The sequence below is a fragment of the Saccostrea echinata genome, unplaced genomic scaffold (assembly GCF_033153115.1).
Source record: "Saccostrea echinata isolate AGI-Se365-2 ecotype Australia unplaced genomic scaffold, CSIRO_AGI_Sech_v1 ptg000213l, whole genome shotgun sequence".
NCBI lineage: Eukaryota > Metazoa > Mollusca > Bivalvia > Ostreida > Ostreidae > Saccostrea > Saccostrea echinata.
The window spans coordinates 52,706-113,653 of NW_026889962.1; the positions used below are offsets into that span (position 1 = coordinate 52,706).

The following is a 60,948-nucleotide window of genomic DNA, read 5'->3' on the forward strand; positions in this document are numbered from 1 at the left end:
TGAAACAACGTCCGGTTTTTAGGCCGGCACTCCCAGTGAAAATGATTTGCATGGTTTTAGTCTATCTAACATCTGCATTAGCCAAACATTTCTGTAAAAAGAAAACAAAACTTGGAAAATTCACTTTTTTTGCATCGCTTCCGGTCACGACGGAAACTGACGGCAACGTACGATTTTCACATGATGTAGAAAAACTGGTGACTGACTATCAGTCCTGAAAGTTTTAGACTTCAGTCGTTTACTGGTGCTGAGCAATTAGGTGAATAAAATCTCAATTTGAGGGCAGGAAAATACGCAACCGGAAGTGAATTATACTAAGATGTTTGACGTCAATTTAGACATCTGCAGTCTCAATAACATATATAAAAATCATTTAAAGAACTCTATCTATAAGCGATATGTATGGGAAAATCCAAAAACCCTATGATGTAGTTTTTCTCTTATAACCGGAAGTTGTTGTTTTTTGTTTCGGGTGGAACCAACACATATCAAAACTGTGAAAAAGATACAATTATATGATGCAAGTCTTATTCCAAAAGAGAATAGTTGAAATTTTCGATTTCTTTGATCACTTCCTGTGACGACCGGAAGTGACGATTGACGCTCTTAACCCAAATGATTTTGTCTACTCCTCAAGGTCTATTACTCATAAAAGTTTGGTGTCAAAATCTCTTACCGTTTCTGAGGTCTCACTCCGAAAATTTCTCATTTTACGGACACCTAAACGCGCGACCGGAAGTGAATTTTACAAAGATTTTTGACGTTACTCTAGACATTTGCAGTCCTAATAACATAAGTAAAAATCAGTTCAAATACGTCATCTATAAAAAATATTTATGGGAAAGAAAAATACCCAAATTATGTAGTTTTTCTCTTATAACCGGAAGTTGTCGTTTTTGTTTCCGGTGGGACTGACATATTTCAAAACTACAAATGAAATGCAATAACGTGATGCAAAAAAAGATTCAAAAAAGAAAAGTTGAAATTTTCGATTTCTATTATCACTTCCTGTGACAACCGGAAGTGACGGCTGACGCTCTTATCCCAAATGGTTTTGCCTACTCCTCAAGATCTATTAACCATTAGAGTTTGGTGTCTTAATCTCTTACCGTTTTTGAGATATGACTGGGACAAAATATTTTTTAAAAAGACGGAAATCGGAGATATCTGACGACCGGAAGTGAATTTTGAAAAAATGAAAAAAACGCCTAGGGGTATTTTCATTCTCTATCATTCCTGAAAATTTCAAGAAAATCCGTCCAGCCATCTCTGAGAAATCGCTCCGACAAGAAAAGGGGAAAAAAAAAATAATAATAAAAAGAAACAGTAGAATCACTATAAGGTCTTCCGTCTGAAACGGAAGACCTTAATAACAGAATGCGGTGTAAGGTTCACGTCAAAACATGGTTGACGCAAAACAATTCCTGAATTTTCCCCTTCAATTCGAGCATTTCTGCATTGGACAGGGCTGATGGTTGTTTATGAGATGAAAAACTATGTGTAAGCTTTCTTAGTTTAGCGGAATCATGAACATTTTCGGCGTGATGAATAATTTGTTTACAGTAGTGATGAGGCTTTCGCGCACCTGCAGGAGCGGATCCAAGGATTTACAAATGAATAAAATTTAATAGAAATGAAGTTTTAATACTTTTAAATATTATTTAATGAAATTATTAATATGCAAGTAATAGATATAGAAGAAAACGCGAAATTCTAATGAATGCAGCTGACAATCACTACTTTCTAAAGATAAATTAATTCTAAATAAAATAATTATAAATTCTAAAGACAAAACAGAAGAAGAATGAATGGTAGTAAAATATCAAATCACATCAGGGGAACCGAACTTTATTAATGAAACTCTTAAGAAGTTCCTTATAAGTTGTAAATTTTATATCTGTGTATTCTACCTGGTTGCTTCGAGGAAAGGGGGGGGGGGGGTCTTGAACATAAACATGTAAATTAGCATTACTTTGTAGAAAGAATTAAGGCTTATAATTTTAAAAACGTCAAGAAGAGTTGCTTGTGATATGAAAGTCAAGGTCATTTTATAAAGAATGCAAAACATAAAAGCGAAAAAGAGAAAAAGGGGGGGGGTGTAAAGATGGCAATGTCTTCTACAGTTGACAAAAATAGGGGCGAATAAAATGCACACACATATCATATACTACCGTTTTTATTTAATATAAACTCGTTTCCATGGCAACGGCAAGGTTTTTCTGGCCTATCCCAATCACCCAGTAGGTTTTAACTCTACACCAGTTCCTACGTAAATGAGCACTGAGCAGTCCTCGCAAACTATATATACGGGGGAAAAATCAATATTCTGTAGTGTTTAAGAAACGTTGGTCCTACGTTTTCGGAAATTCTAAGATATTTAAAGATATTTAATTCCTTCTTAATCCTATCAGGAAACTGGTAATACGTAAAATCTTCAAAGAGGGGCCTTTACATACCCTATGAATATTACAGAAAAAAGAAGTTAGAAAGACGAAGAAATAGAAAAAATCGACTTTTTAATCCAATTTCTGTGACGACCGGAAGTAATGACGACGGAAAGAATATTCATGGTGACATCTACAAGTCATTATCTATGATATCTGACAAAGTTAACTTTCATATCTTAAGCTGTTCTGGAGAAATGGAGCGGACATAGTCCTTTACCAAATTTCGTCTATACAATAATATTAAGAATACTAGATACTTATTGCCTAGGCAATAACAGGTCTTCCGTTTTCTTGATTCTTTTGTCAACTGTTCTGAAAAAAAAGCAGAAAATGCAAAAAAAAAAAAAAAAAAAGTTCTCCCAGCATGGATCGAACTCAAAACCTTCGGGTTATAAGACCTGTGCGCTAACCACTAGACCACGTATTCCGATGAAGATGGAGGTAGTAAATTAATTGTTTAAGAATAAATAGGAATAAAAGCACGTGTTCTTTTGTTTGTTATGGAATGTAGTGATCAGTATTGAATAGATTGAGAAACACGATTGGTGTATAATGCAAATGCAGATTGTCGGCTTAAAAAATTATTTGAGTTGGTCTATATTTGGAATGCATTGAATTAATCATTCAGAGCCTATGATGCATTAGAACTGCAGTGTCGAGACTTTGTTTACAAATATATGAAAATGTCGGATCGGGTTCGGATGTGACTGAATATCCTGAAATAATAGGTAAGCATCTCTGTGTGGATTGAATTAAATGTAAGTAGCATGAATAAAAATTTCAGATATGCATTTTAGAAAGAAAAATGTACCAATGAGAGAGTGAAAATTTATTTGCTGGGAAAAAATCGCTGTTTTCGACATTCATTCGATTAATATTAATTCTAAATAAAATTGAAATAAATTCCACATACTAGAGAAAGCAAGAATGCTTGGTGTTAAAATATCATATCATATCAAGAGAATCGAGTGCTATTCATAACAACTGAAGAAATAAGCGAGAAAAGCTTTAATTAATTTTTATGTTCATCAGCACCTAAATTTCAGATACGAAAAAAAGATGTAGTGTTTGCCGTTAACATTCATAATTTCTATATACTTCAGAGATTCACTGTCAAATTTTCAGGAAACTTTCTTTCAGGTATCTTCTGCAAAACCCCGAAATTTTATGTCGATCCGAGGTGTTGTATGAGTTCTAGAGAAATATTCTAGGCTGATATTAATCTGATTTTTTTTTTTTTGATTTTTTTGGGGAAGGGGAGGGGAGAAAGAGGAGTAAATTTATTATTGATTCTGACCTTTTGGTCAAAAGTCAAGGTCATCGAAGTTCAAGGTCAAGATCAAAGGTTAAGATCAAAGGTCAAGGTCATGAGAAAATCCCGGAAATAAATTTACTTTCTATGTTTTTTTTTTACTTCATCAAGACTGAAATTACTCCAAACAAATAAAATGTTCATTCTACACCTAAATTATTCACAACTGATCATCCCTAAAAGTTTCCATGAAAAACTACTCATGTTTGAAACAACGTCCGGTTTTTAGGCCGGCACTCCCAGTGAAAATGATTTGCATGGTTTTAGTCTATCTAACATCTGCATTAGCCAAACATTTCTGTAAAAAGAAAACAAAACTTGGAAAATTCACTTTTTTTGCATCGCTTCCGGTCACGACGGAAACTGACGGCAACGTACGATTTTCACATGATGTAGAAAAACTGGTGACTGACTATCAGTCCTGAAAGTTTTAGACTTCAGTCGTTTACTGGTGCTGAGCAATTAGGTGAATAAAATCTCAATTTGAGGGCAGGAAAATACGCAACCGGAAGTGAATTATACTAAGATGTTTGACGTCAATTTAGACATCTGCAGTCTCAATAACATATATAAAAATCATTTAAAGAACTCTATCTATAAGCGATATGTATGGGAAAATCCAAAAACCCTATGATGTAGTTTTTCTCTTATAACCGGAAGTTGTTGTTTTTTGTTTCGGGTGGAACCAACACATATCAAAACTGTGAAAAAGATACAATTATATGATGCAAGTCTTATTCCAAAAGAGAATAGTTGAAATTTTCGATTTCTTTGATCACTTCCTGTGACGACCGGAAGTGACGATTGACGCTCTTAACCCAAATGATTTTGTCTACTCCTCAAGGTCTATTACTCATAAAAGTTTGGTGTCAAAATCTCTTACCGTTTCTGAGGTCTCACTCCGAAAATTTCTCATTTTACGGACACCTAAACGCGCGACCGGAAGTGAATTTTACAAAGATTTTTGACGTTACTCTAGACATTTGCAGTCCTAATAACATAAGTAAAAATCAGTTCAAATACGTCATCTATAAAAAATATTTATGGGAAAGAAAAATACCCAAATTATGTAGTTTTTCTCTTATAACCGGAAGTTGTCGTTTTTGTTTCCGGTGGGACTGACATATTTCAAAACTACAAATGAAATGCAATAACGTGATGCAAAAAAAGATTCAAAAAAGAAAAGTTGAAATTTTCGATTTCTATTATCACTTCCTGTGACAACCGGAAGTGACGGCTGACGCTCTTATCCCAAATGGTTTTGCCTACTCCTCAAGATCTATTAACCATTAGAGTTTGGTGTCTTAATCTCTTACCGTTTTTGAGATATGACTGGGACAAAATATTTTTTAAAAAGACGGAAATCGGAGATATCTGACGACCGGAAGTGAATTTTGAAAAAATGAAAAAAACGCCTAGGGGTATTTTCATTCTCTATCATTCCTGAAAATTTCAAGAAAATCCGTCCAGCCATCTCTGAGAAATCGCTCCGACAAGAAAAGGGGAAAAAAAAAATAATAATAAAAAGAAACAGTAGAATCACTATAAGGTCTTCCGTCTGAAACGGAAGACCTTAATAACAGAATGCGGTGTAAGGTTCACGTCAAAACATGGTTGACGCAAAACAATTCCTGAATTTTCCCCTTCAATTCGAGCATTTCTGCATTGGACAGGGCTGATGGTTGTTTATGAGATGAAAAACTATGTGTAAGCTTTCTTAGTTTAGCGGAATCATGAACATTTTCGGCGTGATGAATAATTTGTTTACAGTAGTGATGAGGCTTTCGCGCACCTGCAGGAGCGGATCCAAGGATTTACAAATGAATAAAATTTAATAGAAATGAAGTTTTAATACTTTTAAATATTATTTAATGAAATTATTAATATGCAAGTAATAGATATAGAAGAAAACGCGAAATTCTAATGAATGCAGCTGACAATCACTACTTTCTAAAGATAAATTAATTCTAAATAAAATAATTATAAATTCTAAAGACAAAACAGAAGAAGAATGAATGGTAGTAAAATATCAAATCACATCAGGGGAACCGAACTTTATTAATGAAACTCTTAAGAAGTTCCTTATAAGTTGTAAATTTTATATCTGTGTATTCTACCTGGTTGCTTCGAGGAAAGGGGGGGGGGGGGTCTTGAACATAAACATGTAAATTAGCATTACTTTGTAGAAAGAATTAAGGCTTATAATTTTAAAAACGTCAAGAAGAGTTGCTTGTGATATGAAAGTCAAGGTCATTTTATAAAGAATGCAAAACATAAAAGCGAAAAAGAGAAAAAGGGGGGGGGGTGTAAAGATGGCAATGTCTTCTACAGTTGACAAAAATAGGGGCGAATAAAATGCACACACATATCATATACTACCGTTTTTATTTAATATAAACTCGTTTCCATGGCAACGGCAAGGTTTTTCTGGCCTATCCCAATCACCCAGTAGGTTTTAACTCTACACCAGTTCCTACGTAAATGAGCACTGAGCAGTCCTCGCAAACTATATATACGGGGGAAAAATCAATATTCTGTAGTGTTTAAGAAACGTTGGTCCTACGTTTTCGGAAATTCTAAGATATTTAAAGATATTTAATTCCTTCTTAATCCTATCAGGAAACTGGTAATACGTAAAATCTTCAAAGAGGGGCCTTTACATACCCTATGAATATTACAGAAAAAAGAAGTTAGAAAGACGAAGAAATAGAAAAAATCGACTTTTTAATCCAATTTCTGTGACGACCGGAAGTAATGACGACGGAAAGAATATTCATGGTGACATCTACAAGTCATTATCTATGATATCTGACAAAGTTAACTTTCATATCTTAAGCTGTTCTGGAGAAATGGAGCGGACATAGTCCTTTACCAAATTTCGTCTATACAATAATATTAAGAATATAACAGAATGCGGTGTAAGGTTCACGTCAAAACATGGTTGACGCAAAACAATTCCTGAATTTTCCCCTTCAATTCGAGCATTTCTGCATTGGACAGGGCTGATGGTTGTTTATGAGATGAAAAACTATGTGTAAGCTTTCTTAGTTTAGCGGAATCATGAACATTTTCGGCGTGATGAATAATTTGTTTACAGTAGTGATGAGGCTTTCGCGCACCTGCAGGAGCGGATCCAAGGATTTACAAATGAATAAAATTTAATAGAAATGAAGTTTTAATACTTTTAAATATTATTTAATGAAATTATTAATATGCAAGTAATAGATATAGAAGAAAACGCGAAATTCTAATGAATGCAGCTGACAATCACTACTTTCTAAAGATAAATTAATTCTAAATAAAATAATTATAAATTCTAAAGACAAAACAGAAGAAGAATGAATGGTAGTAAAATATCAAATCACATCAGGGGAACCGAACTTTATTAATGAAACTCTTAAGAAGTTCCTTATAAGTTGTAAATTTTATATCTGTGTATTCTACCTGGTTGCTTCGAGGAAAGGGGGGGGGGGGGTCTTGAACATAAACATGTAAATTAGCATTACTTTGTAGAAAGAATTAAGGCTTATAATTTTAAAAACGTCAAGAAGAGTTGCTTGTGATATGAAAGTCAAGGTCATTTTATAAAGAATGCAAAACATAAAAGCGAAAAAGAGAAAAAGGGGGGGGGGGTGTAAAGATGGCAATGTCTTCTACAGTTGACAAAAATAGGGGCGAATAAAATGCACACACATATCATATACTACCGTTTTTATTTAATATAAACTCGTTTCCATGGCAACGGCAAGGTTTTTCTGGCCTATCCCAATCACCCAGTAGGTTTTAACTCTACACCAGTTCCTACGTAAATGAGCACTGAGCAGTCCTCGCAAACTATATATACGGGGGAAAAATCAATATTCTGTAGTGTTTAAGAAACGTTGGTCCTACGTTTTCGGAAATTCTAAGATATTTAAAGATATTTAATTCCTTCTTAATCCTATCAGGAAACTGGTAATACGTAAAATCTTCAAAGAGGGACCTTTACATACCCTATGAATATTACAGAAAAAAGAAGTTAGAAAGACGAAGAAATAGAAAAAATCGACTTTTTAATCCAATTTCTGTGACGACCGGAAGTAATGACGACGGAAAGAATATTCATGGTGACATCTACAAGTCATTATCTATGATATCTGACAAAGTTAACTTTCATATCTTAAGCTGTTCTGGAGAAATGGAGCGGACATAGTCCTTTACCAAATTTCGTCTATACAATAATATTAAGAATACTAGAAACTCATTACTAGTAATGAGAAGGTCTTCCGTTATACGACTTCCTGTTTGCATGAACATGTCTTTTCCAACGTCGGTATTAGCCTAAAACTTATGTAGAAACCAAATAACTTAAAATATACTTTTTTGCTTCGTTTCCTCTCACGACCGGAAGTAATGACGACACACGATTTTTACACCAAGCAAATGAACTGATGACTGACTATAAGTCCTGAAAGTTTTAGAGTTCAGTCTTTTACTGTTGCCGAACAATTGTGAGAACAAATTCTAATTTTGAGGACAAGAAAACACACGACCGGAAGTGAACTGAATAAAAATCTCTGAATTTTCTCTTGACTTTTGCAGTATCTACAGCATATGTAAAAAAAAAAAAAAAAAAAAAAAAAAAAACATTTCAATTACTTATCTATAAGTGATATTTATGAGAAAGCTAAACCACGAAATAACGTAGTTTATCTTTTAAAACCGGAAGTTTAAAGTTTTTTTCCGGTGGAATTTAACATATTTTAAAACAGCGAAAGGGAAGCAATAAAGTGATGAAAATTTTAATTTTAAAAAGAAAAGTTGAAATTTTCGATTTCTTCGATCACTTCCTGTGATGACCGGAAATGACGGCTGACGCTTTTAACCCTATGTGTTTTGCCTTCTCACCAAGTTTTATTACTCCTACAAGTTTGGTGTTTTACTTTCATGCCGTTTCCGAGATCTCGCTGAAATAACTTTTCATTTTGTGGACAAGAAAACACGCGACCGGAAGTGAATTTTATTAAGATATTTCATGTCAATCTAGACAACTGCAGTCTCAATAACATATATAAAAATCATTTAAAGAACTCTATCTATAAGCGATATGTTGGGGGAAATTCAAAACCCCTATTACGTAGTTTTTCTCTTAAAACCGAAAGTTGTCGTTTTTTGTTTCCGGTGGAACCAAGACATCTCGTAACTGTGAAAAAGATACAATTATATGATGCAAGTCTTATTTCAAAAGAGAAAATTTGAAATTTTCGATTTCTTTGATCACTTCCTGTGACGACCGGAAGTGACGACTGACGCTCTTAAGCCAAATTGTTTTGTCTACTTCTCAAGGTTTAATACTCTTATCAGTTTGGTGTCTAAATCTCTTACCGTTTCTGAGATCTCACTCGGACAAGTTCTCATTTTGCGGACATTTAAACGCGCGACCGGAAGTGAATTTTACAAAGATATTTGACGTTACTCTAGACATTTGCAGTCTTGATAACATATTCAAAAATCAGTTCAAATACATTATGTATAAAAAATATTTATGGGAAAGTAAAATACTCAAATTATGCAGTTTTTCACTTATAGCCGGAAGTTGACGTTTTTGGTTCCGGTAAGACTAACATATTTCGAATCTACAAATAAGATGCAACAATGTAATGAAAGAAAAAAATCAAAAAAGAAAAGTTGAAAATTTCGATTTCTTTGATCACTTCCTGTGACGACCGGAAGTGACGGCTGACGCTCTTAACCCAAATGGTTTTGCCTACTCCTCAAGATCTATTAACCGTATAGGTTTGGTGTCTTAATCTCTTACCTTTTCTGAGATATGACTGGGACAAAATATTTTTGAAAAAAACGGAAATCGGACATATCTGACGACCGGAAGTGAATTTTGAAAAAATGAAAAAAACGCCTAAGGGTATTTTCATTCTCTATCATCCCTGAAAATTTCAAGAAAATCCGTCCAGCCATCTCTGAGAAAACGCTCCGACAAGAAAAGGGGAAAAAAAAAATAATAATAAAAAGAAACAGTAGAATCACTATAAGGTCTTCCGTCTGAAACGGAAGACCTTAATAAACAGTACAATCACTATAAGGTCTTGCCAGCAACGAGTAGGTCTTCCGTCCGATTTTTCGATAAGATGAGATATTATTTTGACTATGATCTTTGTCAAAAGATAATAATATATAGACTTCCCTAATTAGATTTCATTCTTTTGATTTATATAACATTATCAAAGAGCTATAGATGACATGCTTTTGGCCCCTCTGAGCCCCTAGTTTGAGGGGTCAACCCCTTTTTCTTGATATCAATTGAAAGGTCTTGTGGTTTTGAAAACGTTTTGTTCAAGAAATATTCAGAGATTTCCTTTCGTTGTGGATATATGCTGAATGGAAATATTTAGGGGCCATCCCTCAGAGTCCTTACTGGGGCCGTTTGACAAAAATTGAAAGGGTGCATATTGATTAGAACATTATTCTGACCATATTTTTTCAGTATTGCTTTTCAAAATATTCCTCCTTTTCAAGACATAAAACATCAAATATTTAGTATTCTGGCCCCTTGTGACCCCTTATTACATAAAATATGATCAGAATCTTATCATATATTGTTGTAAATCGTTAAGATAAGCATCTTTGCTTCAGTAATGAATAACAAATTATTGATCGTTAAAGAGTTATAGGTTGAAGACTTTTGGCCCCTCTGAGCCCCCAATTTGAGGGGTCAGCCCCATTTTCTTGATATCAAATTAAAGGTCTTGTGATTTTGAAGACTTTTTGTTCAGCAAGTATTCAGAGATTTCTTTTCGTTATGGAGATATGCTGAATGGAAATATTTAGGGGCCACCCCTCCAAGTCCTTAATGGGGCCGTTTGACAAAAATTGAAAGGGTGCATATTGTTTAGAACATTATTCTGACCATCTTTTGTTCAGTATTGCTTATCAAAATATTCCCCCTTTTCGAGATATAAAGCGTCAAAGATTTAGTATTCTGGCCCCTTGTGACCCCTTACTACGTAACATATGATCAGAATCTTATCATATATTGATGTAAATCGTTAAGATAAGCATCTTTGCTTCATTAATGTATTACAAATTATTGATCGTTAAAGAGTTATAGGTTGAAGACTTTTGGCCCCTCTGAGCCCCTAATTTGAGAGGTCAGCCCCTTTTTCTTGATATCAAATGAATGATCTTGTGATTTTGAAGACTTTTTGTTCAACAACTATTCAGAGATTTCTTTTCGTTGTGGAGATATGCTGAATGGAAATATTTAGGGGCCACCCCTCCAAGTCCTTAATGGGGCCGTTTGACAAAAATTGAAAGGGTGCATATTGTTTAGAACATTATTCTGACCATCTTTTGTTCAGTATTGCTTATCAAAATATTCCCCCTTTTCGAGATATAAAGCGTCAAAGATTTAGCATTCTAGCTCTTTGTGACCCCTTATTATGTAACATATGATCAGAATCTTATCATATATTGATGTAAATCGTTAAGATAAGCATCTTTGCTTCAATAATGTATTACAGATTATTGATCGTTAAAGAGTTAACGAAGAAAGACTTTTGGCGCCTCTCAGCCCCTAAATTGAGGGGTCAACCCCTTATTCTTGATATCAAATGAAAGGTCTTGTGATTTTGAAGACTTTTTGTTCAGCAAGTATTCAGAGATTTCTTTTCGTTGTGGAGATATGCTGAATGGAAATATTTAGGGGCCACCCCTCCAAGTCCTTAATGGGGCCGTTTGACAAAAATTGAAAGAGTACACATTGTTTAGAACATTATTCTGACCATCTTTTGTTCAGTATTGCTTATCAAAATATTCCCCCTTTTCGAGATATAAAGCGTCAAAGATTTAGCATTCTAGCCCCTTGTGACCCCTTATTATGTAACATATGATCAGAATCTTATCATATATTGATGTAAATCGTTAAGATAAGCATCTTTGCTTCAATAATGTATTACAAATTATTGATCGTTAAAGAGTTAACGAAGAAAGACTTTTGGCGCCTCTGAGACCCTAATTTGAGGGGCCAGCCCCTTTTTCCTGATATCAAATGAAAGGTCGTATCATTCTGCACATCTTTTCTTCTATATGTTTTAACAAAGTCTTAACAAGTATGAAGATATGAAAGAAAAGGTGTAAAATTTTGTGAGATGTCTCTGAGACATTTTTTGAGCCCTACCGAGCTTCGGCGCCTTTTGCGCTAGAGAGATTTGGACAGCTGCCTGCAAATCTACAAACCTTCCCCTACCTTCACTGAAAATCTTGACTCAATATCTTAAGTCGTTTCGGAGGAGTTTCCAGGACAAGCCGACCCTCTGAAAATCAGAAAATCCTAAATATCTCGAGATGGAAAGTGACGTCATCAACGAAAAAAGTTTCCAATAAGGTTCAGATCAATACGTATCAGATCTGAAAGTTTCATGAAAATCGGCCAAGACGTTACCGAGAACTTGCGTGCACAAAATCGGTAAGAATAATAATAATAATAACTAGATGCGATCTCGTTGCGAGCAACGAGTGGGTCTTCCGTCCGATTTTTGATAAGATGAGATACGAATTTGACTGAGATTTTCGTTCATAAATATATAAATAGTGAAAACGTACAATTTGCTTCAGTTATGTTTAACAAAATTTTGATCATTATGGCACCAAAAACACAATATTTGATGAAGATTTTAAAATATTTATAGTAGAAGATCGTGAAGATGAACATTACTGTAGAAGGGTTATAGATGAAAGACTTTTAGCCCCTTTGAGCCCCTAATTCGAGGGGTCTTGATATCAACTGAAAGGTCTTGTAATTCTGAAGAATTTTTGTTCAACAACTTTTCAGTTTTCGAGATATGCAGATTTGAAATAGTTAGGGGCCGTCCCTTTAAGTCCTTATAGGGGCTGTTTAGGAAAAATTCAAAGGATGCACATCGTTCAGATCATCATTCTAAACAACTTTTGTTCAATATTGCTTTTCAAAATGTTTCCCCTTTTCGAGATATCAAGCTTCAAAAATCAAGCATTCTGGCCCCTTATGGCCCTTAATTACGTAATATTTGAAGAAAATTTTCAGATATATAGTTGCAGATTGTGAAGATGAACATTTTTGCTTCAAAATTTAATATCAAAATATTTAACGTTAAGGAGTTATAGATGAAAGACTTTTGGCCCCTCTGAGCCCCTAATTTGAGGGTCAGCCCCTTTTTCGTGATATCACTTGAAAGGTCTTGTAATTCTGAAGACTTTTTGTTCAACAACTATTCAGAAGTTTCGTTTCGTTTTCAAGATATGTAGACTTGAAATATTTAAGGGCCGTCTCTTTAAGTCCTTATAGGGGCTGTTTAGGAAAAATTCAAAGGATGCACATTGTTCAGATCATCATTCTAAACAACTTTTGTTCAATATTGCTTTACAAAATGATTCCCCTTTTCGAGATATCAAGCTTCAAAGATTAAGCATTCTGGCCCCTTATGGGCCTTAATTACGTAATATTTGAAGAAAATTTTAAAATATATAGTTGCAGATTATGAAGATGAACATTTTTGCTGCAATATTTAATATCAAAATATTTAATGTTTAAGGAGTTATAGATGAAAGATTTTGGCCCCTCTGAGCCCCTAATTTAAGGGGTTAGCCCCTTTTTCTTGATATCACTTGAAAGGTCTTGTAATTCTGAAGACTTTGTTCAACAGCTATTCAGAAGTTTTGTTTCGTTTTCGAGATATGTAGACTTGAAATATTTAGGGGCCGTCCCTTTAAATCCTTATAGGGGCTGTTTAGGAAAAATTCAAAGGATGCACATTGTTCAGATCATCATTCTAAACAACTTTTATTCAATATTACTTTTCAAAATGTTTCCCTTTTTCGAGATATAAAGCGTCAAAGATTAAGCATTCTGGCCCCTTATGGCCCCTAATTACATAATATTTGAAGAAAACTTTAAGAGATATAGTTGCAGATTGTAAAGATAAACATTTTTGCTTCAATAATTAATATCAAAATATTTAACGTTAAGGAGTTATAGATGAAAGACATTTGGCCCCTCTGAGCCCCTGATTTGAGGGATCAGCCCCTTTTTCTTGATATCACTTGAAAGGTCTTGTAATTCTGAAGACTTTTTGTTCAACAACTATTCAGAAGTTTCGTTTCGTTTTCAAGATATGTAGACTTGAAATATTTAGGGGCCGTCCCTTTAAGTCCTTATAGGGGCTGTTTAGGAAAAATTCAAAGGATGCACATTGTTGAAAACATCATTTTAAACAACTTTTGTTCAATATTGCTTTTCAAAATGTTTCCCCTTTTCGAGATATAAAGCGTCAAAGATTAAGCATTCTGGCCCCTTATGGCCCCTAATTACGTAATATTTGACGAAAACTTTAAGATATATAGTTGCAGATTGTGAAGATAAACATTATTGCTTCAATAATTAATATCAAAATATTTAACGTTAAGGAGTTATAGATGAAAGACTTTTAGCCCCTCTGAGCCCCTAATTTGAGGGATCAGCCCCTTTTTCGTGATATCACATGAAAGGTCTTGTAATTCTGAAGACTTTTTGTTCAACAACTATTCAGAACATTCGTTTCGTTTTCAAGATATGTAGACTTGAAATATTAGGGGCCGTCCCTTTAAGTCCTTATAGGGGCTGTTTAAGAAAAATTCAAAGGATGCACATTGTTGAGAACATCATTCTAAACAACTTTTATTCAATATTGCTTTTCAAAATGTTTCCCCTTTTCGAGATATAAAGCGTCAAAGATCAAGCATTCTGGCCCTTTGTGGCCCTTATTTATGTGACATATGACGTTAAAATTATAATATATAGTTGTAGGTTGTTAAGATAAATAATTTTGCTTCAGTAATGTATACAAAAATATTGCGTGTTTAAGAGTTATCGATTAAAGACTTTTGGCCCCTATCAGCCCCTAATGTGATGAGTCAGCACTTTTTTCTTGATACCATGTTAGAGATCTTTTCATTCTGCACAAATATTGTTCAATATGTCTTAACAAAATAATTATACTTTAAAAGATATGATACAAAATGTCTCAAAAATTCACTCATGATTCGTGTCCTAAATTTTGACCCCTACCGAGCTTCCATACTAGGCACTTCCGGAAAATATCAAAACCCAGGTGCAAAATGGCAATATGTCTTCTATCATCACTGAAAATTTCAGAGCTCTAGCTTAAGCCGTTTTTGAGTTCCATCGCAGACAAGGAGGTCCTCTGAATTTTAATAAAAGGGCGATAACTCTCGACCGGAAGTAAATATCCCTTAACAAACTTGCCGGAATTAACTTCAGATGTCAACGCATCTACCTTGAAAATTTGAATGAAATCGAACGAGCCATCTCCGAGAAATCCTCTGCACAAATTTTGTAAGGAGAAAAAAGAATAATAACTAGATGCGATCTCGTTGCGAGCAACGAGTGGGTCTTCCGTCCGATTTTTGATAAGATGAGATAAGAATTTGAATGAGACTTTTGTTCAAATATAATGATATAAATAAATTGTTAAGACGAACAATTTTGCTTCAGTAATCTATAACAAAATGTTGATCATTAAAGATTATAGATTAAAGACTTTCGGCCCGTCTTGGTCCCTATTTTGAGGGGCCAGCCCTATTTTCTTGCTATCTTCTTACAGCTCTCATGATTTTGAACACTTTTTGATCAACAACTATTCTACATTTTTTTTTTCGTTTCCGAAATATCTGCAAAAGAAATAATAGGGGCCGGCCCTTCAACTCCTTAATGGGAACGTTCAGCAAAAATTGAAAGGTAACATATTGTTCAGAACGTTATTGTGAACATCTTTTATTCAATATTGCTTATCAAGATATTTCCCACTTTCGAGATATAAAGCGTCAAAGATTTAGCATTCTGGCCCCTAATGTCCCTTTTTAACATCAAAGATTTAGCATTCTGGCCCCTATTGTCCCCTTACAACGAAATATATGATGCCAACAACGTGATATAGTTAAGGAGTGTGAAGATGATCTATTCTGCCTTAGTAATGTATTACAAAATATTGATCGTTTAAGAGTTATTGATGAAAGACTTTTGGCCCCTATCAGCCCTTATTTTGAGGGGCAAGTCCCTTTTTCTTGATATCACCTTAAAGCTCTTATGATTTTGAACACTTTTTGTTCAACAACTATTCAGAAATTCTTTTTCGTTTCCAATATATGTGCAAAAGAAATATTTAGGGGCCGGCCCTTTAACTCCTTAATGGAGACGTTTAGCAAAAATTGAAAGGTTACATATTGTTCAGAACATTATTGTGAACATCTTTTATTCAATATTGCTTAGCAAAATATTTCCCACTTTCGAGATATAAAGCGTCAAAGATTTAGTATTTCTGCCCCTCATGACCCCTAATTATGTAACATGTGATTTGAATAACATAATATATAGTTGTAGTTTGCTCAGATAAACATTTTTGCTGCAGTAATATTTTACAAAATATTGATCGTTAAAGAGTTATTGATGAAAGACTTTCGGCCCCTCTTGGCCTCGATTTTTAGGGGCCAGCCCCTTTTTCTTGATTTCACCTTAAAGCTCTTATGATTTTGAACACATTTTGTTCAACAACTATTCAGAAATTCTTTTTCATTACTGAGATATATGCAAAAGAAATATTTAGGGGCCGGCCCTTCAACTCCTTAATGGGGATGTTTAGCAAATATTGAAAGGTTGCATATTGTTTAGAACATTATTTTAAACATTTTTTGTTCAATATTGCTTATCAAAATATTTCCCACTTTCGAGATATAAAGCGTAAAAGATTTAGCATTCTGGCCCCTTATGGCCCCTAATTATGTAACATATGAGATTTTTATTATAATATATAGTTGTAGGTTGTTCAGATAAACATTTTTGCTTCAGTAATGTATAACAAAATATTGATCGTTAAAGAGTTATTGATGAAAGACTTTTTGCCCCTTTTGGCCCCGATTTTGAGGGGCCAGCCCCTTTTTCTTGATTTCACCTTAAAGCTCTTATGATTTTGAACACATTTTGTTCAACAACTATTCAGAAATTCTATTTCGTTACTGAGATATATGCAAAAGAAATATTTAGGGGTCGGCCCTTCAACTCCTTAATGGGGACGTTTAGCAAATATTGAAAGGTTGCATATTGTTTAGAACATTATTTTGAACATCTTTTGTTCAATATTGCTTATCAAAATATTTCCCACTTTCGAGATATAAAGCGTCAAAGATTTAGCATTCTGGCCCCTTATGGCCCTTAATTATGTAACATATGAGATTTTTATTATAATATATATTTGTAGATTGTTCAGATAAACGTTTTTGCTTCAGTAATGTATAACAAAATATTGATCGTTAAAGAGTTATGGATTTAAGACTTTTTGCCCCTTTTGGCCCCTAATGTGATGAGTCAGCCCTTTTTTCTTGATATCATATAAAAGATCTAGTAATTTTGCACAATTTCTGTTCAATGTGTCTTAAGAAAATATTCATAGTTTTGAAGATATGATAAAAAATGTCTCGAAAATTCACTCATGATTCATGTCCTAAATTTTGACCCCTACCGAGCTTCCATACTAGGCACTTCCAGAAAATTTGAAAACTGAGGTGCACAACTAGAACATGTCCTCTATTATCACTGAAAATTTCAGCACTCTAACTTTTGTCGTTTTTGAGTTTTTGTGTAGACAAAATGGTCACTAAAAATTCGATTAAAGGGCGATAACTCCCGACCGGAAGTGAATTTCCAAAAAATAAAAAAAATGAATAAGGTTTAGCTCATGATACATCGTCTCTGAAAATTTCAAGTGAATCCATCCAACCATCTCTGAGAAATCGTCTGCACAAAATTTGGACAGAAAAAAATAATAATAATAACTAGATGGTTCTCGTTGCGAGCAACGAGTGGGTCTTCCGTCTGATTTTGGATAAGACTAGTCAAGACCTAGCTTGACTGAGATATTCGACTATAAATAGTGAAAGGACGCATATTGTTTAAAACATTATTCTGATCATCTTTTGTTCAATATTGCTTATCAAAATATTTCCCCTTGTTCGAGGTGTCAAAGATTTGGCATTTTGGCCCATTATTTTGAACATATGATCAAAGTTTTATAACAAATAGTTACAGAATGTTAAGATGAACATTTTTGCATTAGTAATTTATAACAAAATATTGATCATTAAAAAGTTAAAGATGAAAGACTTTTGGCCCTTCTGAGCCCCTATTTTGAGGGGTCAGCCCCTTTTTCTTCATATCAAATGAAAGGTCTTGTGATTTTGAAGACTTTTTGTTCAACAACTATTTAGAAATTCCCTTTCGTTTAAGAGATATAAAAAATAACAATATTTAGGGGCCAGCCCTCCAACTCCTTAATGGGGATGTCTTGTAAAAATTAAAAGGGTGTATATTGTTTAGAAGATTATTTTAAACATCTTTTGTTCAATATTGCTTATCAAAATATTTTCCCTTTTCGAGATATAAAGTGTCAAAGACTTAGCATTCTGGCCCCTTATGGCCCCTAATTACGTAACATTTGATCAAAATTTTACAATATATAGTTGCAGAATGTTAAGATAAACATTTTTGCTTCAGTTATTTATATGAAAATATTGAACATTAAAAAGTTAAAGATGAAAGACTTTTGGCCGTTCTGAGCCCCTAATTTGTGGCGTCAGCCCCTTTTTCTTGATATCAAATGAAAGGTCTTGTGATTTTAAAGACTTTTTGTTCAACAACTATTCAGAAATTTCCTTTCGTTTAAGAGATATATAGAATAACAATATTTAAGGGCCAGCCCTCCAAGTCCTTAATGGGGATGTCTTGCAAAAATTAAAAGGGTGTATATTGTTTAGAACATTATTCTAAACATCTTTTGTTCAATATTGCTTATCAAAATATTTTCCCTTTTCGAGATATAAAGTGTCAAAGATTTAGCATTCTGGCCCCTTATGGCCCCTTATTACGTAACATATAATCAAAATTTTATAATATATAGTTGCAGAATGTTAAGATAAACATTTTTGCTTCAGTTATTTATATGAAAATATTGAACATTAAAAAGTTAAAGATGAAATACTTTTGGCCCTTCTTAGCCCCTAATTTGAGGGGTCAGCCCCTTTTCCTTGATATCAAATGAAAGGTCTTGTGATTTTGAAGACTTTTTGTTCAACAACTATTCAGAAATTTCCTTTCGTTTAAGAGATATATAGAATAACAATATTTAAGGGCCAGCCCTCCAAGTCCTTAATGGGGATGTCTTGCAAAAATTAAAAGGGTGTATATTGTTTAGAACATTATTCTAAACATCTTTTGTTCAATATTGCTTATCAAAATATTTTCCCTTTTCGAGATATAAAGTGTCAAAGATTTAGCATTCTGGCCCCTTATGGCCCCTTATTACGTAACATATAATCAAAATTTTATAATATATAGTTGCAGAATGTTAAGATAAACATTTTTGCTTCAGTTATTTATATGAAAATATTGAACATTAAAAAGTTAAAGATGAAATACTTTTGGCCCTTCTTAGCCCCTAATTTGTGGGGTCAGCCCCTTTTCCTTGATATCAAATGAAAGGTCTTGTGATTTTGAAGACTTTTTGTTCAACAACTATTCAGAAATTTCCTTTCGTTTAAGAGATATATAGAATAACAATATTTAAGGGCCAGCCCTCCAAGTCCTTAATGGGGATGTCTTGCAAAAATTAAAAGGGTGTATATTGTTTAGAACATTATTCTAAACATCTTTTGTTCAATATTGCTTATCAAAATATTTTCCCTTTTCGAGATATAAAGTGTCAAAGATTTAGCATTCTGGCCCCTTATGGCCCCTTATTACGTAACATATAATCAAAATTTTATAATATATAGTTGCAGAATGTTAAGATAAACATTTTTGCTTCAGTTATTTATATGAAAATATTGAACATTAAAAAGTTAAAGATGAAATACTTTTGGCCCTTCTTAGCCCCTAATTTGAGGGGTCAGCCCCTTTTCCTTGATATCAAATGAAAGGTCTTGTGATTTTGAAGACTTTTTGTTCAACAACTATTCAGAAATTTCCTTTCGTTTAAGAGATATATAGAATAACAATATTTAAGGGCCAGCCCTCCAAGTCCTTAATGGGGATGTCTTGCAAAAATTAAAAGGGTGTATATTGTTTAGAACATTATTCTAAACATCTTTTGTTCAATATTGCTTATCAAAATATTTTCCCTTTTCGAGATATAAAGTGTCAAAGATTTAGCATTCTGGCCCCTTATGGTCCCTTATTACGTAACATATAATCAAAATTTTATAATATATAGTTGCAGAATGTTAAGATAAACATTTTTGCTTCAGTTATTTATATGAAAATATTGAACATTAAAAAGTTAAAGATGAAATACTTTTGGCCCTTCTTAGCCCCTAATTTGTGGGGTCAGCCCCTTTTCCTTGATATCAAATGAAAGGTCTTGTGATTTTGAAGACTTTTTGTTCAACAACTATTCAGAAATTTCCTTTCGTTTAAGAGATATAAAGAATAACATTATTTAGGGGCCAGCCCTCCAAGTCCTTAATGGGGATGTCTTGCAAAAATTAAAAGGGTGTATATTGTTTAGAACATTATTCTGAACATCTTTTGTTCAGTATTGCTTATCAAAATATTTTCCCTTTTCGAGATATAAAGTGTCAAAGATTTAGCATTCTGGCCCCTTATGGCCCCTTATTACGTAACATTTGATCAAAATTTTATAATATATAGTTGCAGAATGTTAAGATGAACATTTTTGCTTCAGTAATTTGTAACAAAATATTAAACATTAAAAAGTTAAAGATGAAAGACTTTTGGCCCTTCCAGACCCCTAATTTGAGGGGTCAGCCCCTTTTTCTTTATATCAAATGAAAGGTCTTGTGATTTTGAAGACTTTTTGTTCAACATATTATAGCAAAATACTTCTTTTTAAAATGTTATTAAAAGAAATGTCTCTAAAATTCACTCATAAATCACGTCCTAAATTTCGACCCCTACCGAGCTTCCATACTTCGCACTTCCGGAAAATTTGAAAACCAAGGTGCACATCTAGAACATGTCCTCTATCACCACTGAAAGTTTCAACACTCTAGCATTTGTCGTTCTTGAGTTTTTGTGCAGACACGAAGTCTATCTAAAAATCGATCAAAGGGCGATAACTTCCGACCGGAAGTGATTTTTCAAAAACTGAAGCGGCGTTATAAACTTCAGATAGCAACGCATTAACCCTGAAAATTTGAAGCAAATCGATCGAGCGATCTCCGAGAAATCTTCTGCACAAAATCGGTAAGGAAAAAAAAAGAATAATAATAATAAAAAGAAAAGTGAAAAATCAACAATAGAATAATAGAAGGGTCTTCCGCAGAAGACGGAAGACCCTAATAATAAAAGTGAAAAAGAAACAATAGAATAATAGAAGGGTCTTCCGTTGGAGACGGAAGACCCTAATAATAATAATAATAATAATAAAGGTAAAAAAGAAACCTAAGAATAATAGAAGGGTCTTCCGCTGAAGACGGAAGACCCTAATAATAGGGAAATTGAAACCGAACGAAAACAATAAGGTCTTCCGTTGGAGACGGAAGACCTTAATAAACAGTACAATCACTATAAGGTCTTCCGTCTGGAACGGAAGACCTTAATAAAGAAGTGGGCAGAATAAGAATAAAAGCAAGATGAATAGACTTTTGGCGGTAATTCCCTTCCATAGATTGTAGGTTACACGTACACCTAGTGCACGCCATAGCGAGCTTGTATTGACTCTGCTCTGCCAACTTCAATGCAAATGAATTTACAGGATATTTATATATTACTTTAAGATTTTGTGTATGGGTAGGATCAGGCCCCAATACCATAAACTGAGAACAGACATAAGTCAAAATTTTGAATCAATATAACTTTCATAACGACACAAAATGTTCATCATATGTTTAAATAAAAATACTTTAAAAACCTGCAAATTTTTAAGTACATATGTTAAATAAAACTCAAGATATTCAAAATCAAAATTTTGACGTAAGTCTGTTCTCAGTTTATGGTCTCAAGGCCTGGTTATACATGTATTAGAGTACAGTATCAAAAAACTACGAAAGCCCAGAAGGCTACGAAAGCCCAGAAGGCTCATTCAAGATTCGAGTTTCGAAATACGAGATTCGAAATTCGAGTTTCGAGATTCAAGATCCAAACTAACCAATCAAAAGACGATTTAGGATTCAATTACTCCCCTTTGCTAAGTTTTGACCTTCTAGAAATCGTTGAATAAATTCAAACCGAAGACGTCATTTGATTATATTACAATGCAAGAAAGAGTGTTATATATATCAGAACGAAATTAGAAAAAAAAATATTGGGTTTTTGTCTGCAAGATATGCTTAAATTTATTATAACTTCATAAATATTATAATAGATTTATATCAAGAATATATATACCGTATTATCCACTTGGTTTACAAGTTTGATGTCAAAATAATAAATATTGTTAATCGGATTCAAAGAGCAAAGGGGAGGGGCGTATTGTAGTCGATGGGAATTATTTAATCGTGTGCAATAAAATAAGTGACTAGTGATTATTAAATAATAAATAGTAATACGGGTTTCAAAGTGGATATAGTTTATGACAAGGTAATAGAAAGTGACCAGTGACTAATACGGTTTCAAAGTTAAGTTTGCAATAAAACAAGTGACTAGCGATTAATAATAATTAGTAAATATGGGTTTCAAAGTGGATATAGTTTGTGACAAGGTATAAGAAAGAGACCAGTGACCAATACGGGTTTCAAAGTGGATCTAGTTTGTGACAAGGTATTAGAAAGTCAGTGACCAGTGACCAAGTTTGTGAAACCAAGAGACAGTCCCTTAAGTACGGATGGCTGAAATATACATACTTGATAAAAGTAATGATTTCTCTTTGTTCAGGTTCGTAGGAAATAATTTTAATAAATCACTGTAAAGCCCCCCCCCCCCTCCAAAAAAAGCAACAGGGGGTTATCACGGTTATTAGAAGAGGACACAAACATAAAGTTGCTATGTTTTCTATAGTATATTATGTCAGTAAACAACATAAGGGGAATGTGTGTGTGTGGGGAGGGGGGAAATGAGACACGTGCCCGGGGTCCTAAGGCTATGTTGTTTATTTTATTACAACGGTAGACAAATGTTCGGTTATCAACATTCAGTGTCAATCTTGCAATGCATGGGTAAAATAATTATATATTCGATAATTATTTATAAGGAAACCCTCGGGTCTCGCAAGATACATAACCAATCAATACACAAGTTTTAATACATGATGTAATGGCCATAGAGAAAAAAAGATATAAAAGTATTTGATAATGATAAAAAATTATAATTATTTTAACAAAACAATGGACGCTCTATACACATTTAGGACTTTGAAAAAATCGTATGGCCTAAAGAAGTTCGTATTAAAATTACTTATAGTTCATGTATGCCTTTTAGTGTACACGGGAAATCTTAAAGACATCGTAGTAGTGATAAAGAAATATCGCGTTCGCTTTCCCAGTGGCGTATATTCCATATAGGCGAAAAGGCTGTAGGCTATACATCATTTTCTTGATGTAAAAAAAATATATATTTATTTAAACATGTATTTGATTGAAAAATGGGGTAAAGTTGATCATAAAACTTATTTATTTACCAGTTACTAGAATATTTTTTATCAAATGCAATAAAAGTATTTTTAGCAATCCACACTTTTACGCCTATCCAATTTTTACAGTATACACAACTTTTGATTTTTAAAGCTGGTTAAATATAAAATTGAAATGTTACTTTGAAGTCGATATCAGACTATTAAAAAATGATAGTAGCAGGAGTCTGCGATTAGGACAGGGAATAGAAATTAGGAAATATGTTTGGGTTAGTAGGAAGGCAAACATATATTTAGATTATTCAGTAAAGAAGTTTCCATAATTTCCAGGTATTGTGTAAGGATTTTAAAATTTCTCAATTTTATTAAGAGAGGTCATGAAGATTCTAATTTCTGTATCATAAAAATATGTTTAATTAAATGATTTATAATTATATTCACTTGAAAAATGACAATGATAGATGTCTCCAAGATCGCAGAAAGTGGTCCTCCGAACCCCCCCCCCCCCCCCTTGAGAGGAGGCGACTCCCTCCTTGCCTATCCGCAACTCGGCAATGATGCGCTTTAGGTGAAATCTGTGACTTCATATTAGCCTACACATTGGCAGAAGGGAATATACACCACTGTTTCCCAATAAGAGAAATACATAAAAAATTAAGTTTTCAATTACTTATCTTGGTCTAAGCTTTTGAATACTTGAATTAATTAAATATTATATGTACAATACAAACTGGAATTTATTTTATTCCATATCAAATGTTAGATCAGTCTAACTGCACAATTGCACCCTTAAAAAGTAATGAAATGTATCCTTAATTAAATTACTGTGCTGTGTAAAGACGATCCTTAGTATTTCATATCAATAATAATTTTCTCCCTCATCCATATGCTAGTTACATAATTTTGCAATTCAACTATAAGACCATATAATATTCTATAGATGTATCTTTTGTTTTGTTTAATGAGGAAAATAAGATTTTATATACATTTTTCAAAACGTGACCCAAAAGTCATTTTTATATTGTTTTGATACATATAACATTTTTTCTTGCATTATTATTTAAGCAAATGACCAGTTTGTTATAAATATATTCAGTGATTTCTTGATTATAAAAACTTAATAAAGGGAAGTAATCAAATATTGAATCCGCCTTTTGATTGGTTAGTTTGGATCTTGAATCTCGAAACTCGAATTTCGAATCTCGTATTTCGAAACTCGAATCTCGAATGAGCCTTCTGGGCTTTCGTAGAAGGCTTATTCGAGATTCGAGTTTCGAAATACGAGATTAGAAATTCGAGTTTCGAGATTCAAGATCCAAAGTAACCAATTAAAAGGCGGATTTATTAATTGATTCCTCCCCTTTATTAAGTTTTTACTATCAAGAAATCACTGAATTTATTTATAACAAATGGGTCATTTGCTGAAATGATAATGCAAGAAAAAATGTTATATGTATCACAACAAAATAAAAATGAATTTTGGCTAAAGTTTTGAAAGATATGTATCAAATCTTAATTTCCTCAATAAACAATTACATAGAATATTATATGGTCTTATCGTTGAATCGCGAAATAAGTAGCTCGATAAATCATTTAATAAGCACATTGATGAGGGAGAAAATTATTATTGATAAGAAATACTCAGGATCGTCTTTACACTGAACAGTAATTTAATTAAGGATACATTTAATTGCATTTAAGGGTACATTTGTGCAGTTAGACTGATTTACTATTTGATGTGGAATAAAATAAATTCCAGTCTGTATTGTGTATATAATTCTTAATTAATTCAAGTATTCAAAGCCTTAGACCAAGATAAGTAATTGAAAACTTAATTTATATGTTTCTCCTATTGGTAAACAGTGGCGTATATTCCCTTCTGCTAATATGTAGGCAAATGTGAAGACACAGATTTCACCTAAAGCGCATCATTACCGAATTGCGGAAAGGCAAGCAGGGAATCGCCCCCTCTCAATAGAGGGGTGGAGGGTCGGAGGACCACTTTCTGCGATCTTGGAGACATCTATCATTGTCATTTTTCCAGGGAATATAATTATAAATCATTTAAACATATTTTTATGATACAGAAATTAAAATCTTCATGACCACTCTTAATAAAATTGAGAAATTTTAAAATCCTTACAAATGCAGTGCTTGGAAATTATGGAAACTTCTTTACTGAATAATATAAATATAATTTCTAAAATGTTTTATATTTGACTTCCTAATACTAATCCAGACATATTTTCTAATTTCTATTCACTGTCCTAATTGTAGACTCCTGTTGCTGTCATTTTGTAAAGTCTGATATCGACTTCAAGGTATAACATTTCAATTTTAGATTTAACCAGCTACAAAAATCAAAAGTTTTGTATCTTGTAAAAATTGAATAGGCATAAAAGTGGATTGCTAAAAATACTTTTATTGCATTTGATGAAAAATATTCTAGTAACTGTAAGTAAATAAAATTTATGATCAACTTCCCCTCATTTTCAACCAAGTACATGTATGCATTAATATTTTTTTAACATTAAGAAAATGATGTGTAGGCTACAGCCTTTTTGCCTTTATGGAATATACACCACTTGGAAAGCGAACGCGATTTTTCTTTATCACTTCTACGATGTCTTTCAAGATTTCCTGTGTACACTATAAAGGCATACATGAACTAAGTAATTTTAATACGTACTCCTTTAGGCAATACGATTTTTTCAAAGTCCTGTATTCAAAATCATGTAATGAAAGTTGTGTACTGATTGATTACGTATCTTGCGAGACCCGAGCGGTTTCCTTATAAATAATTATCGAATATATAATTATTTTGCTCATGCATCACAAGATTGACACTGAATGTTGATAACCGAACATTTGTCTACCGTAGTAATAAAATAAACAACATAGCCATAGGACCCTGGGCACGTGTCCCCCCCCCCCATCCCCTCACATTCCCCTTATATTTTTTATCGATATAATATACTATAGAAAAAAAAATAGCAACTATATACTTGTGTTCTTTCAAAATAACGTCTAATAACTGTGATAACCCCCAGTTGTTGTTGTTTTTTTTTATTATTATTATTTGGGGGGGGGGGCTTTACAGTGATTTCTTTTATTATTTCCTACGGGCCTGAACAAAGAGAAATCATTATCTTTATCAAGCATGTATATCTCGGCCATCCGTACTTAAGGGGCTGTCTTTTGGTTTCACATACTTGGTCAATGGTCACTTTCTAGTACCTTGTCACAAACAATATCCACTTTGAAACCCGTATTACTTATTATTCGCTAGTCACTTCTTTTATTGAAACCCGTATGTCACTGGTCACTTTCTAATACTTGTCACAAACTATATCCACTTTAAACAGGTCGAGGAAACTATTTTCTGTGACGTCAGAATAAAGAACAAGGTTCACTTAGGGCCTTTTTTGGCCCTGTGAATTGCTGAAAAACTGAAACTGCTTAGTTTTAGTTGATAATGCATTTAATATCATTAAGACATTTGGTGATTGCGAATCTACCAAAAATGACGTAATTTTCTGGCTAGTCAATGCATTATGACGTCATGAAATGCGTCATTTTCCTCATATCCTGAACAATTCTACAAAACAGCCAATTTTTAAAGCTATTTTTCGATATTTAATATAGAGCGCAATCTCTGATCTAAGATATGCAATTATTTACTTATAGAACCGTTTCTGGTGATTACAAAACATGTTTTATTTTTTTAGATCAGAGGGTGCGCTCATATTATTTTTCTTCTCTGAAAGTACTTAAATATACCTGTTTTCCTTAAGATTCAAGATCATTGCAATTCCATAAAGCTTGTTTTCCAAGACGTGGACTTTAAGGAGAAAAATTTTAATAGGAAATGAAAGCACTAAGTCTCTACTTTATCTTGATGTTTAAAATGGAACATAAGGTGTTTGTCAATAAATTGGTATATCAACAGGGCCATTTTATGCATAAAGTGAACCTAGCTCTTTACATGTTATATGAGACACCAATGTGACTGACAAACCGACCAATCAGCTAAATGAGTGACATTATGGGTTACTACAAAAAAATACTACATGTATGTTTTTGAAAAGACCAGTTTTTTTAAATTGGTCTCGGAAAACATGTTGCATTTTTTCAAACATTTTACACACTTAATACAATATGTACATCATTATCTACTAAATCCATGCTCACATTTACAAACAACTGTTTAACAATGGTATAATTTGGGAATTCTCCAATCCAATGTAATAAGAAGTGCATTCTTCTAGCTGTCCTTAATAGTCCATACACTTCCTTTAAAAAAAGTGTCGTTATTGCATAACATTTGGTTTAACAACACATTCGCAGTACAGTTAAGGCAACATTTTGTATAAAAAGACACTGAAAACAAGACACTTGAAGTTTAACCGTCTTATTTTCTAGCATGAGACTCTGCTGAAAATATCTTTGTGTCTTCTTGAAGAGTGTGTCCTTCGCTTTTAATATTGACATTTTTTGTTATCATGTGACCCTTAGTAGTCACGTGGGATCCTATTTTAGCTCAAGATATAAAATATCAAATTTAACCGAAAAGTTCAAGGGCAAGGCAAAGAAAAATTACACTGCACAAGGTTTCAATGTGTCCCCAAATATCTATCCTATCTAAAAAATAATGCTCATTCAGTTAGATTTCTGGTATTATTTAGTTATTCAGAAAAAATAAAGATCGGTTTTGAAAAAATAGGGTACTTTCCGCATTTCATGTGAAATAATAAATTACTTAGTGAATTACAGAGAAATGAGCATCACTTTTCAAAAAGTATGCAGTAAAATAAACAATTTAATACAAAAACCCACCTCTTCATATGTCGCCTTGCCCTTGAACTTTTTAGTTTAAAATCGAAGTCTTGAAACATTCATTCTAAATATAGTTTTCAAACGCATTGGTGACCCGGCACGGGAGGTAACTCTTTGGTATTTGTAGAGTCTGTTTACCTCGCGAATTTGAACATGTAAAGTCTACGGACTATGTTAGGCTTTATATTACCTATTCAAAACGGTATGCATATAAAGATCTTGACTTTTATTACTTTTCTTTGTATGTCTTCGTCCTTTTCATACACAGACAAGACCTTGTTGAACACCTTCCGCATTTTCTCGAAGATCTAGGCCTATATCATGTACGTATATATAACAATCAAGTTTGTCGGCACTGCCGCAAAGTACAGGTACATCATATAAGTAAGATTGAAAAAAATGTCCATTGCCAAGTTTCAATCATTTCTAATAAACATGTAGATCTCCTCTCCCTCGTATAATGAGAAACCATTTACCCCCACCCCCCCACCCCCACACACAGACATAATAAATATATATATATATATATATCTACAGCAGAATGAAGTTTCACATATGGGTTTTCTTCAGTAGCTCTCCAAAATCTTCTTTTGTTTAAGAGTTCTTGTAAGTTTATAAATAACTCAGATATAAAAACCAGGTGAGGGTTATTTACACCTGTTAATATAATTAGTTCTATCCTCCTTTCTGCATATCTAACCCCTTACAGTTTGCTTCTTAGCTCCCTTGATAAAAGGGCAATGATACATACTTGGGCATTGTTAACTTGTAAACATCATGATTTGGTTTTTATTTATTAGGATATAACCATTGTATCTCATTTAGAGTGAGTGTTTTCATTTTTTTTTTTTTTTTTGGAAAGGGGGGGGGGGCTTTTTTTCCTGTGATAAACTTGTGCATAAAGGCTTAGGGATTGACATTTTCTCAAAAAAAAAAAATAAAAGCACCCGATCTAAATGATTTAAAAATGTAATCAGAAAATAGATATTCTTTGATACGTGATCATGATAAATATATTATTATGCCAATATTAGGCTTTATTTGGTACAATGTACCTAAAACACCATGTTCATGCAAGTCTGGATTTTCACATCTTTACAGCCTTAAAAGCTGACAATCATATCACTGTTGCCATTGAAAGATAACAGTTAAAGTATTATTCATCTCGTAAATTTATTTAATAACTACAGCTTCTCCCATACAAAGCCAGGCTGTGAGGGTAATTCTGAGCAGGTGCATAGTTTTTTCCATCAAGACATGTACTCTGGGATAAAATCCACTCTAAAAATAAAATGAAATATTATTAAGTGCTCTGGTGATTAAAACAGTTTAACTTAAAACAATGTAATGAGTAAAATCTAATAAAATCACATAAAAATGTATCAAATATCTGTAACTCTGCAATTTTTATTTATTAAAATAATGTTATAAAATAATAGTGCCATGAATATGTGTGTTGTTGAAATCATTAAGCATACCTTTTTACTTGGTCCATACACTTGCTCCTGTGTCAACACTGGAATGGTTCAAATTGTTTGTGAACAGCTACTGTAACATAAAATATACCAAAAATGCAATATGCAAAACAAACCATGTAATATAATATTTTATAAAATTCAGGAAATTTTTTGTTACAAAACTTTTCTGGGAATTTTAAAACTCTGACATTTGCAATAGCAATTTAAGCTTGTAAAATAACTGATCAAAGGAAAGAAATTCATAAAAGAATTTTTTGCATCTGTTCAAAATTGAAAAAAAAAAATCTATTATATTGGCATACAAAAAAAAATTATTGTGAAATATTAAATAGTGAACTTACCATGTTTAGAAATTGTTGTATATGTTTTCTGTAGATAACTCTGGGTTATATGCATGCAGCACCTGACAGCTACAATGATTACATATTACATATTAAGATGACTGTATGTCAACATAATTACATGTACATGTTAAGTGAATCTTTTGTCAATGAATGAAATTGAAATTATACAATAATTAATTTAAATAAATTTAACAGCAAACTTTTGCATGCCTGCAGATCTCCATTATACATGCATTCCCTCAAAAATTAGTTGAACGACAAGGAATTGCATATTCAGTGCAAATTAAACTGTTGGTGTGCAACTTTATAATTATGTGTGTGTTGTGTGTGTAAGGGGAAGGGGGAGGGGTACAGACACAGCTCCTGGGCACTGCCAATACATCTTGCTACAGGTATATATATTATACGTACACACTCGATTATTTCATATTGATGTTAACAACAGTATGTCTAAATCTTGATACTTATGCGTACATAATATACGAATCTAATATGAAAACCCCTGCAACCTGCCCAGGGTAGAGAGGTGGGTTGCAATAGCCTCAGTACTCAATGATTTCTCTAAATATCTGCATCATCTGATAAACAAACCATAAATCTGTTACTTTATTAATGTTCTCTTTAAAAGATTTACCTGTTTGCTGTATGTTCCACTGCAAATCTCAGCTGCTGTCGCCACGTCCTTTATGTAAACAACATTCCGTGTCACTGAGTGCAAGCGCTTGGCTGAAGCCGAGTGCAGCCAAACGACACAATAAAAAGCGAATTATTTCGACAACATGATGTTCTAAACAAGAGAAAATCACTACTTCTAATTTATTTAAACACAAGAATATGGACATTTGTTACAAATTCTTGCAATTGTCGTTAAATAGTTATTTTGAGCTCTAATTCCTTATATAGATATATCAGGGCGGAGCTACTGTCATGGCGTCAAACCTCATTATGACCTCATTACCATAAAAATTTCATGGGTAGCCTTAACTGTACTGCGTTTTTTGTAACTATTCCTCGTTTAATATCAGTTTTTTCATGGTCCATTGCTTGCAAGCTTTTCAATTACAAAAAAAAACAAAACTTTACAGTGTCTAGATATCAAATATCTGAAACATGATCGTCCTACACGTTCCTGTTCTTCTTCCTAAAACTATAATCCTCCAGGACACGTCATTACTGGTTACGTGAATATAGCTGACAATGAGGACTTTATGTCCCTTATATCAAAACGGCCAAAACAAGGGAACCCCGATCTTTCGACTGGAGACAAAAATTCATAAATATAATGAGTTTTATCGAAGATTATGCAAGACGATGGGTGAATTTTAAAAAGAAGACCTTAAAGCTTGTCACTTTGTCTGAATGGATTGAAAGTTTAAGATGATGTTGATGTTTTGTTTTAAACCGTTGGGGACTATATGAAAACAATATATTCTTCTGTCTTCCATGATTAATTCAAAAGTGTAAAACAAAAAGAATTTGATAGATTACATGATCAATATGTACTGGTCCGAGCTTGCAAAGTAGGTAACACTATACAGTTAAAGTATATCATTGAGCTAGATCCCAGCTCCCCAAGGCCAGGATTAAGTCCTGACGTCTAGGAAATAGTCCTGGTCGAGCGGAACTGGAATCTTGCCAATTCCCTAAATGATATACCTCTTTACTTTTTTATTATACCGATACAAAAGTAAAATTTAGAGGATAACGGATAAACGGATATTAGCTTTAGAAGCAGTGATTAGCTCACCTGACTAACGCAGAAGGAATTAATCTATACAGGGATTTTTAAGGAATTATAACTAAGATCTAACGATCTTATTTTTTTATAGGGAAAATCATTAGAGTATAATTACATACACGGATATTATAAAACACAGGATAGATCTTATAGACGATGCACCTTTTAAACAAAGATATTGAAGGATACCATCTTCTATGTATGATGAAATAAGGTCCCATTTAAGACAGTTATCGGACATTGGCATCATTAGACCATCCCATTCACCTTATGTGTCTAATGTAGTGTTAGTGAGGAATAAGAACGGTACTCTCAGGATGTGTGTCGACTACCGACAATTGAATAAATTAGCCAAGAAAGACAGCTATGCTCTTCCGAGGACTGAAGAACTACTCAATTGTTTATCGGGAAACAAATTCTTGTCACATATCGACATGAAATCGGACTATATCCAGGTGGAGATTTATGAAGAACACAAAGAACGCACCGCATTCTCGGTTGGACCCTTAGGATTCTTTGAATATAACCGTATGCCTTTCGGTTTAACCAACTCACCAGCAACATACCAAAGACTAATGGAAAATCTACAAGCAGATTACAACTTGAATATATGCTGCGTTTTCATAGATGACATCATTATTTTTGGAAAAGCTTTTGTCGAAATGGATCCAGATAAATCAGAACGAGTTATTTATTGGCCAAAACCCAACAGTCCTTAAGAAGTTCGCAAATTCCTTGGTTTTGTCGGCTCTTATAGGCGATTTATTGAAAACTTTAGCCGTATAAGCAGACCCTTAACAGATTTTATGCCAACACCACTTAAGAAGAAAACAGGGAAGAATTAGAAATTGAAAGAGTGGAAATGGGGAACAGCGCAAGACCAAGCATTTGAAACACTCAAGAAACATCCGACATCCTCACCTATTCTGGGTTATGCCAACAGTTCTCTCCCTTATGAACTGCACACTGATGCTTCAGGTGATGCTTTAGGAGCTGTACTATATCAACATCAAAAGGACCTAAACGTGTTACTAGCTATGCCAGCAGAGGTTTAAACAAAGCAGAAAAGAATTATCCACCACACAAAAGAGAATTTTTAGCACTTAGATGGGTCATCTGCGATAAATTTAAAGACTATTTATACGGAAAACAGTTTACAGTTTTTACCGACAACAACCCGGTTACTTATGTATTAACAACAGCAAAACTCGACGCAACTGGTCACAGATGGTTGGCAGCTTTAGCAGCATTTAACTTCGACATTAAGTACAGACCTGGAAAGAGTAATGCTGATGCAGATGTTTTAAGCCGTATTCCTATGAGCATTGAGACAGTCCAAGCTATCTGCAATTCTGCTGTTTCATCATATGTAGAATCTTCAACTCTTTCACCTGATGTCATACATGACGATATGGATCCAAGAGGTTCCAGCACTGCTAACATCATAGACTGTGCTAAAGCACAGTCCTTAGATCCAGGTTACACCGTGTCATTGAGTATGTTAGAAGTAAACAGAAACCATTAAGGAGAGAGATAGGATCCAATGCTTTACTCAAACAATTTAACCACCTGAAACTCATAAATGGAGTACTCTAGCGTGTGACATGTATGGATGAGGAAACCAGATATCAACTTGTGTTACTCATTCAACATGCGTCTGCAGTGTTAGAAGCTCTTCATGATGATGTGGGTCATCCTGGCAAAGACAGGACATAATCCTTAATTCGTGACAGATTTTACTGGCCAGGGATGCATAAAGTCATAGAAACTTGAATTGAAGAATGTGGTAGATGTACGAGAAGAAAAACCCCTACCAATCAACGTACACCTTTGGTAAACATCACAACCACTTCTCCATTAGAGTTAGTTTGTATGGATTTTCTCACTTTGGGAGGTTATAAACACATTCTGGTTATCACAGACCATTTCACCAGATTTGCCATGGCCATCCCAATAAGAAATCAATTAGCTAAGACAACAGCCGGGATGTTCTATAATCACTTCATTGTTCATTATGGCATCCCGGATAGAATCCACTCAGATCAAGGTGCCTATTTTGAGAGAATTAAGTGATTCAGGAACTTTGTAAAATCATTGGTATGGAGAAATCCAGAACTACCAGCTACCAATGGGTAATGGCATGTGTGAGCGTTTTAATCGTACTTTGCTCAACATGTTAGGTTCCTTAGATCCAAGTAAGAAAGCCAACTGGAAAGCATATATAAATCCACTGGTACATGCGTATAACTGCACCCGTCACGAAAGTACTGGCCAAACACCTTACCTTTTGATGTTCGGAAATAATCCTAGATTACCAGTTGATGTAGCATTTGGTTTACGTGTGAACGAAAAGGAACCAACTACACAATTCATCAAAGATTTAAGAGAAAGGATAATCCAACCTCACAAGTTAGCAACAAAAGCAGCAGACAAAGCCAGAACCAAGCAGAAAGAATGTTATAATACTAAGCTGAGAGGTGGTTCAGTGAAAGTCGGAGACAGAGTACTTGTGAAAATAGTCGCTTTTGAGGGAAAACAATTAACTGGCAGATAGGTGGGAACAAGATCCATACACTGTTATCGGAGAACCCAATGAGAATATACCTGTTTTTGTAGTAAAAAAAGAAAACGGAGAAGGACGTAACAGAACACTGCACCGTAACCTTCTATTACCCATAGGAGTTCTCAACGACACACCTACACCTGTAAACTTGAAACCCCAAAAGCCTGTACCTGCAAAAAGAAGATCAAAGTTACAGAAGATGGAACCAAAATTTTCCATTTCTGATGATTTATATGAAAGTTCTTCAGAAGATGAATCGGAATGAAGGTACAATATATTCAGTCAGGAAGAGAGACAATAAATCAAATATTATTGGTGAACCTGATGTTCAGACTGATACCCAACAAGGCCCTACAGAGGTACAAGGGGACGCCCATCCTTCTACAGACACAGTAAGTGCTGAGGAAGATATCTCTATACGGGACATTAGCGCTACGCAACGTGAGACAAATCAAGAAGAAACACTTGATGACCAAGATACAACTCGTATAGATGTGAATGATCAAGAGACGAGGGTTCCATTACGTCGATCCACTAGGGAGCGAAGACTACCTATGCGATATAGATCGGACGAGTTCGAGATGTCAAAGTCTGCGATATCATTGACACAAGATTGGAAGGACAGAATCAACTGCCTTACATCTTTAGCAGCTAATTCATCCTTATTAGAAAACTTGCGTTCTGAAGCGGAGAAGGCAATACTGGACATATTGACGTCACATCCATCTTAGACTTTGAAGTGAAATAAAATGTCGGGACGTCATTTTTTTCAAACCAGGGGGAATATGTGCCAGAGTGAAATTTGTAAATATTATGATTAATTAATTTATTATTTTCATTATTTAGAAAAATCTTTTGCAACACATGAGTTTGTTGAATATAAATATATTTAAACTATTGTAAGTTATTTTCTAAATAAGTATATCACTCATGTGAATATTTTTAACTTTTATACACTGTAGCTATATTAAGAGAGAATACCCTTTCCTTGTATTTGATTGGCCAGTTATGGTCAATTGTAGGGAATTTGATCATGTGATAATTTTGGAGGAAATTTTTCTATTGTGTTAAGTAGTTCCTGTGCTGAAGTCTGTTGAAATTGTCAGTCAGTTTATTGAAATTTTTATGCTGTAATTTGAACTTATTCTCATAATCAGGTCAGTTGCTTTGTATAATCCTATATATTCTTTATATTAAATACATAAATATCTGTTTCTGAGACGATAGAAATATTTAGAAACCTTTTTTATCATGTTTATTGAAATGGCTGATTATATTGAAAGCAAAAATATAAGTGTAACATTTACTTTGAAAGGAAAGACAGGATTTGTAATATAATTATAGATATAGCACAGTGAACTGAATAGCTGAAGTCAGTGTATTTATTTTTACCTTTAGATAGAATTCTCATGATCAGATGATGTACGTTGCCTAAACTCATTGTTAAACGACCTTTACACCTCATGTGAGGTAAGCATAATTTTTAGAGTATTATGTTTGAAATATATATCATGATACATCTATGATCATAATACTGATGAAACATACAAGTAAATATTTTCTTTATGAATTCATGTGAAATAAGGTTTTACATGATAGTATGCAGTGAAAGCGGAATGAGTATATTATCAGTATATTTATAATACCTTGTTTGTTAAAAACAATGAGGAGATATAGATTGCGGTAATTTTGATAAATGCAAATATTTTTGAGTCTCGTATATTAAAGGGAATTAACTGTTATTTTCATTTTATTCGGTAACATAAACGTAAGAGTAATCTTTCTTGCAATGTTGTTTATTTAGCTTTCACTATGTTTTAGGGTCAAAATCTCAACTGATCAACTGTATGTGTCTATCGTTAACTGTTTCAAAATAAATGATGTAAAGGTTAATTGGAGTCATTCCTTGGTGAAGTTGAACCTTCCTTAGACCCCGGGTTACATATGTATGTAAGGATTATAATTACTCTTGTATTTAAGAGGAAATGGATTTAAATCTACTAGTAGTAATCCAACTTGTACACTGTTCTCAAAGCTCTCTTTCTATAGAAAGTCCTCAAAATCATTTGTCCGTTTTAAATAGTTTTAATATTCCTAAATTGAATTTGAATTATCATACCTGTAATTAATTCCTAAACGTCATAAATATCCTTACAAACAAAGATACATAGCGGGTTCTAGTAAATGCTCTACCAAACCTCTTTCTTTACTCCTCACGGAAACATTAACAGCTGTGAAGGAGAAACTTCAGGAGTGCTGTACAGCATTTTCGAGAAGTGGTGTTAATCAGAGGTGGATACTTAAAAATTCCCGTTAGTACTTTAAGAATAACTGAAATCACAAAACTTTACCTAAATCAATAGTATCAAAACGTACGTCTTTTCAAAACCTTATACCACCACTTCCACGGTAAATTAAGTACCAGTAGTTTCTTCACAAAAATTCTTAAGACAAAGATTAAAATTTGACAACTCTGTAATTTCTTTGTTTAATAATGAAAATTATTAGTTGAGAAGAATAATCCACAATATACTGAAATGTAATAGAAATATAAGATTAATTGTAACCTACTACAAATTAGGTACATATGGAAGAATTGGAAAATTTTAGTCTTAGTCCTAAGTTTTTTTTATGAAAAGGGCTACAGACTTTTTGACATCATAGACTGCTTCTTCAATAAAAAAAAAAATGGGATTTGTAGATTTGCTTACCTGCCGTTGATCATCGGGATCATCTACATACTTGATTTTATTACAGAACATTCTGATTCTACACACAGTCATTGCGAGTAAAGGTCTAAATTTGAAGTCCTTCGCGGGTATATGGTGACGTCTCTATATGAGTGAAAAATTCTCGAACGGGACGTAAAAGAACACACAATCAATCAATCAATCAATCAATCAATCAGGTATTCCGAGGTTTACGTGTAAAAGATGCTTGAGTTTCTAATGTCAATATTTTTGTGTCTTCCAAGAATCTATTGAAATTCCAATGGGTACCGGTATATTTGTGCCCCGTTATTAGCAGAACTGTTTTTGTAATGCGGGATTTATTTTTAAAAACTTCTTCGTGAAAAGAAGAACTCTCTTTGCTATGGCCTTCAGTTTGATATATTGATATATTGACCACGTTTTATCAATTAATAATATTCAGTTTTATTCTTGCGTAGATTTGATATCTCATTAAACTCGAGATGAAAAACAACACAGAGTCTGATACATCTGTTTCATATCTGGATAATTGATGGCAAAATGACAACAAAACTTTATGATAAACGTGATACTTCAATTTTCTATCGCTGACTTCCCTTATTTATGTTGCAATATACCATTATCACATGCATTTGGAGTTTATACGTCCCACTTGATTAAAAAGTATATACACAAGAAGTATATTCTATGTACAAACAATTCTTAAACGAGACTGGTTGCTGACAAACAAGTGGATGATAAAAGGATATCGACAATCTCCTATAAAGCAATCATTTTCAAATTCTAGGGTCGATACAATTACATTATTTGCAAATACAATCTGTCATTTCGTCAATATTGACTAACGTTTTTCAATATCCGATATGCAAGAAGTATATTCTATGTACAATATTTTTAAACGAGACTAGTTGCTGACAAACAAGTGGACGATAAAAGGATATCGACAATCTTTTATAAAGCAATCATTATCAAATTCTAGGGTCGATACACTTACATTGTTTGCAAATACAATCTGTTATTTCGTCAATATTGACTAACGTTTTTCATGCAAATTGTTAGGCCATTATTTTCACACAGACTATAGATTTCTCCGTTTACTCATTCATGACAAGAAGAACACAGCAGATGTGACCGGTCAACATTGAATGCTTATTCCTAAATGAGACCTGATCTATCCTTTGTTTTAGAGTTTTAGAGAGGTGTGTTTTCTCTCCTTACAATTCGTATCGTTTGAGTGACTTTTAAACATGATTTATGTTCGTCATCTTCACATATCTCACTACTTTATGATCTGAAATTATTTTTGGAGCCTGGGGATTCTACAAAAAAATGAACAAATGTTCTCAGTTGAAGAACTTAGTTTATTGAAAATATTCAAGATAAAAGATTTTGAATAAAAAATAATTATTTAAGTCTATAGTGGAGAGTCTTTTTGAGGGGGGGGGAGGGAGGGGGGTAAATTGAAAGTGTCTTTTTAATTAATTTGTTATATTAGGCAATTGTCTACTGATTATACACTAAGGTATGCTTCTGTAGCCTTTGTGGTCATTTAAACTTTTGAACTAATGAAATGGAAGAAAAAAGTTACATGATCTCCAATTGTGATTTAAGCATGGTTAACCATTTAAACTCTCGGCGGAATCAGAATCAGGGGTGTGATAAAATGTGAAGTTCCAACTATCTGTGTATTAGACAACTTCATGGTCAGCTAATGCACTTGATAATAACAAGAGACTGAAGTCAGAAGCCAGGCGAAAGATGAAAATTAGTCATGCCTCTTCAATTCAGGAAAATGTGTTGCAAAACAGACCAAATTTAGACAAGCTTCTCAATATTTTTGATTTTGTTAGGGTGGTTTAAGCAAAGAATATTATTCATTCATCTTGTGACCTGTAAAGTTTGTTACTCTAGAAACTATAATAACTGTGATGCTGCAATACCATAATCTTTGTACCGCTTGCAGAATACTTTCTATTTCCACTCAAAAAGAGTTATTGCCCTTTGATCGCTCTTTAAAATCGGAGAGTGAAAACGGTACAAATCTCGCGAGATTTCCGGGACAAACATTCTAGACGTAGTCAATGACGCTGAAATGCCTGTTCGACATTGTATCGCTGTTGGCTGCACTGCCGATAGCAGGACAAGTACGGATTTAAGTTTTCACCAGCTCCCAAAAGTTGAGAGTGAGCTGAGGAAGTGGCTTAGTTTAATAAGGAGGGAGGGGTTGAGAGTAGATAGAACGAGTGATATACGGCATTACGTTGTATGCTCAAAACATTTTGTAGACACCCTACCAACTCCACAAAACCCTTATCCAACACTGTTTGCGTATAATAATTACAAAAAGTCAACCCCAAGAAAAACGAAGAACTCGAACTTAGGTAGAACTTCAACAAGCACCATAAGTCAAGATTGTCCAACCACCAAAAAAGTTAGACTTGTGAAATGTGATCCAAGTACTGATAAAACACAGATATGCTATCCCTATGTTGTGGGTGAATTGGACATCCCATTCATGGATTGTCTGGATATCAACAATAACAACAAAAGTCAACCAGGTATGTTGAATAAAAACTTAATATATAAGACATTTTAAATAAATACATTTATGATTACCTCTACCGTACATTTATTTATATTCAACATATACTTCACCAGGGTGTTCATGTTGTAAAACTACTTCCTTGTTTACTTTAGAGTTTGAATGTGACATTCAGTGCCAAAACACACAAGTACTTCATGATCATCCTTATATCTGCTGTAGTCCAAAAAAGAAGTATAGTGGGGAACATGATCTATTGGAGAAAATTACACTTTTAGAGGTGAGTTGGCACTGACAAAATGTATTACTTGTCTATAATGCTGTCCTTTCTCAACCCTACTACCATGAATGGATCATTCACACTACAACACAAACTTATCTTTAAAATATATATTCAATTTCTAAGCTACCAAATAACCATTGATACTTATACTGAAGGTTTGAATTTATACTAGGCTAGATGTGAGAAGCTAGAGAAAGAAAACAGGAAACTAAAAGAGGAGAATCAAGCCCTCAAATCACGTAAAGTTGATTTCCGGGAGAACCTTATGGGGAAAATACTACATGATGATAACAACGTCAAGCATTTTCTGGGACTGCCTTCACTTAGTTTTCTCACATTTTTCCTTCAGTTTTTGGCCCCTTTTTATGACAAAGTTTCATTTTGGAAAGGAGCTGGGAGGTCAGGATCCAAAAAGTGGCAAGAAAAGATTCAAACAAAACCAGGGAAACAGAGAAAACTCACTATGAAGGAGGAGTTTGTCATGACCATGTTGAAACTAAGACTTGGTGTAGACAATACAACTCTTTCCGTTTTGTTTAATGTGTCAATTGGATATGTCTCAAACCTATTTAGCACATGGATAAATTTCCTAGCTCAAATTCTAGACCCTGTTATTAAGTGGCCAGATAGTGAAAAGATTCGAAAACACATGCCATTATCATTTAAGCTCAAGTACCCCAATACAACATCAATAATTGACTGCACAGAAGTGTTCATTCAAAAACCAAAAAATTGTTCTGCACAAGCAAGTACTTGGAGTAATTACAAGTCCCACAACACCCTGAAGGCACTGGTTGCTATTCAACCAAATGGAGCTTTTACTTTTGTTTCCAAATTCTGGAGTGGCAATGTCAGTGACCGAAAAATTACAGTTGACAGCAAATATATTGACCTCATTTCCCCAGGGGACGAGGTCATGGCAGACAGAGGATTCCAAATTAGAGATCTTCTTACCCTGAAAGGAGCATATTTGAATATGCCGCCTTTCACCAATGAGAGAAGAAATGGCAGAGGGAGAGTGCTAACATCAAAACAGATTATTGAGACTCGTAAAATTGCTTCACTACGTATCCATGTGGAACGAGCTATCCGCAGACTGAAATCTTTCAAAATGTTAGGAGGCATTCTCCCTCTGAAAATGAAAAATTTGTCATCTGCAATGCTTAGAGTAGCAGCAGCATTTTGCAACTTTATGCCACCTTTGTCAAAGAAATTTAAATGAAGGAAATTGTTTACTAGTATCATGGCAAATTATGTTCATTTTTATTATAAAAGTAGTATTCGTTTTTATGCAGCATAAAATTTATGCTAGTAGATAACTTGCTAGTTTCATACATCTGAATCAATCCAGCTTTGTACTTATACTGTCATTGAGTACAAAAATGAAGTCAGTCAAAGTCTGTAGAGTGGTTTTAAAAATTGAAATATTGTTTGGAACATGTTATAAAAATAATGAAGTAAAATGGAGTGTATAAATAAATTCAAAGAACTTGATAAAGTTTCTTATGACAGAACAAAAATTTATTGAAAATGAGTTGAAGTGACATACATCACCTTCAATTCTGCAAAGTATTACAATCTACAATAGTCAAGGTACCTGACTAAGGTATATGTGATGTAGATACATTCTATGTACATGATATACTCAAACTAAGTTTGGCAAAACGTACTGCATATAAAAACTTTTAAGCTTTTCAGATAACAATTCCCAATCTGCTTTTGAAAAATGAATTCTCTCTACATAGATATCTTTTTGAGTAAACAAAACAAAATCACAATGTGAAAACTTGCATACTGCCATTTGACCAAGCATTTGGACATAAAATGGGGAGGACAGACTCTTTTTCAATTCATAATTTCCATTGACAATTGCACATGATGAATTTTTTGACATAGCAACCTGAGATGTTTCATTTCTTGAACTGTAAGGACACTTAATTTCAACAAGTCCTTTTCCACAACACTTGCATTCAGAAATGCCATCAGGGGATGCAGCGAAGAAAGGGAAATCTTTGTAAACATAGATTCCAGTCTCTGCACACTTGAATGAAGGGTGACAACTTGTCATGTGATCAACATATCTCTCTCGAGCGACAGATTCATTTCGTTTTCCGTATTCGACTGATTTTGAGGTGAAATGATACTGACCCATAATACTTCTTACAATGTAGTTGTCCGCTTTATCACCTCTGTAGTGATAGGCATTGAAGAAGTTTGAAGCAGTCAGTCTACCTTTTCTCTGGTACTGCCACATAAGGTTGATGGATTGCCCTTTAGTGAATTCATTTACTTTTTTAACATAAGAATCATCTACTTTCAAATTTTCTTGACCATGCATTGACATTAAATCAATAATATTTTTAGGTGTGTCCTCAATACCCATAGACACATCATTGTCTTCATCAGAATCTGACAATGTATACAAGGCCACTGCTAGTGTATTGCTCTTTTTGAGAACTTGAACAATATTCTTCTCCAAAGACTTTAAATCCAATGCTGATGACTTAAGTGGCAAATATCCAGAATCTTCCGACGGTCGTGGTCTATCTGGTTCATTCGTGTCAATCCTATAATCATTAGAAATATCAAATATATAAGTAATGTTAAAAATGCTTAGATAATGCACATTGTCACTACATATATTCCAAAATGGTTGTAAGATTGGGAGGGAGAGATTTTGACTTGATTTTAAAATATACCGGTACATATTAGACAGATAGAAAGTGGATTCAAGATATTCCCCTCTGAAGAAAAAGTACCCCTCAAAAGTGAAAAAGGGTTTAAACAAAAACCAAAAAAAAAAAAAAAGGCAAAAAAATTGACAGTCATGAAGGAAAGGGATTTTACATAAATTCTTCATATAAAAACATCTAGACTGTTATTTTTTCATTTCAAATGTATTTTTCTTCTAATCTATATAAATAACTCTTAACATTCGAAATTTAATAATATTCAATTTTTAATAACATGGATGAGAACCAAATTACAATTTATAAAAGATGATGTATGAATACATTTATTTTATTTTTTTCATTGTGTTTCATATAGTCATCTTTTTTTTCTTCATTTTCTTATTACTGTTGTTAAAGTATAATTCTAAATGACAAAAGATATAAAACAATTTCTCTTTTCTCAAAAGAGAACTATATTTCCCTGCACTAGCTCAAGTTTGCTGTGCCATGATGTCATATTCCATTATGGTGGAGATTAACATCAGTCCTCTATTCTATACAGTGCATACAAAGGCAGATTGGCTGCATGTCATATTTAATTTTAAAACATGTAAAGATATACATGGTCCATTTTCATCTGAGAAGATAAATATATAAAAGCAATGAAATAATACTTTTTGACATGCTTTGTATCATAACAAAACACAGGTGGCTGTGCTGACAAATTTTCATAACAATCTTAGGTGTGTTATTCAATTTGTCAACACAGCCATCCATGAAACAATGCATGGCAAAAAATATTAACTCAGTGTTAAATTGAATATGATACATCCACCAAACAGCATTCTTTGAGGAGAACTCAGTACAGTATGGCCAATACCTGATATCTAAGTCATGAACAGCCACTGGCCTGCATACTTTTCTTGGTTTATTCCAATATGCTGCAGTATCTGTGACTCCAATGGTACTTCGGTCTTCTATGGATGTGACGTGATCAATAATGCCAAATAGTAGGGCGACAACATGTTTGCAGGACCCATCCCCTCTGTTTAAGATTATTTCTTACAATTATATTTTTGTGTAGAATAAAAATAAATCAGTTCACTTCAACTTTGCTTGTATACACATATTTAATATTCACAAAAAACTTAAAAGCAGAAGTCTCATAAAATTTAATCAAACTTTTAGCACAATCAAGAAAATAACATTTCAAATGTGAGAAGAAGAAATTGAAACTTACGCAACACATGTGCATTCTGCTGAAAATATGTGTCCAGACTTTTCAACCAGAATCCACGGGATATAGGGATCACTGGACTGCCGTGTTTCAGGAACACACTTTCCCTTGATAAAACACATATCATCACCTAAAATTTAAATTGTAAACAAAATTTTCAAAAACATTCTTATTTGCTGTAATTCTAAATAAATAAAATTTAGGAATGGAGTTATATTTAAGTATAACGTCAAGTGCCTGTGAGACATACTTGTTTGTTTCTTAGGCACAAAAAAAAAATCCAAAAAAATATTTGATATACCGTACATACAATCTGGTGACAGCAGATGGTTAAATGTTGATGAGATATGCATGGTTGGTGAAAGTTCATGGACATGGATGGAACGATGATGATGATGACATGATGATTAAACAAGTAGCAAAGGATTGTAGTACAAAAAATGCTTGATTTTATAACCAAGTCAAATTATGTACTTCAACCAGTAGCCACTATAATCTAAAGCTAGCAGTAAAAAATCCTAATGTCAATTCTAAAAAAAAAAAAAGACTTGACTCTGAAAATACCAAATATTACATAATATTTATTATCTGTATTTACAAATTTAGGTGAATTAGATTAATCTGGTAATTGCACACACCTTCCCGATGAAAAGATCACTTTAACAAAACAGAAGAAATATTTCATACTCATCTTATCAATAAACGTTACACAATGCAGTATTCATGTAAGCCTACCTAACAGAGCCATGACGACATCATAAATGTGACCAGAGCAATGAAGCTTATATCCACTGTCGGATTTCCTGTTCCGTAAGCGTTCTTCAGACCACCCACAGTAGTTTTGAAGAAAAGATGACACGTCAAAGGCATCTATAGAGGGAATAATGGCAAGATTCGGAGTCCAAGCGATGCTACCATCATGATATGGGTGTGGATATGTTTTTCCACGAACCGTTCGTCTGCTAATGGAGGCCTGTATATCACCATCATAATGACCGATATGTGGCAAATTTAACGCCTCTGCTCCCTCGCATAAATCAACCAAGTCTTGCTTATTTCTATTAGAAAACGGAATACCTTTCGATTTCAATATATTCTTCAGATCGGTGCACTGTAAACTCTGATAATTTACAGAGTTAGACGCCATCACAGCCAAATTTTGTCCCAGGGGACCCTACTAAAGGCGCCTCTAATTTGAAGAGTGCGGTAATGGAAATATCAAGTATTCCCAATTCCCTACTTAGAATTAGAATTAAGTTCTATTTATTTTATTCATGTTGTTCTAATGATAGAATAGACTTCCTGGTTTATTTGTCTAGTAGAAATGATACTTATGTAAAATGTATTATGTAAAATATTTCTCGAAATCGTGTAGATTTTTTTTTTCAATCCATGAAACGGGGCATGGATGAGATCATAATAGGGATCAAATTATTACATGGGTTATGTATATAAAAAATATTTTAAAGAAAAGCAGTGTCAAAGCTAGTCATATTATTATGCTTGTGTCTTCAGTTAGTTCAGATTCAAATTTGTTTAAATCTTCGACTGCTAGGGGAGATCAGTACAACAATTTAAGATGAAAAGGTGAAGATAACGAACAGTCAAGGTCAAGGTCAAATGGTGAAAATGAATGGTGCCCAAGGAAAGGCATTCTCACAAGAAATAAACATGTGAAATATGAAAGCTCTATCACCAACTATTCAAAAGTAATGGGCAAGGTTAAAGTTTTCCAAATGTATGTCAAACTCCAAGGTCAAGGTCAATGGGCTACAATTGTTGTTATTTAAAGGAATGTCTTGTCATAAGGAATACACATGTAACATATGAAAGCCCTAGCACCAAACGTTCAAAAAATATGGCCAATGTTAAAGTTTTTTTAAAAGTAGGTAAAACTCCAAAATCAAGGTCAAAGGGTCAATGTTGCTGATCAAGCTGTTTTGAATACTTTTATATTCAAAACGTCTATTCCAGGAAACGTTTTTTCCTCCATCCATTCCCATCCTCTCTACTTAGCCAAAAAAGCAAGAATTCCATCCCTTCTACCCCCAGATCGGCCAATATAGCTGTTGCATTTAATCTGACCGTCCCAAAGTACCAAAGCCATTAAATTGTTTGCACCTAAACTCAAAATGCATAAATACATTGGCCATTAAATAGGTTCAATTAATTGATCTTTTTTCTGTTTGCTTTAAAACGACCCCTCGAGCTCATCTAGAGTATTGATACTGAGGCAAACTCAGCCCTCGGGGACTTAACATTATGAAAGTGGTCGCCACTTCGAAAGGGATCCACGAGTATATAAGATTTCCCGTACTTGCTGTAATAACGAAGCATATGCTCATAATAAATTTTTGAGGTCACTCTCGAATAATCTCTGGAAATTGGGCGTTAAATACAGCAATAGTAGAAATGGTCGAAATTAACATTGTACATTTAAATATACTTTAAAAATTCGTGTCATACTTGTTTGATTTAAGTTGTACGCATTCACTCTGAGAAGAAATCGTTTGGAATAATGAATATTTTGTTTGAAAACAGACACACAATATTAGCTCTCCTTAATGCTATGTTCCCAATATCACGGATTGGCGCCAGGATTGTAATCGGGGACTCAAAAGTGGACAAAACGTAGTGATCGTATCAAACCGTAACAAATCAAATATTGTGTTCACTCGTGGCTATCGTGTTGATCGTGAAATTTTTTTGGACTGTCAAATTTTTTTTCTACGATTAACTCGATTAGATTTTAATCGTTATCATTGTATCAGACCGTATTGCATCGTAACTAACTTCTACTGCATCGTAAGTAAGCGCATCTAAACTGGCTTTCATATCGTGATCATCGGGATCGACCTCGGATAGGACAAACACCCCGCTGGTTTGCGGTTCGTTGCCATGTCCCACGTTTTGTCTCTATTTGTAACGCTTTGCACGGTTCTTCTGCTCACGAGCTGACACGAATTATTTCCGCTCAGATACGATTTGATACAGACAGATGAGAGTAAACGTGAATAGATACGAGTGCTGAAGCCTTGTCACGGACTCTTATACTGTATTACTAGTACTTAAACTCACATAAATAACGGGCAAAATTGAATGTGTTACATTCACCAATCGGAACAAGATGATATCAGTTTTGCAAAATATTTTGAAGATGCCACCCAAGGAAAACAGGGGCAAAAACGAAAAAGGCGAGTGATCCCATTTCCTGCCTGAGTGCAGCTCTTTTAACCTTTCTTTGATGGGGTTGTACATGGTCTATCTGCTGCTCTTCCTCTTCTTCAATAGCAATAACATCTGAGCATAGTAGCACTGCAAACACCACGTTGTCATCAACCTCAACTTCTTCCATTCTTATTGATTGTGTTTACTTTTTAATACATGTAGATAAAATATAATGTACTCAATATAGTCAGATTCTTTATGAAAATATATCTGTCGGGACACAATCGTAGCTCAAAGCTTGTTTCATCTTGATCCTGATCGTGAAATACATTGCAATCAACGTGTTGTTCTATCGCAAATGAGCGCAATGGGGCGTGTTTAACGTATTATATCGTAAGAGTACGTATTTAAACGTAGAGGATCGTTTCAAATCGGGGACTCGAATTGAGATATCCGTAACAGATCGAGGTTCTTTTGACAACTAAATCTTGATCTACCGGAACGTAATTCATGTTATCTGAACGGGTAGTCAGTCAGATTGTCATTGAAATTTATCCATCGTGACCATACCGCATCAAAGCGCAACGAATCGTATGAAAACGCATCTATGCGCATCTCTTCGTATCTTGACATGAAATTCAATAAAAAGCTACGAATGATCAATCGTGGCGTTCGTAACAGGCATCGGGAAAGTAGCATAAAGATGAAATGAGAAAGAAGTCCACATGTTGAACATATTCAATTACTCCATTGAAGACGATCAAGCAAAAATAACCCCAAGAATAGGTTTATCAAGATGAAAACTTTAATGCAATTAGGGGGCCATTTGTTACCCGTATCTCCAATCACGTGTTTGATGTTGTCATCAAATACATTAAACCTTAAGGTTTAGTACTGAGACTTCTCCATTTTATCTAAGGATGACCAACTGATATGCTTATCAGATTACTTCACTCTGACGCCCAGTAGACTTATCACGCGTTAATGGAAGTCTAATATGAAGAAAAATTTAGGAAATTAATTAAAATTGATATAAAAGGTAGAACTTATATCTTTGTCTTCGTCGTTTTTCTTTTCCAAGTTGATCTTCTCGAAACTTGGTGGATGGGTTCAGAAATAGTAGCATGTTAGAGATATTCTGAACTCGTGTGGACAATCATATGATGATTCAGTTTTTGTACCATTGCATTGTTAAAATCTATTGTTAAAAAAACATTGTTAAATTATTTTACAAGAGTGGTTTAGTGAGGGTTAAAACTCATCAAATTATACGGTAAAACTCGAGTTTTACTATTGACGCAAATACTATTGATGCAAACAAATCTCTATTGAACACATCCATATTAATGCATGATTACTGTGGATTATTAGATACATCAACCTTATCTCATAAAAAAAATCAATTGACACAAACTGATGTTCAACAGAAATATAGTGTTTGTATTCAGACATTTGAAAACTACCTAGACACGTATGGGAGTAATACAGTCTCTTCAAAAAAAGTTGTGACAAAGGTACTAGTATAGCCTTACCCTTTTTAACAGTTTAAGACTTGAAACAGGACATTTCATTTTATACTGGTCTGCCAAACAAAGAGACTTTTTATTTATTATTCCAACATCTATCAGACTACCATAAATGTACAGTTCTTGATACCGGAGGAAGACCCAAAAATAAGAGATATTGATGAGTTTTTAATGGTATTAATGCGTTTAAGGATAGGACTCTTAATTCAAGGTTTGGCTAAAAGATTAGATATATCTGTGTCAACCTGCAGTAAAAAAAATTTAGTGAATGGATAGATTTGATGTATGAGCATCTAGACTTTTTAGTAGATTGGCCAAAACGAATGTTATCAAAGAAAACATGCCTGACAGTTTTAAACGAAGGTACCCAAATTGTCGTGTAATTATTGACTGTACCGAGATCTACACAGAAACACCTCAGTCACTTTCCAACAAAGGAAGGACGTATTCAGACTATAAGTCCCACATGACTTGAAAAGTCCTTATTGGAATTAGCCCTGGTGGAGTGATTACACATGTCTCAGATTTATGGAGTGGAAGTACATATGACAAACAAATCACAAAGTTGTCAAATTTAATTGAAAAAAATGTGAACCTGGAGATGCAATAATGGGTGGCAAAGGGTTCCTGATAGCTGTCCTTTGCACTCCAAATGGAATTCATCTCATTATCCTCCTTTGAAGAAACATGGTTGGTTAACAAAATGTGAAATGGAAAAAACCAGTAGGATTGCCAATTCAAGAATCCATGTGGAACGAGCAATGGAGAGAATAAAAAAAAAACTTCAGAATTATTCATAGTGTAATTCCAATTTCACATCATGACAAGGTGTCCAAAATAGTGTTTGTTGTGTGTGCTCTCTGTAATCTCATGCCTCCACTTATTCAATCATAGTATAATCTACTATGAAAATGTATCTATCAGAAGATGAGTTAAATACGTCATTGTATGATTGTTTAGAAAGAATTATGCAACATACGGCATATGTGGAGGAAAACTTATACTGTTTAATTAATAGCAAAAATCTACGTACGTCTTTACATTATTTAGTCTTCAGTATGTCATGATCAACCAAGAAATCAAGTGTTCCAAAGATCATAGTAATGATGAGCCAGAACGACTTGCACTGGGAAAAAAATCTTTTTAAAATTCTACCTTTAAAAAGATTCAGAAAACTATCAGTTCATGTTTATTGTTTAAAATAGAGTTTTTAAATGCATCATTTCCTTCCATAATTGCATTGTCCTTTGACCTTATTTAAATTTATTTCAATGTACTACATGTAGATTAAGAGGTACTGTATGAACCTACATTTAGAAAAATAAATAAAATACCCCACACTAAATTTATTGATCATATGCTCACAAGTATTACAAAACAACAATTATTAGAATAATAATTGTATTTATGTATTTAATGCGGTAATTTATTTAGAGCTTTTTAGTAGGATTTTATGTTTGTAAATTGTGAAAATTCTTAGATCCACGCCTTGGCTGATGTATTAAAAGCTTCTAGCCAATGATGGTGTAAGGTCACGTGGTCAGCTCAGCGAGTCATTCAGTTGTATTTTGATACCAGCACGCTGACCACCGCTTACACGAGGCACGTCTATTTTGAAGATGATTGTTTAACTAAGCTAGACGTGCCTTGGATTTCTTTCAAAAGAATAGGAAACAACAACGTGTTGTAAAGAGCAGTTTGTGCTGTGTGGATTTTATTTATTATTGTTTTCTTGGCCTATGGTGTGGTGGTACATGTCCGCGGGTTATTTACAAAGATATTAGGCCCTACTGCATGATGCATTTTGGGTATCAGTATTTTTCTGACGATATAAACTTTATTCATTTTGTGTTTATGTGCACTCCACGCGATTTTATGAACAGAGATTCATTAGAAGAGTGCTAATATTCCACGGAGCTTTCTTTTTATTTTATTGCGTCGCCAAATTTAGTTTCCCTCCAGATCGAGATTTGGAAAGGATATCACTCAGAGTAATTCTTACTGATTGAACGAAACTTTCGGAGACATTTATATCTCTTTATCGACCAGCATGATCAGTGGACACAGAGTTTGATCGGCAAGAAATTGTGTTTACTTGCATCCTGCAAGGTTCGGCTACAAGCATGACTATTTCACATCTGGGGCCACAGCGAGTGATCCTGAACCTCAACGACTTGGGCGTTTTAGGTCCAGATGGTGTACACATGTGCTGCTTTACCACATGCTTAAGGAAGTTTGCCGTCACCAGTGTCCTTTTCACATTCAATTCATTGACTAAGGCCAGTATTATGTTTACTCTTAAATATAGGTGCATTATATTACATATGAACCTTTTTGTGTTTCCTAATGGTATTTATGTCTATAAGTTATCACTTTCATTTATTGCAAACAAAGGCACTGCTTCAATCAAATCATGTAAACTGGTAAATATTGCCATTGTGCAAGCTTTTAAGATAGCATTATTATGCAAGTTATTCAGTTCTGTTGAATATAAGGAGAATTTTCTATAATAATTTTCATGCTTCAAGTTTTGCATTTAACGAGCAGCAGTATTTAGACACATGCCCCCCCCCCCTTCCCCCAAAGGCATATGATATTAGGTAGTGTAGGTTAGTTGACCAATGTGTACTTTAATCATGTTAATAACAATATCTTGTTCTCATGAGTTGAAGGGTTTTGGTTTGAGCTTATGCATGGTTCATATGTACAGATATACGGTGGTATTTTTGCTTGGATTGCCCATTATTGTTTGCACAGTTTGCACAGTTTGGTACAGAGTTTGTGTACATGTAACATTTGTTTGAAGTTTTCTACATTGTTTAAATTTATTTATTTGGTACAAAGTATATGTAGATGTACTTATTGGGTCGGTGTTACTCAGGTTGTTTATAGTTTTGGTACAAAGTTGATATGTTTATTGCGTTGATACACAGTAGATATGTACCCGTTGGGTCGGAGTTACCCATATTGTTTGTTGTTTTGGTACACAGTTGATTGTACCTTTTGGGTCGGAGTTACCCATATTGTTTTGTTGTTTTGGTTCACAATAGATTTGTACCTGTTGGGTCAGAGTTACCCATATTGTTTGTTGTTTTGGTACACAGTAGATTGTACCTTTTGGGTCAGAGTTACCCATATTGTTTGTTGTTTTGGTACACAGTAGATTGTACCTTTTGGGTCGGAGTTACCCATATTGTTTGTTGTTTTGGTACACAATAGATTTGTACCTATTAGGTCGGAGTTACCCATATTGTTTTTTGTTAATTGCTCATAATGACAATTAATTGGCGTCTTATGTAGCATATTTCTTTATTGTTGGGTCGGAGTTACCCTTATTGTTTGTTGTTAATTGCTCATAATGACAATCAAATGGCGTCTTATGTAGCATATTTGTCTTTTGGCACAGGTTTATTTGTATGAATTGGCTAGAGTTCTGAGCTCATGTACTTATGGGTCAGTGTTATCCATGTGGTTTATTGTTATGAATGATAGAGTTTTTGTACCAATGAATCTGAATTACCCATATTGTTAATAGCACAGAGTTGATTGACTGGCACTTATGGTTTTATTTACCCATAACCATTTAATATTTTGGTACAGTTTAGTGATACTATGGGTCAGAGTTACACATATTTTTATTGTTTTGTTACGGAGTTTATAGGTACCAATGAGTTACAGTTATCTATTGTTTATTGTTCATAGCGACAATCAATTGGGGTCTTATGAAGCACATTTTCTTGTGGATTAGAGTTTTTATGTACATAAGGGTCACATTTACCTATATTGTGGTTCATTGTTTTGGGACAAAATTTATATAGGTGCATAAGGGTCTATTTAATCTATATTGTTTACTGGCTTAGTATATATATGCCTATTTCCTTAGAGTTATAAAGTTTTATTCATGTTTGGGTTTATATACCTGTTAAGTAAGAGATATCTAATACCAAGTATGTGTCACTTGTTCATACAAGTATTGTTCCCTGTAGTGGGTTCATGATATAAATGTGGCATTTTATTTTGGAATGGAGTAAATAGCTAACTGCTAAGTTCTCAATATTTCTTCAATTTTCCTTTTGGCCATATTGCCAGAATGTTGCCAATTTAGTCAATTTAAGTTATCATACATGTAACATTTATCATAGATTACAAATATTGTATGGTTGTGAAAAATCTGCTCAAAGGTTCATCCTGGTAGGAAGTTTCCTTTTCTTTTGCTGTTGCATTGTTTACTCATGTAGACATATTTTTTTTTTTTGGTTCCCAGTTTTAAGGTGGCATCCTCCTTTAATGACACTTTATACTTGGATGATAATGATAAAAAAAATAATTTTGAAGTACATTGCAGATACATTCTGAACAACCTGTGAGAACACAAAAACCTAAGGAAAGTCCAGCCATCCTTATTAACCTCATCACAATCCAGTGATTCCAGTTTAGAGGGAGCAGGAATACACTCCATAGCCTGGGGAACCAAATAAAGCTGTGCATGATGCCATGAATTTAATGTGCATGACCCCAAGGCCATAATTTCTACAAAACTAGCTTGACACATATTGACTTAGCAACAACTTTTATTCAACAAACTGTATAAGATCCATATATATTTGCCAGCTAAGCTGCAGCAGTGTTGGCACAGGTGGGCCCTAAGGCAGCTGAATAACCAGGATACCCACTACCTTTTGATGACAAATCATCCATACCAGCTAGATCATCAGAGTCGGTTTCTTATAAAACATTTGCAGGTGAGTCAGCAAGCAAATCATGTATATGCAGATTCCAATGGTCCTCCCTCCATAAAATCACAAATGAATCCATAACATAACCAGTAAATATATGTTAAATTGATTTCATATGTTAGCACAGACCCCAGTGTCAATAAATAAAATGACAGGGTTTGATTTCTTCAGTTTTATATACTAATGTGAGGGGAAATATCATTCAACAGGTACACAACCTACTACTGTTACCGTAGGTTTACCCAGTCAGGGGAAAATGTAATTTTCATTTGAATCAAGGTTGAGAAGTTACAAATTTGGAAATTGCAGAATCATGGCTATTGTGCCTTTCATAAAACAAATTACAGAATGGGTCTTTATCGTTAAGCAGCATCTATGGGGAGCAAATTTGTCAGTAAACCAGGAATCTGACAAGATATTACATGGGTTATATATCTTGCAAGTTAAAATATTGTATCGATTGCTTAAGTTGGCGTGGTATAGGTTTATTATACCCCTTCAATTAACTACCATTTCATGCCTTTAATAATGATATATAGGCCCTTGAACATCTTAAGTTATCCAGTTTTAATTTGATGCCAATTTCCCTGCTCTCAAATTTGCAGAGTTATTATCTTATCCCCATTTTGATACTTTCAACTTTCCTGTAAGTGTTGTGCACAGAGTTCAAAATAATCTAGGAATTTGCAGTCTTTCACATCCTATTCATGAAATGCTAAAGATCATAATAATTTTATCCTTCACCTTGTAAACCTTATTCATACTTTCTGGAATAGACACATGTGGTAGGTTTCTCCATTAAAAAGGCATCTCATGGAATGTGTTATATTTATGTGCACCACCTTCTTGGTTCTACAGAAGAGAAACAGTTGTTTTGCAAATATTATTGGGGTTGTTTAATATTTTGTTGAATTTCTGATACAAATCTTTGAATTACAATTTGTAAGCTACAGTTTAAGGTTGTAAAATGGAGAAAACATCTACATATATAATTCAAGGTTGTGGTAAGTAGAATTATGACTGACCTAGTGTACTACTCAGGAGCACTATCATCCACCACTAGGTAGAATTTGAGAAATTGAAGTTTGCTAAAGTTACTAGACCTAGCCATTAGTCATGACAAGAATAGCAACAAATTTGCTTTAAGTGATTAACAACACCCATATCATATTTAGTTAGGATATGCTTCAAATGCCATTGTTAGGAGCAGGTTCGGTAATGTGCATACCCTCGACTCATAGATAGCCCCCTGTCACTAGCATAACAGTTATAATTTTCAAAGCAAGGTAATTTGTAAGCCTGGATCTTGCGCAGATTTGTATAGGGACTGTGAACAGCCAATCATGATGCACAGATAAATTATTCAGAAATCTGTATCGGAATTTTGGGGCACTGCAGCTCAAATGTATTGCAAAGATATATTAGTTTAAAATCACTTTAATTTCATAAGTTCATATAATCCTTAACATACTAGAATGAAGTTCAAATGCAGGTCAGTATTTGACTGCTGTTTTGTTCTACTTTCAAGGAATAATTAAATTATAGCATGTATTTCAAATGCAAGTCAGTGTTTAACTGCTGTTTTGTTCTACTCCCAATGGATAGTGAGATTCTAGAATGTAGTTCAAATGCAGGTCAGTGTTTAACTGCTGTTTTGTTCTACTCCCAATTGATAGTCAGATTCTATAATGTAGTTGAAAAGCAGGTCAGTGTTTAACTGCTGTTTTCTTCTACTCCTACAAGTACCTTAATGCACTTAATTCATTAAATTCGTTGTAACATATAGCAATGTAGCATTTAGCTATTGCTATGCATGTTGTAGGTCCCAATGATTTATTTGTAAAGACAGGTCAGTGAATAACTGCTTTTAGCTATTATAAATACCCCTCTCCTGACTTAGTTTGCTTGCTGGCTCATTTAACAATACTTGGTGTTTGTCATGTCATTGACTAAGAAATTAGTTTTCTTTCATACATATTTCTTTTCCACATTTATTAACATTTTTCGGATATTGTGGATATTGTATCAGTACATGTTCTTCTTTCAGTTTGTATTAACTACTGTACATTCTGGTGTAAACTGTGGTAGATAGAAGAATAATAGGTAGATTTTTCATTTCATTTACTTTTACATCAAATATGGATAGGCCAGTGCTTCACTGCTTCCATATAGAATTGTTAACAGTTCTAAATAATGTATTGGTTAATATTGTGTGCAAGCTCACCTTGGATGGCACGGATGTAATCTGCATGTCACATCTTACATGGTTGTTACTTGCAGGTCACATCTTGTGGCTTATTTTGTTTTGATGTGCCATCTTTTTGCTAACTTTTTCTTATGATGTTTTGATTGTCTTGTTTTACAGGTACTTTTTTCTAGTAATTTTTGGGGGATCAGACATTATCATATTTTACGTAACTGATAACCAAAACTTGTGAATCTGATCCCCCTCTTGTGTGTTAAATTGTTTATGCTTATACCGTCATTTTAATAAATGACATTATTCATCTCTATGAAAGTGTTTTATCTGACTTGTACAAAATTAGCAAAAACTAGCTGCGGTGAGCTTGTCTATAAGCATTAGAAGACATAAAATATGTCAATGTTGATTATGATATGAGAGTACATGTACACATACCCTTAATGCACAGTTATGTCATACCTGATTAGAGACCATTAGTGACATACGTAAACACTCATCAAAAGTTTAAGACCCCTTTTAACTCTGTCTGAAAAAAGCTCAGGTAACACTTCAGAACAATAAAAAGAATTCAGTTTTGGAAGCATTTTATTTTCCCAGAGTTCCAAATCATATGAAAATGTTTCGAATTCGAGACCTTTATTTGTCCATGTATTAAAGTGACACCACATTCTTTGACTGATAGCCATTTCTCCTTGTACCTGCAGGTAATAATATGCATGATTTCTCTTTAGTAGTAAATTTCCATTTTCATCCAAGCTACAAAAAATTATCACTTTAAGCTGCTTCTTTGGGATGCACATCTTTAAAGCTGTACGGACTCTTTACCTCAATAACACCATGGTAAGGTTTGCAGTGAGAACAGTACACTAGTCCATCAGGGCTGGCACCTAAGTGAGGAAGCGATTCCCGGACACCTAGCCCGGTCTCCTGGAATATAAGTGGTGGGTGTATCTCCCTCACCTTGAGCAGGTAGCAGTCAATGTCAACTTTTTCATGCTCTCTTTCAACTGCTTAGTTTGAAAAAGATGGACAGCATCCAAGATACTTATACTTCAGTAAATTCTCAGGTAGTTTCTGGTTTTCTCCGTACAATTTTACCAAAGTCTGGGGCAGTAAGTCGCCCATGCCTGGCTTCTCTCCAGATTGGGTTGATGTGTAGACCTTTAGTCATTTCATGAACAATTTCACACTCTTTTGCTGGAACCTGAAGAGACTCAAAATATTGCATAAATTGTTGTTTACATTCTTCTGAAAAAAAAAAAAGAGATCAACATTGTTCATGTAAAAAAAATATTTGGTGAAGTTCGGGTATTGCTTTTGCACTTGGGGGTAATGTTTCAATTGTTGAGAACTTTTTTTTAACCCTCCAGCCATTCGATTTATTTTTTAAAGTTTTTCTTTAAAAACTTGAATAGATGGTAAGGTTAGGTCTGGATATTTCTCGCTGACACTTTATGAAGTTCGATTGTTTCTCCCCGTTTTTGTTTTGTTGAAATCCATGTCCTGTGCCTTTTTTGCTGAAAGATTTCTGGTACGTGGTTTAATCTGTTTACAAGCTTTTGAAGTTGGAGCAATTTTACCGGTGTGCTTTTTACTGTTATATCCACAATTCCGTACAATAATGCCGCAATATGGTTGCAAGCACCCCCTTCTCTAGATTAAAAAAAAAGAAATTTAAATTTTTCTTTTTATAATAATCATTGTAACAACAGAGTACCAGTAGCATGTTAAATTTCATAACTGATGAAAAATGCAGTGAAAAAGTACCTGAACACCTGGTACTTTATTCTCAAATATTTCTTATTAAATGTACAATAATATATCCATGCACATGCACGCCCGTAGGAAGCAATTTCAGTTGGGGGAGGGGGGCATAGCCATAAATTTTCAATTGGGGGCGCTATCAACTACCAAAAATTCCTTGACAAACCAAAAAAAAAAAGGTCATCAGATGTTTTTATTGAGGGGGCACAAGCATAAAGTAGATATGTTTTCTATTATAATCTATACACCGGTAAAATAATGCCCCCCCCCGTGCCCCTTCCCGGTTTCTACAGCCATGACACGTACCTGTATTGAACACATTTTTACCTGACAAGCAAGTGGATATACATTGTGTATTAGAATATGTTTCAAATTTACATTTATCTAGAATAATTATCATGATTATATTAGACAATTTACTAACCCTGCAACACAGTTACATTCTGCTGTGTAGACTCTACCAATGACTTTTGACAAACACACCCAAGTCCCGTACGCAGGTTTTTTACTTTTGTCTTCGGTTGGTACTGACGGTAAGCAGTCACATCTTATTACACAATGTGAAGTCTTTTGTAACTCAATTAATTTCAATGTTCTGTACATGACCTTCATCATCAAATTATTTGGCTTTTAATTCTCGCCTTGCAGACTGTTGACTTAAATCAAATGTAAGACCGGTCACGGTAGCCTAGTGGTAGGGCGTTCGCTTCGTGATCGGGAGGCCCGGGTTCGATTCTCGTTCGCCGCGCCTCGTCAAGACCTGAGACGTTAACATAGGTAGTGACTGTTCATTCGCAAACTTTTAGTAGCTTGGCCAGGACGGAATGTTATCAAAGAAAACATGCCTGACAGCCTTGTAATTTTTTACTGTACCGAGATCTACACAGAACCAACTCAGTCACTTTCCAACAAAGGAAGAATGTATTCAGACTATAAGTCACGCATGACTTGGAAAGTCCTCATTGGAATTAGCCCTAGTGGAGTGATTCCACGTGTCTCAGATTTATGGAGTCGAAGTACGAGGGTTGTTAGAAAAGATCGCAGACAAGTTCTATTGTGAGCGCGCTATTTGCATGAAAAATCATTAAAACTCTGTAGGTAACAACTATACGTATTTTCCAATTAATATGCATGGTGTTTTCCGATGATCTTTAAAAAATATACAGCAAAATTATTCAGATAAAACATGCTTCACGGAGCATGTTATTTTTCGCACTATTACATTTCAGAGACATAATTTTGAAATTAAAAATTGCACTGTTGTAGCGCATAAAGATTTATAATATTTCACCTCTCGCTAAGATATTCATGAAACGTCATTTGGCGAAATTTTGAATAAATTAGAATTATGACTGTTTCATCACTATTTGTAGATGATCAATGCGTAAAAACAAAGCCAAAAATGGTAACGTCATTAAACGTCTTGGTGCACCGGGCTATTAGAAAATTATGTGTGTAGACAGGAAAATGCCCGAAAGAGACTAAAATGTTTAAGATACTGCTGGGAATGGCTTACACGTACCTAGTACCAAAGTGTTCAAGTGGAAACAACTTTGTAAGAATGGCAGGATGGGCATTTTTGATTAAAGACTCCTGCGATACCCCAGTATCCTGCTCATTGCATGGACGTTGCGACTATGGATTTTGCATTGCTTCTCAAATCTGATCGCTGAACTGCGTAGACACTGTTTTAAAGATCTCACTAATATCCGATACGCCACAAAAGACATTGAAAAATATATAACATGTCTTGATATACTTATTCAAATTTTAAGTCAGAAAAACATGAAAGGTCTATAGAAATGAAAGATATTTAGAACCGTGGTCTGGAATTAGGTTGCTGTGTCACCTAACGTCATCAAACGTCAAGTGATTGCTTCGTGAATCCTATGACCGCGCAGTAAAAATCAACGTATATTTTCAAACTTTTAGTAAATGGACCTGATGTTTTACATACCAATAAACAAAAATATAAGAATTTAATTAGACATACGTCATTCCTCAAAGTTTACAATATATTTTCCCTAAATCAACGTGTCCGTGAACTTTTCAAACAACCCTCGTACATATGACAAACAAATCACAAAGTTGTCAAAATTAATTTAAAAAAATGTGAACGGAGATGCAATATTGGGTGACAAAGGGTTCCTGATAGCTGACCTTTGCACCCCAAATGGAATTCATCTCATTATCCTCCTTTGAAGAAACATTATAGGCTAACAAAATATGAAAATATGAAATGGTAAAAGCCAGAGGGATTGCCAATTTAAGAATTGATGTCCATGTGGAACGAGCAGTGGTAGCGAATAAAAAACTTCAGGATTATTCAAGGTGTATATATATATATATATATATATATATATATATATATGACTGCCGTCATGAGAAAAGGGCCCTTATCTTTTGACGTCATAATGCTCAGAAAACGACGTCAAAGTCGTGGTGTTGTAAACACGGAAGTAATTTTTGTCGACTGCGTTTCGTGAACAAGAGATAAAATTGGATTTCCAGGTGAAATAAAAAAAAAATTTGAAAATTGATGCTGAAATTTGTAATAAATAATATTATTACTATTTAGTACATGTATTTATTCATAATTCTGTTTATTAATAAGCATTTTTCTTGATATCGCATAATTAATCTAATCGCGACATTGAACACATTGTTGGGTACAGCGATTTATAGCGATGTCTATATACTATGCATGACTAAAAATACTGTGTATTTGTTTTCTGAGCAATTTGCAAATACTTAAATTTGACTCATATGAATTAGACTTATTATTAAAAGGTATTCTACATGCACGTAAATATTTTTTTTTTCAGAGAGAGAGAGAGAGAGATAGACAGAGATAAATGCACATATACGCGTACTTTATAAGTGCTTTATTTTAAAAATTCCTTCATTTTAAAATGGTTATTTAAATTTTAATCCATAGTTAATCATATTGATACGCACAATTAGACCAGAGAAGGGTGAAGCGTTGATGTGGGGGGGGGGGGATCGGGAGATTATTGACAAACAAAAAAAAATATAAATAAATAAATCGACGAATAAAAAAGACAACCGGTAAAAGTTCAAACAAAAAAAGAGAACATCTTGTTTTTGATATAGATACTTGTAACATGGGAGATTCGAACCTACATGTACTACAACAAATGAAAAGGGGGGATTGTATAAATGTTATGTAAATAATTCTCTACAAAATTAACAGCAAAAGAATATGCTTAGGAAAAAAAATTTTGAAAAAAATTTTGAAAAAAAAAAAAAAATGAAATGATCAAATAATGCATTAAAAATAGTACTCTCTGATACACAATTACTTTTGTATCAATTTTCTTTAATTGTTCCGATGAAAGCTGGCTTGAAATTAAATTGTGCTTGGTTTAGGAATTTTATTAAAATACATCTAATGTGGGCTTTTCCATGAGCATTATACTCAACGTTGAAGAAAATAACATTTATATCGAACTTGACATTATGCGTGAAAATATGCGTATGAAACAGAAGAAAAAAGCAGATTAAACGATAGATTAGGCTGTATATAAAGAAATTACGAACTTCTGGTAAATGTTGATATAGCGACATCTTTTGAGAATAAATCACTGATAGAGGAAAAAAGTACTAGTAACAAGTGGTTAAATTATGAATGTCATATTATATTGTTATAAAAATGTTCTGATCATCAACGACATTAACACCAACTGTAAGACTACAATAAAAAAAATCTACATTTTGAGAAAGATGGAAAATAAAAGCAATGGTGATGTTTCGAGCGACAAAA

General features: G+C 33.9%; 2 protein-coding genes across 2 annotated transcripts; one reads left to right on the forward strand and one right to left on the reverse strand.

The window, feature by feature from the left end:
* Positions 1 to 39,125: 39,125 nt before the first annotated feature.
* LOC133177716 (uncharacterized) lies at positions 39,126 to 41,080 on the forward strand. The gene is made up of 3 exons (XM_061312625.1): positions 39,126 to 39,591; positions 39,731 to 39,855; positions 40,031 to 41,080. Exons 1-3 carry the CDS (start codon positions 39,126 to 39,128, stop codon positions 41,078 to 41,080), a joined length of 1,641 nt encoding a protein of 546 aa, XP_061168609.1.
* Positions 41,081 to 41,200: 120 nt separating this feature from the next.
* On the reverse strand, positions 41,201 to 44,914 carry LOC133177717 (uncharacterized). Its single transcript, XM_061312626.1, has 5 exons — positions 44,503 to 44,914; positions 43,771 to 43,897; positions 43,411 to 43,575; positions 41,654 to 42,425; positions 41,201 to 41,257 (listed from the first exon to the last, which is right to left on the reverse strand). Exons 1-5 carry the CDS (start codon positions 44,912 to 44,914, stop codon positions 41,201 to 41,203), a joined length of 1,533 nt encoding a protein of 510 aa, XP_061168610.1.
* Positions 44,915 to 60,948: the final 16,034 nt, after the last annotated feature.

What these genes read in the sequence shown, in the direction of transcription:
- LOC133177716 (XM_061312625.1), top strand. Translation starts at nt 39,126, where the DNA reads ATGCCTGTTCGACATTGTATCGCTGTTGGCTGCACTGCCGATAGCAGG. An exon ending in TAACAACAAAAGTCAACCAG is followed by an intron (nt 39,592 to 39,730) that starts GTATGTTGAATA and finishes TGTTTACTTTAG; the next exon opens with AGTTTGAATGTGACATTCAG. An exon ending in AGAAAATTACACTTTTAGAG is followed by an intron (nt 39,856 to 40,030) that starts GTGAGTTGGCAC and finishes AATTTATACTAG; the next exon opens with GCTAGATGTGAGAAGCTAGA.
- LOC133177717 (XM_061312626.1), bottom strand. Translation starts at nt 44,914, where the DNA reads ATGGCGTCTAACTCTGTAAATTATCAGAGTTTACAGTGCACCGATCTG. An exon ending in TGTCGTCATGGCTCTGTTAG is followed by an intron (nt 43,898 to 44,502) that starts GTAGGCTTACAT and finishes TTTAAATTTTAG; the next exon opens with GTGATGATATGTGTTTTATC. An exon ending in GTTCATGACTTAGATATCAG is followed by an intron (nt 42,426 to 43,410) that starts GTATTGGCCATA and finishes TAATGATTATAG; the next exon opens with GATTGACACGAATGAACCAG.